Source organism: Setaria italica, chromosome I (genome assembly GCF_000263155.2).
Source record: "Setaria italica strain Yugu1 chromosome I, Setaria_italica_v2.0, whole genome shotgun sequence".
Classification (NCBI taxonomy): Eukaryota; Viridiplantae; Streptophyta; class Magnoliopsida; order Poales; family Poaceae; genus Setaria; species Setaria italica.
In genome coordinates, this window is record NC_028450.1 from 6,778,770 (window position 1) to 6,840,675 (window position 61,906).

A 61,906-nucleotide genomic window follows, 5' to 3' on the forward strand; every position below is an offset into this window, starting at 1 on the left:
ATTTTGTACAAAATTAGCTGAAAGAATTTGTCGAAAACTACTCTATATTGCTAAACAAGTTTTCTCAAAGAAGTTGAATAGCGAAAAAAAATTATGCGTATAGAAAACCTTTTTTAAAGTGAATATAGAAAATTTTCTAAAAATATAACGTTCTCCTCCCTATAAGTTCTTGTGACAAAATCATTGTAGTAGTTATGCTGAAAAAGTTATCTCAATAAGTTTATTGCGTAACACTATTTGGAGAAGTTATGTGTAGAAGAGTTGTGGCAAGTTCACCTTACAACATTCTTCTAATAATTATGCGGACAATATTAGTTGTTTAGAAAAAGTTTGTAAAATAGAAAAATATCTCAAGAGTGCTAAAAAAGTTATCTAGAGAAATTATATTAAAAAAGGTGTGTGTCAAGTTCTCCTAACAATATTTTCGGGAAAAGCTATCCTCCAAAGACATTTAAAAAAATTCTATGAATAAGCTATAGCAACTTTTAAAAATAAGAAGTTGTAAAAAAAACTTAAAAAACAAAGATTATGGATCACGCCAGGATCATCGTAGACGTATATGCTCCGACACTCCCACACAGTCTCAGTTGGGAGGTTGATGGAAATTGCGGTTGGAATGAAACTCAATGAAGAGTAACAATGAACCCTTTGGTGAAAGTGTTCAATGATGTGATATGAAGAGCACAGATGTAACTAAAAGATACATGATCCTGAACAAATTATTGAAGTGCTGATTTCACGTCTCTTTTTTTCCTCCTTCCACAAGTTTTTGTCCTAAGCTCAAATTTTATAAATATATAATCTATCCATTTATATTTTTAATGCAATTTTTGATACACCAGTTTGTGTACCAGTGGCTAGTCCACCCACCAAACGACCACATCAGCAACCAGAATCCCCCAAGTGGTCGCATCTCTAGTTCTCTACCCTTTATTTACCCCCTCGCTCATCTCCACACTCGCCGCATGCACAATTGCAAGCTGAGGTACGCCACCACGCTCCACGCCCCACAGTGCCACACCTCAGAGAGCCGAACGCCATGGCCCCGACACCCGCCGCCGCCGCAACCGTCGGCCACCGCAGCTTCGTCCGCGCCAACCCGCGCTCCGACCGCTTCCACGCGCTGTCGTTCCACCACGTCGAGCTCTGGTGCGCCGACGCCGCGTCCGCCGCCGGCCGCTTCTCCTTCGCGCTCGGCGCGCCACTCGCCGCGCGTTCCGACCACTCCACGGGGAACTCCGCGCACGCCTCGCTCCTGCTCCGCTCGGACTCCCTCGCGTTCCTCTTCACCGCGCCCTACGCGCACGGCGTCGACGCCGCCACCGCATCCCTGCCGTCCTTCTCCGCGCCCGCCGCGCGGCGCTTCGCGGCCGACCACGGCCTCGCGGTGCGCGCCATCGCGCTCCGTGTCGCCGACGCCGAGGACTCCTTCCGCGCCAGCGTCGCCGCCGGCGCGCGCCCGGCGTTCGAGCCCGTCGAGCTCGGCCTCGGGTTCCGCCTCGCCGAGGTCGAGCTCTACGGCGACGTCGTGCTCCGCTACGTCAGCCACCCTGACGCCACGGACGACGCCCCCTTCTTGCCGGGCTTCGAGGACGTCATCAGCAGCCGGGGGGCGCCGGACTACGGGCTGAGGCGGTTCGACCACGTCGTCGGCAACGTGCCGGAGCTGGCGCCGGTGGCCGCGTACGTCGCCGGGTTCACGGGTTCCACGAGTTCGCCGAGTTCACGGCGGAGGATGTCGGCACGGCGGAGAGCGGGCTCAACGCGGTGGTCCTCGCCAACAACTCCGAGACGGTGCTGCTACCGCTCACCGAGCCGGTGCACGGCACGAAGCGCCGCAGCCAGATACAGACGTACCTGGACCACCACGGCGGCCCGGGCGTGCAGCACATCGCCATGGCCAGCGACGACGTGCTCAGGACGCTGCGGAAGATGCGGGCGCGCTCCGCCATGGGCGGGTTCGAGTTCTTGGCACCGCCGCCGCCCAACTACTACGACGGCGTCAGGCGCCGCGCCGGCGACGTGCTCTCGGAGGCGCAGATCAAAGAGTGCCAGGAGCTGGGGGTGCTGGTGGACAGGGATGACCAGGGGGTGCTGCTCCAAATCTTCACCAAGCCAGTGGGGGACAGGTAAAAACGTCACCTTTTCCCAGCTTTTGCATTGCATTATGCATGCAGCCATGCAGGATTTGGAAGGAGCAATTTCATCAGCTAAATACGGGACTCAGCATTCCTGTTATTCCTGACTGCATCATACTATTGTTATTCCTCTACCTTTCCCAATTCTAACTGGATCAGCTATGCCATTCAGGCCAACGTTCTTCCTGGAGATAATCCAAAGGATCGGGTGCATGGAGAAGGATGAAACGGGGCTAGACTACCAGAGAGGCGCCTGCGGCGGGTTCGGCAAGGGCAACTTCTCCGAGCTGTTCAAATCCGTCGAGGAGTACGAGAAGTCGCTTGAAGCAAAGCAAGCTGATGCTCTTCAGGAATCCTAGAATACAACTTGAAGAAGGGCAGCAGTTCTAGTAATTTGTATCATGGTACAAAAGAAAAAGGGTGTTCCTTGGAACACTTGACATGCAGACACCGATGTAGTAATAGATAGTTGAATATGACGATATGTTGCTACAACCGGTGTAACAGAGGTGATAAGAGACGGAACTTGAAGATACGTTACATGTTTGCTGAAATGCCTAAATAAAGAAATAAAAAAAAATGAAGCAAGAGACAACCGAAACTTGTTTCAGGGGGGCGAGCAAAACGACTGGCAGCGGATTGCCAGCAACTCCATGATTTTTTCGCAGCATTGTGGGATGGAGTTTGAATTTTCAAAAAAAATGTATTGGAGGCACTCTCTATCTACATATGCTATGAATTCATATTAGATTGGCCTAACACCTGGAACGTTTCAGACTGTCCAGGAGGTGTGAGGACGCGGTCTGCAGCTTGAAATGATCCCTACTGATTTCCTGTAACACCCCGAAATTTTAACAAATCTTAATTGGTAATTAAATGGCTGAACATCATTTAGTTAAGTGGTAAAAAAACAAGTGGTTTCAATCTCCCCACAATAGGCATATATAATACAAGAATATACATAAGTACTACAAAAATACCTTGATATACAGTACTCTTGCACTTGAAATACAATGACACTGATCATATAAGATATTATATTTCCTGCACAAGAAAAAGAAAGAGGGTAATAAGTTGACAACTCACTTAAAACCCTAAACACATCTTGTTTACAGTTTTGTCTAATTGATTATCATGCAACCAACTCTCTGGACTAGTGCATGCACCTAGGCGTTGCCATGAACTTCTAAATGCAGAGCACCTAGCCGGCCAACTTGTAGCAACAATAGTGCAATACCCTTTTAGCCAACCAATGAGAGACTCAAGTTTTCTACCAGCCAATCAAAGGTTGGCAGCAGGAACATGGCAAACCAACAGCCAATTAGAGATAGACAACAGCTTGGTGAGAGAGAGAGAAAGGGCAGTAACTGCAAGGCTTTCAGTACAAGGTGGAGGAGAGAGTGAGCATTCCCCCATGGAACTGACAAAATAGAAGCTCCTTGTTCCTTCCTGCAGCAGAGCACACCAAGAACCACTTTAGAAGCATCCAATCCTTGATGGTGAAGGACCATCATGCCATTCCAACCCCTCTGTAACAACCTGGTGACAACCACCCATAGAGAGAGACACGGTGGAGGAGAAGGGGAGCTCACCAGATGAGGAAGTCAAGAAGAGAGCGAGCTGATCAAGAAGAAAGACCATCCAAGGAGTGAAGATCTTGTAGGAGAATCAGAAGCTAAGGTCTGCAGTTAGACACCATCAAGCTTAAGGTAAGGTTCACATTCACAGCTTAGAGCGATTTTGCTTCAATAGAACTAAAATCATAGAACACCTTCCATTAGAGATTGATGTCTTTACTTAGCTATCACTACTGGCACAGCATGTCAAAAATAGGATAAGGTAATGTATTTTCCCAAGAACGTAGATGTGCTAGTTGTTTCACAGTGCAAGAGCTAATATCCTTTTTATTAATTGCAAGCATGCACAATAATGCTGGAACTTAGGCTAAAGAAGAAGCACGAGTAACTTGCACATGGAGCAACGCTCAGGTTGTAGCTGTAGAATACACAGTGAGCTAACTGAAACTGAGAAGGGAGATGAATGATAGGAACACTCACTGTCAGAGTCTAGAAGTTGATGCCACAGCCTGAGATGAAGCACGGCTTGCTCCTGCAACACGCAATGGGCCTTGGTTCCCATCACAGCACCACAGCTCGCCGGCCACAGCACCATGGCCGGTTCGCCGTCGGCGGCCCATCCTGCACAAGCCGCTAGGGTGAGGTGACAATTACAAGAGAGGAAGAAATCGAAGGGGAAAAATGGATAAATAGCATCCAGAACCCTTGTAGACTTGAGTTGGAGTAGTAATCGTCCAAGAACTTACAGCCATGGCTGTGGATTTGAGGGCAGTAGCTTGAGAACTGTAGGCGCAGGGAGAGGGGAATGGGGAAAAGAAACAGAGGAAAGATAGGCCAAAGAGCTGACATATGGGCACGTCCTTGAGTGGTCTTCTAACAAAAGGAAATGGTGCTTTGACAAGGATGTTAGCCTGTAACAGAACTTGATTAAATATATTAATCCAACTTAAGACTTCTAGCTTCATATAAACTAGGATGGCAGGCGCGCTATGCCGCGCCCGTATACTGCAGCGCTGCACGCCTATGCTTGTCTAACTCTATCTCGAAGCAATATAAGCTGCATAGCAAAAGAGAAGTAGGCAGCAATGATCAGTGGACAACTTCAATTTGAGCTGAACACAAATGTGGTAGTTTTTTCGCTCATATGCAGTCAAACTTAAATCTTAATAGATGGCCATGTTGTAATCGAAGAAAATAATGCAAATGATCATTTCCTCTTACAGTTGTACATTAGTGATTTCATCTGAAGCAAAAAAGGAAATGATCTGTGACAAACTATATCAAAGTAGAAACTTTATGACCTCTGATCAGCAACCCACGCAACATATAGATCAAAAACAGCAAGGAATGTGATAGTTTCTTGTGAGATATTCGGAGTAAGAATTATAACACTCTGTAGTAACAACATATTAGAACCGACTACAAACCTTAACATTTTGTGGAAATTTATCACAATATAAAAAAGATAGTCATCTAAATTTGTCCAATTGAAACCTGGGACGATCGTGAGGTACCTTTGATGAACTTGCAACACTGCATAGAGAAACTTCACATATACACAACTAATGGAACTGAATTAAGTAAGCAAGAATCCAACTACTGTCAGATAAACTCTACTGCAGTAGGCTAATGTCAGACTCCCAACACAAAACAATGGAAATAAATCTGTTTGAACAATACATGACTGAGAATTTGCACGTGTGCACTGTGATTTGGCAATGTGATACGTGGCTTCAATCACATAGTAACACAGTGGTAACACGAACTTGTAATGGAAAACTGAAGATGGAAAGGTAAACCGGTATGGGCGTGGTGCAGACTATTCACCGTTATTGCTGAAAACTACAAAAATTAAATAATAATCATATAACACTTCAACTGTCAATCTATGTGGAATTTCAACCTTGCCAAACTATACAAATCCATGAAGGCCACATCCTTCAGAATTCCGACCTTTCCAATGACATGAAACTGAAATTCTTAACAAAAGAAAATAGAGTTCACTCGTGTGTTTCTTTGACCATGTCCAGGAACGTAGCCGCATCAACTAAATCCACTTTTGCAGGCGCTGGAATGGCCATATGCACTGCATAACTTGCAAGAAACATAACGTAGCTCATGAAGAAACAGAGCTATCTGCTCTGTAATGTACTGAAAAGCAACCGAGATGACCAACATTTAGGCATACTTTCAGGCTCCACTCAAAAGGCACACATATGTTTTGTAATACAAAGCAAAACCTGAAGTCCTGAACTATGGCCCTGTTTGGCATGACTCCAACTCTGGGTGGAGCTGCTCCACTCCAGAACTCCAGGTGGAGCCAGCTCTGGGTGGAGTTGGAGCTGTCTGGTGAGGGTGTTTGGCTGGGAGGGTGTCCCTAGCTCCAGAAAAGAGGAGTTTGAGGGTAGATTGCCTTTCTTGCCCCTGATTCGACTTGAACTACTTATCACAAATATAAAATGAAACTACATGCATTGAAGTCCAAAATAATAATAAAAATTACATGTTCCAAAAATTTAAAATTTCAAAATAAATTCATAGTTCCAAAATAAGGTCGTTACAATAATCATTGCACTAATTCCATGCTAGGGCAATTGATGTAGCCATACTATCACGAAAGGTGTCCATAGTCACAAAGCTTGATTCCGAAGTTGATCCATCGGAGGCATGTTGAGACACAGCATACTTGTTGTATCTTTCCGGAATAGTAGGCATGTAGGTAGGATCTCTATCAAAATTAGCAAAGTCCACATCAATGCTAGCATGTTCACGTATGAAATTGTGTAGAACCATAGTAGCAGCAACAATCTTCTTTTGTGTGACCATTGAATAACCGGGCATCTTGTAAAGGATTTGCCATTTCATTTTTAACACTCCAAACGACCGCTCAATAACATTACGAACAGATGAGTGTATACGATTGAACTTCTCTTTTGGAGTATTTGGTTCCATACCTCGATGCCACTCGGGTAAGTGGTACCTTTCACCCTTGTATGGAGCCAAATACCCCGGACGATTAGGATAGCCCGCATCTACAACATAGTACTTGCCTACACATATGTAAAATAAAATAAGTTTGTGCATACAAATATGAAAAGGAACATAAGGAAAAATATTTACCTTGAGGAGGATGTGGGAAGACATTTACATCTGCTTCCAATGCATGGTACAATACACTAGTGTCATGCAAAGAACCCGGTTGACCCGCAGCCACATAGGTGAAGCGCATATCAAAATCACAAACAGCAAGCACATTTTGAGTTGCAATTCCAGTCTTACCAATATATCTCACTTGTTCTTCCGGTGATAAATACACACGAATATGGGTTCCATCGAGTGCACCAATGCAATCCTTAAAGTGTGGGTATGCTCTCTTGTCATTCCTAATCCTCTTGTGCACATTGCGAAAATTAGGATCTGTTGGTCTCAAGAAATCTTGTGCCATGGCAACCACACAATTTAGAACTTCATGAAATTTTCTACTAATGGTTTCACCTGAGTGTTTGAACTTATTCTGTCCTCTTCTATTTGACTCACACCCACCACATGTGAATAGGAAAATGGCCAACATTTCAAGAGTATTCATGTGCTTCGATGGTTTTAATCCGTACCTCTCAACCAACACATCATGAAGATCCTGAAAAATAACCTCATTCATCCGAAGCATTCGATGGCACTCCCCTGGAGTGTTTACCGTCTCCATCAGCCATCCCATTCCACTCTGTTGTGAAAACATAAATCTCGGCGGTGCCTTATCCATATATGAGTCATGATAACTTTGTGCTAGCTTACCACAGCTCTCAACCATTTTAAAAAAATATTCACCATCAGAATCACTAGATTCATCAGACTCACTTGAAGACATCTGTGAACATTGACATAAATGAAATGTAAGATACAACTGTCATACATAAATAAAATGCAATAAGATAAAATGTACCACACATGCGACAAAAATAAAATAGTAGCATACACAAATGACATCACTCTCACTAAGCCAATTTCTATTTTTCATATTTATCATTGTACTTCCTCCTAAGCCAATTGAACCTAATCTCATTAGTAGGCAAGGTCATGAACATCTCCCTTTGCTCCTTCTTCACAAACAGTTCAGACGCCATGTAATGTTCATTGCTATCATAGCCGGCCCCACAAGCAATCACAACCTCCATCACTTCCTCAATAGAATATTTTCCATGTCTCTTCGAAATATATTCATTAGCTGAACTTGCCATACTTGTTACTGCTTCTTGAATTAGGAATGCATTTCCAGACTTCGCTTTTTTACCACTCCTGTCAACAGGCCTTGCCAGTCTCTTGCCACTCGCAGGTGAAGGAGAAATACCAATATCCTCCTCTTGTGTTTCAGGAATGAAATCATCACCTTCTGGCTCAAAATTGGTTGCCTCATCTTGTGTCACATCAACATTTTCGGTTGCTTCAACATTCACAACATGAGGAGACCAATGATCAATACCAATAGTAGTAATGTCAGCAAAACACTTGGCTAATTCATCTTCATTCTCAAGGCCCTTCTTTTTGAACTTGCCACAACCCGGAATCTCCTGAAATAAGCACATAATAATAATATTATTATAAGTATTATCAACAGGTTTGACATATGCAAAAAAATATAGCAAAATTTTTTAACCAACTTACAGATCTAGCTTTTTTCCACCATTCATCATCCATAGCAATAGTCTTCCTTATAGGATCCCAACCAGTCCCTGTTTGCCTTAGCATTAGTTTCTTCCATGCTTTGAAATCTTCCTTCAACTTGTCCCATTTGTTCTTGATCTGACCCTTGGTAGCCACAATTCCAGTCCTTTCCTTGAACCCCTTCTCAACCTCAGCATAACCAAGTGCATTCAAGTGTGTGTTTGGCCGATTTCCTTTTTCAACTTGTTCGGCAAACAACACACACAACACTCGAGTGTTCTCCGAATTCCAATCAATTTCTGGCATCTATCGAACTCACAAATTTCATATTAGAAGCCCTCGCGTATATCAATTTCATACACACACAGCAATAGAGTATATCAATTTCATACACACAGCACTCGAGATTGCGCATATCAAACATTAGGAAGCCTATCAGTCAATGCACCCAGAACATTACAAGTGCACACAAATATATTAAGACGAGACTATACCTCACCAAAGGGGAAGTGATAACGAGCTCGATTTTTTTGCAAGTCCACTTTTCTTCACGTGCTCCCGCAGACCATCAACCTACAGAAAAGTGTAACAGTCAGGAATGCATTTTTCTGTAAAGCTGTCATCCAAATTCATAATACATCAGAGGTATAACAAATGTGAATGGCCATGCGTATTCATAATGAAGAAACCACTTTCTGGAATGTTCTTTTGTGGGATTTGAATTTGGGTTAATGGCCTGTTAGTACATATCATTATGTTCACCATTTTTCTGGCAAATAGAGGTATATCATTATGTACAGAGAATTTCGTCCTAGCGTGGCAACATGGTTGCTTGGCAAATAGAGTATCAGATATGATGATGCTCACATGACAGTCAGACTTTGCACAAGTGTGTCATAAAGAATGGTCGTCCGTTATATTAGATGGCAATGTGCAGTAATCTATGAAGATATCCATACAGTGCGTGGTATAGGCACCACAGTGCCGCTGTACCACTCTGAAATTGTGCCAGAATCATTTCATTTGTAGCACCGTATTGCTGCATTGCATCAGAACAGGCCAGAAGCAATGGAGGTAAACATTAATGGAAAGCGTACAGCAAGCAGAAATTTGCAAGCTTTTGTACACCACCTGATCTTTTGCACACAGCAGAAATGCAGAATCAAACATATCATAATTGACAATGATTAGAAACATATCATAAATTTTGTTACGAATTTCCTCCAGGAAATAGGCGGGGCTTAGCATTCGTACGTTACAGTCTACTTGAAGTGAAGTGAAAAACTCTAGCTACACAACAGTGCAAGCCTCCTAGGCTCCTAGTCATGCAAGGGCTCCTCTGCCTTGTCTTTGCTCAGGCAGGCCAGGCCTCTGCAGGCTGCAGGCAACCCCTGCGCATTCGTACGTTACAGTCTACTTGAAGTGAAGTGAAAAACTCTAGCTACACAACAGTGCAAGCCTCCTAGGCTCCTAGTCATGCAAGGGCTCCTCTGCCTTGTCTTTGCTCAGGCAGGCCAGGCCTCTGCAGGCTGCAGGCAACCCCTGCGCAAACCGGGCCGGCGGCCGGCCGAGAGGAATTTGGAATTCCGGCAGCAAACCAAAAGATCCATCAATTCACCACTTCCCTCAATCTACCATAGTAATCCACGGGACCCTAATTCATAGAGGGGGACTCGAATTGGCGGATTGGCGCTGGGGATTTCATACCTTTGAATGGGCGGCGGATCTCCTCCCACGCCGGTGGCGGGCGGGCTTCGACGGCGGCTTCAGCGGCTTCGGCGGCGGGGCGACACGGGCGGCGGCGGGGCACAGCGGCTGGCGGCGGGCTTCGACGGCCGACGGCGGGCCTTCGCGGCGGGCTTCGGGGGCCGGCGACAGGGCGCTCGGCCGGCGGCGGGCTCGTCCAGATGCGGCGGGAGGCGAAGCTAGGTGGCCGGGCGGGGTAGGAAAACGGCGGCGGGCCTACGGCGGCTGGCGGCGGGGCTCGGCCGGCCGCCGGCGGGGGTGGACGGCCGCCGGCGGGGGTGGACGGCCGCCGGCAGGGGCGGCGGCGCGGCTAGGGTACACGCGGCGCGGGCGGGACTTCACGCGAGGGAGAAAAACAGAGGCGCGAGGGAGAAGAATGAAACGTTACTTTTGTGTAATCAGTGGCAATGGTGGGTAATTACCCACCAACTCCACGAGGAGGTTCAAAAGAGGGAGTTTTGGAGCAGCAAAAGAGGTGCTCCAAAACTCCACCCTCATTTGTACTACAGCTCCATGGAGTTGGCAGCTCCATGGAGTTTTGGAGTTGGGTTGTTTGGCTACTTTTTTTGTTGGAGTCGCTGGAGTTGTGGAGTGGAGCTATGCCAAACAGGGCCTATAAATACAATGTGAACGAAGCAAAAAAGTAAACTTGTAAAGGAAACACTAAGTATCTGTAAAGTTTAAAGCAATCAATTTGACTGCACCTAACTAAATGTAATGTAGCAGTGTAGCACTGAATAATGATAATAGGACAGAGAAATTCCAGTGTGGGATAGACGATCGATTTCCATTCCAATTCAGTGCAGCACCCAGCTCCAATCAGCATTGCCGCATCGTGATTCAGGTTTTGACATAATAATTAAAAGGCAACTAAATTGGTGACCATGTAATACTGACATCCAGGTTTTAGTGGCATGTAAACTAATAAATCATAACTACAGTAGCTTCTTCTCACCGTTGACAGATGCAAATGAGCTCCCAGAACCAGAGAGCATTCCCAGATCCAAACAGCACATAACCATCTTCACTACAGCAAGGAATTTGCGGTATAAATTAGCATATTGAAATGAAGCTGCTGAGATGATTGCGCGCGTCAGAATGAACAAAGTAGCACGTAGATGTAGCCACATCTGAGTTTTTCCGAACACTGAGAAGAGATAGAACTAAAGGGGAACAAAAGATTGTGTCGAGCAAATGGATTCGGATAATAACTGGAAAAATGAGACCGGCGGCAGCAGCATAGCTGAGAAGCATGAGGCCAGAGAGTGGGAAAGAACACCGTCGATGCGTAGATGGCGACGCCTGATTCGGCAGTGGAAATGCCTGCCGATTCAGAAGGAAGGGACCGGTCACCGGAGCGGCGCACTGTCCACCTGCTCGCCTGATGGCCCACAACCAACACAACTCCGGCATCGCCCGGACATGGACGCACACGGAAGGGAGGTAGGACCTGAGGAAAGGCACGACGGGCAAGCGCGGCGCCGCGCTCGGCGAACTCGGGCGCCCTGCGGCGGGCTTCACAAGTGAGGACGCCGACGGACCTGCAGCACCCATTCGAAGGAGGACGGCAGCGGCGCAACGACGTGCGGAGGAGGCGACAATTGACCAGCTCCCGTCCGGCATCGCGATGCCCCACATGGCCGCTGCCGCCATGAGCAGTTGAGGCAGTCCTCCTCAGCTTGTGGCCACCCACTGCGCCAGCAGCTCCGTCTGCCCATCCGCCTCCCCGGAACTCTACCCGCCGCCAAGCCCTTTTTGCACGGGCTTGGATCCCACCGGTGGACAGAAGGCGGCGAGCAGCGGCGGCGTCGAGGGGTTTTTTTTTTTTCCTTGCAAATGAGGAGGGCGAGGAGGACGAAGCGTTGTGTCGTGTCGCCGATTTGGTGGAGATGCAAGGACGACTCTCCTGGTTATGGACTTATGGACACGCGGCGAGCAAGTGGCGTGGCTGACTGCTTGATTCTGTTGCTGCGCGTCAAGCAGACGCGATGAGCAGCCACGTTAATGCGCGACACGCAGTATGATCTCATTGGGTGGACACGCGGCGTGACGCAACAGGCGGGAGCGGCGGAGAGGCTCCGGAGCCAGCGATCCTTACAGCGATATATCTCTAATCAGGGCACCTTCAACAGTTTAGACGGCTGCTGTCTGTAAGTTATATATAGACAGTGATGGCTGCCGTCTGTAAGTTATATATAGATAGTGAAACCGACAGCTTATATAATGATGTGTCTTTTAAGTTGTCTGCAAGTTATTTAATTCATTCAAATCAAGGTGATTAGGTATAAATATGATCTATGTATGCCATTTTGTTGCTTGTTCACTCAATGCAATGCATGCTACCTCATATTATGGACACATGAATTTGACATAGAAATATAAATATAATATATATTTATAATAATTGATCTTTGCAATACATAATATGATAATATAATAAAGACTCAATATATTAGTCATAAAGACTCAATAGATTACTCGTGTAGGTCTAGCTTTCCTTGCGGTCATAACGCTGCCAAATATGCTCAACCAAATCGTTCTTGAGCTGCTTGTGTGTAGAGCGACCACGGATAACCTTGTTTCTCCGAAGTACCTCTACGAAGCATGGGTTAGGATCATCACTTGTCCTCACTTCGGTGGTAGCACAATTGTTGCACTCGGATTGTCATTCAAATCCAATGGAATTTTGACCAATTCCTTCTCATCTTCAACTATCATATTATGGAGGATAATACAAGCTTGCATGATGTTAACAACATCATCCCGTTTCCATAACCATGCCAGACGTTTAACAATATCAAAACGAGATTGCAAGACACCAAATGCGCACTCGACATCCTTCCTTGCCCCTTCTTGATGTTGTGCATATAATTTGTGCTTCTCCGTTTGAGGTTTTGATATTGTCTTCACAAAGGCAGCCCACTCTGGATAAATCCCGTCAGCAAGATAGTATCCTGTGTCATATTGCGTTCCATTTACAATATATTGTACTCTAGGGGTTTCTCCTTTTATCGCCTCAATGAATAGCGGTATCTTATTCAGCACATTGATATCATTATAGGCCCTAGCAGTACCAAAAAATGCATGCCATATGCGAAGATCTCGTGATGCAACTGCTTCAAGGATCATAGTAGGAACACGTTTATCACCACGAGTAAACATGCCGGCCCAACCTTTAGGACAATTCTTCCACGTCCAGTGCATACAGTCAATGCTTCCTATCATACCTGGAAAACCACGGGACTCATTATCTTGTAGAATTTTTTCAAGTTCATCACTTCTCGGAGGGCGCATGTACTCCGCACCAAAGCACTCTATCACTCCTTGGGAAAATTTTCCTAAGCACAATAAAGATGTGCTTGCTGCAATCTTCAATACCTCATCAAGTTGGTCAGCCGGTGAGCCATATGCTAGCATTCGAATAGCTGTAGTACACTTTTGAAGGGGTGAGTGTCCATCTCTACCGGTTGCATCCACTCTTCGGGTGAAAAAAGGATCCCAATTACTAAGCTCTGACACAATTCGGAGGAATAAAGGTTTCGACATCCGGAATCTCCTACGGAACATTTCGTCGGTGTAGATAGGATTTGCAAAGAAATAATTTGCAACAAGATCGTCGTGACCAGCTTCTCGATTACGTGGTATGTACCTTCTCGGCTCACTATGGCGACGGCGATGGCGAGGTGGTTCAGATGATTCCCCTTGAAACTTAGCCTTAATCTTGTCGCTAACTTTCCTCCAAAATTCTTCTAATCTTGCGTCCTCAGCAATGACATCTTCAAGCGTATATACCTCCACTAGATCAAAATCTTCTTCGATGACTTCATGTTCAGCGGACAGGCCCTCATCATCATCTTCAATAGCTTCATCAGGTGCTTCATCACCGGGCAGGGCTTCATATTCCAGTTCTTCATCAGTGGATTGAGTTGACATTGATAGGAACGTGGAGAAAAGAAGCATCTATGCATAGTGCCACCGATGGCCATGTATTTATACTGGAATATGTTACACATTTCACAATTGAAGCACAGGTTCACACCTAAATTACAGATATCACACCTCAAGCAATATGTTGGGTTCACACCTAAGTTACAGATTTCACACCTCAAGCAATATGTTGGGTTCACACCTAAGTTACGGATTTCACACCTCAAGCACAGGTTCACACTGATGGGCAAGTAATATGTTACTATCTGATTAGTGAAACGCCAAGACCACAACAAGTGTTCAGTTCACTAGAAATAAAATCACAGCAAGTAGTATGTTACTATCTGATTAGTGCAACTGCCATTCAGTTTTCCATAGATTAGAGCCATCTAAATTTTCCCTTCGAAGCATCTCATGACAGGATGCACAATGACAGGCATCTCAGATGCACAATGACAGGCATCTCATGATTCATGAACAAGAACCATAACCATATATGTTTAACAGCTTGGCCACCTTATCTCAGATATCAACAATAAACCTGTGTAGCTGCTCATCTCATCTCAATGCTAACAGGAACTCATCTCCATAATCTAATACAAGTAAAAAAGCAAACATAAATCAGTACTGCATGCAGATGAAGGGCATTCAAGAGATAAGGGCACAACACTTTATGCTAGTTGTAAAATACATGTAGTTGTAAAATACATGTTGATGCATAGTCTAGAGACTGCAGATTGGTTGTTCATATTAGAAATGGATGGCATGTCCTGCATCTCAATTCGTTTGTATCTTTTAGTTAGTCATAAATTAGCATGTTTATCCTGTTTTCCTTACTGAAAATACAGTTAACTTGTTAATACCATGAACCGTATACTTCTGGACCTAAATATTGTAAATCTTTACTACCTAGTTGTGAGAAATTGGAGCTAGAACTGGTCTGGACCTGAAATTGTTAATCTTATTACAGGCTCTGCTATCACTAGACCCATCAACAAGGTAAAGTGATGATCTCGATCAAGTGATCATTCATTATCAGAAAGATAATTTAGGTTCCCCTTGGGGATTAAATAATTTAGATTACCTGGATCACCTCCCTGAGTTTCGGTAGCCGCATTTTCGTGCTTATCTCCATCTCCAGCAGCTGGGCATCGTGAGCCTTCTTTCCTGCGAGCCTTCTTATCTGCAGCTGCTTTGGCCGCAGAGGCAGTCTGCAAGGCGAGCGACCCGTCGGCCCCCGCGCGCTGCAACTCTCCGAAGGGCTCGTCGGCCAGCACGCGCTCTAGCTCCCGCTCCCGCTCCGTATCCTCATCATCGCTCCCTGACTTGGACTCCGACCCCGACGAGGAGGAGACCGCAACCTCACCGGTCATGGCGGCGCGGCCATGGCGCGAGGGGGGATCAGCTGCTGTCCGCGCGGGAGGTCGATTCGGCGCCTGCGGAGCTCGAGTCGACAGCGGCGGAGGTCGATTCAGCACCTGCGGAGGTCGAATCGACGGCGGCGGAGATGCTCCTGTCAGAGTTTGCTCGAAGCGTGGGGAAAGCGACGACGCGGGGAGAGGAGGAGGAGATGGATTTGGCGCGGAAAAATCCCACGCGCGCCCAAATTGCTGTCCGCGCGGGATCCGCGTGCGGTCGATGGAGACGAGGGCCGTACAACGCTGCTGAACCGTCTCTACCCGCCTCGGAGCACGGGACGTCGCCGTCGTCTCGCGAGGCGACGGCGCGCCCGTCGCCTCGGCGAGAGAAGGTCTTTTTTGCAAAAGTGTCGGCTCGCAGACGGCTTACAACAGCCCGTTGTACGTGCCCTTATTATATTAGTACTTGACCTCAAATCCAATAATTCTAGGTTGACCAAATGCCACACAAATATAACTGTGCACAGTATAGAAATTTTGCAGTAATGTAATTAAGCTCTTTTATACCTGTTAATTTACAGAAACATGGAAAGCATGGAGACAAGCATTTAAGAGATGAACTTTTCTTGGGAGCTCGGGCAAGTCAGGTAGATATAATGATTTCTTTTTGAAAAGATAATCCTTTTTAAACATTGCATCAAAAACTATTTTCTAAAGTAAACCTAATGAGACGATGGTTTGGGATGGATAAGGGTGTATGGATGATAGTTGAACATGGTGTGTAGGGAGGGTCCATGAAATGTGATGATGAATTAGGGATGGGTCGGACTCTCTCTACATATCTAAACTTAAGGATTAAACCTCTCTCACTCATCTTGTGTGCCGTATCTTATCATGCCGACCATGGGTTTGTTTGAAACAAGTCGAGTCCAGTACCCATCAAGTTCTTATACACTTCCTATAGGAGAGGTTTGGGCTATGCTCATTTAGGTGATGATGAAGTGCACCCAAGCGCATATATTAGCTCACGTGGTTAAGGGTTGGATGTATAATATACGAAAGTGGGGAAGTTTGGTATTTTGACCATGAGTCGCATCAAGGAAATGCGATGGCAAATTGGTTGGGGGTGACCATGGGTAAAGTGACACAAACCTGCACAGGGTTAAATCGTGATTCACGTCATGTCTCCTAGTATGGAGGCTACGGGAGGCTATGGGAGCCTACAGGAGGTTCTATTAGTATGGGTGAATAGTAGATTTGTTAATAACTCTTTCTAAAATATGCCATTTTTTATAAATGATTTATATTGAAGGATGGAGATGACAAATGATTTAGACATGCATTTCATTCGATTTATTACATACTTGCTGAGTACTTTGTACTCACTCTTGCTATTAACCCTCCCCCTTCAAATAAAAAAGGAGACGACAGACGATGGTCTTATTGCAGAACAAACGATGTACATAAAAAGGTGCCAAGTCAAGAATGCATGACAAATACTACATATGTAAATTTGATATAAAGTTGTTATTTTATTTCTTTTAAGTAATATTAGTTAGCTCTTTTATGTTGAAATGTAATGAATAATGTAAAGTCCTAACTATTGTTCTGCTGCATCACTCTGATTAGGGTCATTATTCGAGAAAGCGTTGCTTTGGTAGTGAAAATGCGGGGAGTTATATTTCCCTGCAAAGGAGCTCCTCATTGAGTCCTCTACTATTAGCCTATTAGCCGCTTCTACATCAAGCCTTGGATTCGCTTCAAATCAGATTCTAGAAAGACGGAAACTAAGAAATTTGTAATAGACCCAAGGCCTTCAAAAACAACGAGATTTGGCTAAGCAAAAACACAACATAATTCATGGGCCTTAGATTGTTGTTCTTTCAGGTTGCTGGTGTGGGCTTTTTTAAAGGAAGCATGGGCCCAATCGGAAGTCACTTCGGCTTTCCACAGGTTTTCGTTTTTGGGCTGGGCTTAGACAACAAGAGTATCTGCGACTCTCCGAGGCAGCGGAGGGATATCAATATCATGGAACCATTTAGATTAGTCCCACATCGCTTGCTTTGCACGAGCAGGGTCACCGTGGGCGCGTTTGGAAGCCTGTGTAGCTTCAGTCGGGCTCGTGAGCTAGGCTCCAGCCAGACGGGCTGGGTTTATAGGGTGCAAAGATATTGATTGGCAAATCTTGCACCCCATGGTGTTAGCTGGATTGAGATTGTATTTGTTATGGTGGACCGGCAGTGAGCCCCCATAACTAACCTAAACTGCCATCTAGAGATGGTGTTTGGTAGCTTGGACAGGGGAGAGATTCCCTCATCACAAGCAGGTGCTTGTGAAGGTTACCCCATACCTAGGCGCCTAGAAATGCATAGATAAAAGGAAGGATACTGAAATTGAATTAAATAACAAGTACTTAGGAAGGTCAACAATATAATCGTGATCCCAATTTATAGAGGAATAAAATTACATTGAGTTCATAAGGTAATTAGCAACCTAGTTAACATAATTATGACATTACTCGCATAACATTGGCAAGTAAAATGCAGCAGGAACATGGTACTAAGGACACTAACCACTTGGAAAAGTCAAGATAGATGAAGATAGCAAGGAGAACCACAGTTCAAGCAAACTTGGATGTCTACCAAACCATGAATCTACAATATGAATAATTAACGGGTCAGGTTTGAGCAACAAAAGGTAACCAAAATAACAAATTGCATGAAACCAAGTCAGCATCACCTGAAAATGGCTCAAGGTATCAATAATCATAAAAAACAGAGAAATTCCCATGTGCCTTAGCAGCCGGCAATATCTCCAAGCATCATTGCCACCAAGCAAAACCATGAACATGAGGAACATAAACAAAAGCCTCAGACATAACCTATTAGGGAAAGCAGGTAAGAGTGAACAAAAGCCTCAGACATAACCTATTAGGTCAGTCATCATCGGCAAAGAACTGATGCATGGCTCAGATTTGTAGTACTTGCCTAACAACTAGGACACTGGCAGGAGTTGCCTCCTAGTGAGGCAGTCAGAGGAACCCCTGATTGATCACTAGGAGCTAACACCTGCAAAGGTCCTTAAGGGTGCGTTTGGTCGCTGTTGTGACTCATGAGTATTGTCATCATCATTGCCATCCAAGAAATCATGAATTTTGTTAAGAAAATGAACAAGGCAGCAGCATAATACAGAAGTGGGTTGTTGTTTAGGCTCAGCTCAGGTGCAGATGCACGCGCCAAGAAGCTACCTAATAGTGAGGCAACCGAGGCAAGGTATACCTCGTTTGCCTTAGTATGTAGGCAGCATCTTGTGGCATACATGCTACCACCTTTACATCATTGCCATTATGAAGATGGACGCATCAGAGAGGGTTGCTTATATCGTACCGAGAGGTCGTACTCGCCAAGCTCGAGTGGATGTTGGTCAAGTTACCGTAAGGCAACATGAGCAAGGTCCACATCAAGCTTGGGGAATAACCCCCTAGCTCAGCACTCGTAAGCTAGCCTATCATCATCCGCACACATAAAAAAGATAGGCAAAGCAAGTGGCAAAAAAATTGGAGCCTCACCGTACTGAAAGCAGTTGCCTCACAAGTCTGACATCCTTCCTCGAACACTTGGATTGAAAACTGCATTTCGATCATCAAAAACCAAAAGGTCAGATCAAGAATTTGCTAGGTCAGAGCACAAATAAGTAAGCTCATCATTCCCAAATAAGCAAGCATAATAGAACAGCTGCTACCATGATATTGCCTCAGTACAAATGTATCACAGGCAGAGAAACAAGTATGAAGGGCCTCAGATTATCAGTTAAATCTCCACAAAGTCCATACAGACAGGTGGACTCCAAAGTGGTAGCAGAAGAGTAGAAACAAAGAGTAAGAACAGAGGCAATAAAGCTAAAAGACATCAAACAAAGAACAGCATATACAAGAACCATAAGCAAAGTGCCACTTCATCATTGCCCTACCTAGTAGTAATCATCACAGGTCAAAGAAAGAGGGAACAAGTTCAATAGAAGGAACATGATCACAAGTTAAATAGTAAAATAAAAAATATAACCAACAGGTGAGCATGCTAACAAGCAAGGTAAATAAGAGCATGAACATGCCACCAAGATGAATAGTAAATTAAACAGCAACAGTAAGATGTCAACATGGCAACAAATAGGTTAAGAACATGCAAAAAGCTCAAATAGCAAAGTAAAACATATTAGTAAAATGTCAAGATGGAAAATTACTAAAGTAAAGCTAACAGGCATCTGATGTAAACATGCATACATGGCATCACATCACAAGTATCACAGGTATATAGCAGTACAAGATCCATCATATTACAGTACTTACCATGCAGTTCCTTAGCAAATACTTAGTTCCAATATTCTTAACCTTGCCATGCTGCTATAGAAATTAATTAGTAATTAGCTGCCCCCCATGTGAAATAAAAACCAACACAAAAGGCCAGGTGCAAGTGAGGCTACACCCTAACAGGTCAGACCTATGTATATAGAGATCTGTGCAAAAGAAGGGAGTGGCTAGGGTTGGAGACATGCTCAACTGTTTTCCCTGAGCTAGAAGGCAGTAGCAGCTACTACATCACATGTAGTAGTGCTTGCTTAGCCAGGTCCTGAGCTAGAGGGTGCGATGGTTCTCACCCATCTTCATAAAGGCATTGCCCTGTGACTTGTTGTCCAAGAAGTGACTAAAAGCAACGATGAAGGCCTCCTCAGAAAAGCTAGGGATCAGCATCATAGCATTGTAGAGGTTAGGGTGCACCTGCTTAGGGCCCAGTCTCCCTTAGTGCAGTAGCCACATTGTTTACAGTATTTGTCATGTTGGTAAGGACAAGTACCTCCTTCTCAGACATGGCAGCCCTCTTCCTCTTATTCCCAGCACAGCATCCAGGGGCCTTTGAACCCTCACCAGAGCCAGCAGGCTTGGTGACCGCCTTTTCGTCCACCTGCTGCTCAGTCGAATTCAAGTCAACTAGCTGATGCTTGTCCACCTTCTTTTCTGTTGTCTCCCAAAACCCAAAAAACACGCCCAGCGCCTCTCCGGAACCCATGGCCCAGCGGCCTATTGCCATGCCCCCTCCAAAGATGATCTCCATCTGCGCGTAGTGCTCAATGGGCTTGTTCAGCAACTCAGCATCCTTAGGATGATCCTGCAAAACAAAATACCAACAACAACAACTTAAGTTAGTACTTACCAAAGGGAAATGAAAGCGGTTAATGAAAAATAAATAGAAACCATAATAAATCACTCACCTTGCAATGTCCCAGGTTGTGCTCCTGCTCAAGAGTGATGCTGCACGTGTCACCATCCTAGAGAGCACCACTGAGGTCCCTGAGCTTGCACACCCTACCCCACCTCTGCCTCCACTTACGCAGGTGGTTGTACACCTGAGTGGCGGTGACATACTTCCCAGTCCATTCCCACAGTGCCTTGGCCACCTTGTTCACATGCACATCCTTTAAGCCCTTCTCAGGCCGCACACCAGTGCCAATGAGCTCACACATGCGACGTAGCACAAACCCGGAGGTGGTAGTGGTCCACCTCATAGGAGGGTGAGGCACACCACCAGCAACTCCACCACCCTGTCCCTGACCACCACCACTAGCAGCACCACCCACAAGTTCCGCAGGACCACCACCCCAAGAGCCTGAGCAACAGCAACACCCACACCAGCCAGAGCACCAACACCACGACCAGGCAGACCCAGGCCCGAGGCAGCAGGAACAACACCTTGACCAACAAGTAGGTGACCAGCACTAGCAAACCTAGCAGCAGCAGAACCAAAGAACACGTTCTTCTTAGCCATTGGCCTAGATAACCAATAGTATAGATTGCACCACAAACCATTAAGTACCAGACATATTATAGGTTAGGTCATTGCATCCCTTGTGTCCCCAGAGTAATAGCAATTTAATAGGCAGCAGGGAAAACATCAAAGTAACTAGAAGGTGATGAAAACAAAATAGCAACAACAGATACGCAGAAACAAACAGAATTTAAACAAAAATAGATGCAGGAAGAAAGCAAATTAAATTAAGTACAGTTGAGGTCTCAGCAAGTTCCAGCCAGCATCACATCACTGCCACACCACCATTATTTCTTATAGTTCCACTAAAGCACACAAGACACTACATCCTAGAAGACCCCTTGTTCTGCCACATAGCTAAAGCCCACTCATTCCTCTTAGCACCCCAGGCCCTAGCTTCCTGTGACATGGCTTGTTCTGCCACATAGCTAAAGCCCACTCATTCCTCTTAGCACCCCAGGCCCTAGCTTCCTGTGACATGGCTTGTTCTGCCACATAGCTAAAGCCCACTTATTCCTCTTAGCACCCCAGGCCCTAGCTTCCTGTGACATGGCTGCATGAGTGGGTGCAAGCTGTGTTTCTGAGGGTGGTGGGGAGAAATCCTCCACTAGGATAACTTCATCTACCCTAAGCCCTAAGATCCAGTTATGCAGAATATAACAAACAATGTATGGATGGTATGGCTTATTGTCTAGCATTCGAAACCTACCCTTAAGAGCTCCAAATGCCCTCTCAACTGTTGTCCGAAGGGACGAGTGCCTTAGGTTGAATAGTTCCTTGGCATTAATAGGGGTTCTCCTACCCTCGAACTCTGACATGTGGTACCTAACAGCCCGATACGGAGGAAGGAATCCAGGTCGCAAAGAGTAGCTAGCATCAGCAAGGTAGAATTTCCCTACACATGAATGGATTTACGGTACATGAGCTACCTAGTGGAACAAAATAAAATAACTTGTGCCTGTAACAAGCTGGGTGGGCAATATACCTTGTGGCACCCTCAACCCATCATCCCGCTCTAGCACATCAGCTAAGACCAACGCATCGTGTGCTGATCCTTCCCACCCAGCAAGGATATAGGTGAACCTCATATCGAAATGAACAGCAACTAGCACATTCTGTGTTGTGCTGCTCTTACAGTCTCTAAAAGCAGCCTGCATCTTAAATGGCACTCTAGTAAGAATATGGGTACCATCAATAGCTCCAATACAGTCCTAAGAGAATTAACATGCATGCATCAGTGTACCATGTATTGTGTAAATAAAAGTGCAGCAACAACGTACAATATAAACTACCCAAATACCTTGAAGTGTGGATTCCATCTCTGGCTCCTAAGGATTTTAGGATGGGTGGCACCATCAGGGGCTCTGATAATCTCACCCCTCAACTCCCCATCTACATAAAGCACTTGTGCAAAGTACCTACTGACTCTATGGATCTCCTAAAAGTGTGATGGATCACCCTAAATCTCTGGTTGTGTCCCACAATGTGGAGGAATATGGCAACCTATTCCTCAACACTAGTGTGTATGCTGTCCTGTAGGAGGAGCCTCTCCCTAAACAGGTTAACCAACTGAAAGAAAGGAGCTTTACGCATCCTTAGCATGCTTACAGACTCAACCTCTATGCAATTATATATCTTATCTAGGTTTGCCTTCCTCTAAGAATCGACCACTGCCCTAGGAACCCAAATAGAGTTCTCTTCCTCATCTGAATCAAACCTGGCCCTCCTAAGCCTAGCGTACAGAAATACAATGCATACAACAACAAGAACAGCAGCTTGTGAAGCCATCCTGGCACGGTAGTCATGCAACTCCATCTACATTATGGCATGTTAATAAATAAATTTTAAAACTTGTGTACTGAAATGGAATTGAAGACATCCTAAGGTGTGGCAGTATACAGCAGCATGTGTCGGGGATAGATCCCCAGTACCTGCAAGGAAGGAAGAAGACAAACTCCTACTAAGATTTCTCTATAATGTTATTAGGACTCATACCATGTAATCCTATTAGGACTCTTCCTTGTAACCGACTAGTAATCCTCCCCTTGAGTATATAAAGGAGGACAGGGGTACCTAGATCGGCAGCTTAGACCAACATAGCTCAGAACCATCATCAATAGCCAACAATTAGGCTACACAACACCCAAACGCAGGGCACAATATACAACACCTTAAACAGGACATAGGGTATTACGCTACTCTGGCGGCCCAAACCTGTATAAATCCGTGTCTTGTGTCCTCACTTTTATCATCAAGTTCCAGATCCAGCGATCCCCCACTGAAGCGTCCCCACATAAGTAGAGACTAAATGTGTTGCAAATATCAGTCCCAGAAGTCTGATAGCACATTTATTCAATAGATAATTAAGTTACCGTACAACTCCCAGGGGAGTGGGCGTGAAAGCCACGCAGCGATAAGAAGCAAATAAATAATAGCGGCTAACCAAGCGACTGTCAAAAGACAGCACTCGGGACTACACAGCAGCAGAAGCATCTTGTGAAGGCCAACACCACAGACAGCGTTGGGTGCGGACACAACCTCCTACTCAAACTCCTCGGTGATGAAGTCTGGGTCTTCCTCTGTAGCAACGAAGCAAGGGTGAGTACAAAAGTACTCAACTAGTCCAACCCCATCCACGGAGGGGGATACAAACAAGTATATGCATAGGATATAACAAGGATAGGCTAAGGTTCATTTGCAGTAAAGCTAGATTTTCAACACATGCACGGGTTTATTTTCTAAAAGAGTTTTGTAAAGCTTTTCTTTAGTAACCGAAACATTGAGTGGGGTTGATCCTACACAAAGGATCCAAATTTTATTGCTATCGGACTTCCCGTCTGCCATAGCTCACGGCACAACTGCCGGACACTTCCAAAATCCAACACACGCCATGAAACCATCCATTCCCAAGTGCTAATTATGTGACCAAGCCGTAACTCGTCCAATGCCATGGACACGGCTACCCGGATAGGTTTTAACTCTGCAGAGGTTGTACACTTTTCCCACAAGTAGGGTACCGCAGCACGATCACCTTAGTGCCGGTGCGGATCCTAACAAAGCGATTACCCACCTTAGCTAATACTGACTAGTCCACATGGAAGCACCCAAGGGGTTAACGACTCATCCACGAGACCGTCACCGAGACCTAAGTCACCAAGATCTTACTCCTTTTCCATGGGCTCCCGTTGCTCACCAGCACACCCGAAGACTAACAGTCCAACTAGTGGGATTTATGCTAAACCGTTGCCCATACAACGGTCGAGTGATTGCACGATGGTTGAATTAGGCAAGATGACACATCAACTCGGTCCTTAATCATGACAAGATGGATATCTCCCAACTCTGCTCAACCACTAAGGTACGAGCACAACATTCTGGCATTTCACACAAGAAACACCCATCCATCTCATCGACACATTCCTTGCCTTTGAACCCGAAAACCCATTTTCCCATTTGAACACACTCACGCATTTATTCTCCAAATAAACCATTGTAATCATGATTGAAGTCGAGTGACGAATTCCTAAGCATTCTAGCAGTAGTTATCATCTAAACAAAGCAAGTCATATTTAGAGATAAACACAGGACAATAAGGAATGTTCGTAACAATCAAGGGGTGGCTATCCAACCATGTCTTGCAATAAAATAATATGCATTTTATAAAATAGGCCGATAGGTTGTGTTTGAAAAACTAGGAATTGAATATGCATCAAAGGGTGAGATTGGACTTGCCGTTCTCAAAGCCCTCCGGGAGCTCCTGCTCGCGGTACCAATCCTCGGGCTTAGGCTCGCGGTCGAACTCCTCCTCGTGCTCCTCCTCGGGTACTCCGTGATCTACGGCACACACAAACGAGCCCACAATAAATAAAAAGGAATAAGATTTTACCCGTTGAGCTCTAAACAGGAAATGTGAACGGAAAATAGGTAGGAGGGGTATTTTCATGAAATTTGGATATACCTCGGCGGAAATATATGGGAGGAGGCCATGGTCGACTTTGGGATCAATTGAAGGAAGTTTGGTGCATGAAATGACGAGTTAAACATGGATTAGGAGCTTAATTAGGAGGTTTAGGACTGAATTGCGAGAACCTAGGGACCTATTTGTAAATACTTTTGGAAGTGGAGGGGCTGATCTGTGAGAGGAGTATGAGAGAGGTGGAAGGACTATTTCGCGAATAGAGGGTTCCAGGGGTTAAATCGGGAATTTGGGGAATCTACTCTTCTTCTCCCAGGAAACAGAGAGAGAGAGGGAGAGTGGGGAGGAGAGGAGGGGGTGCGGCCGGCGACGGGCTGACCGGCTTGGCTTGCCGGCGACGAGGCCGAGTGGGGGGAAGGGGGGTGGAGAGTGTGGGGAATCCATTTGAGGGGTCACCTCGGGCGATTGGTGGCCGGAGCTAGGGGGCCGGTGGCGGCAAGGAGGCGGCGGCGGTTGGCGTCGGGAGGCGGGAAGAGGGGCGGCGAGCTAGGGCATGGCGAGATGGCGGCGAGGGTGGCCGGGCCTTAGCCCCCTTTTATAGGCGACGGGAGGGGCGGCGTGCGGCCGGGGTAATGATGGTGGCCGGACCTCCAGCCAGTGGCGTGCCGGAGTAGCGAAGCTCGTGGATGGCATGGTGGGGAGGCGCGGCTCGGTCGACGAGGGCACAGGGGCGACGACCGGCGTGGGAAGGCGCGCTGGGAAGGGGCGGCGTGCGGTGACCAGTGGGCGGGCCGGCACACAGGGCGGCGACGCGATGACGGCCTGGCGCGGAGCGAGCGGCGCGGCGCAGGTAGCTGGGTGCGAGCACAGGCGTGGGCGTGCGGCGGGCGGCTTCTGGGCGGCCGGGCGTGGGCGTACGGGTGGGGCCAGCGCGGCTGGGTGCGGGCGAGCGCGTGCGGGCACAGCGCGCGGCCAGGTGCGCAGTCCAGCGCGGCGCGCGGCCCGGCACGCGTGAGTGGTGCCCTGGCGGCAGGCGGCCAGGCGCCAAGCGCCAGAGGAAAAGAAGGCAACAGTGGGAAAAGGAAGGAGAGAGAGAAAGGAGGAAGGAGGAAGAAGGAGAAAGGAAAAGAGGGAAAAGAAAGGGAAAACGGAGAAGAAAAAAGAGGAGGAAAAAGGGAGGGGCGGTTCGGCGAAAGTTGCGGGACTTGATCGGCACACATGATGGATTTGACGGGCACGCAGCGAAAAATACGGGGAATGGAAAATGAGGGTTGATGACGTCGGGGTCGGGACGGCGGGTCCGACGGGAAGGAAAGGATTTTTCGGGAGCTAAACGGTCGAAAAAAAATTTGGAAAGCAGTTTTGACGAGTGATTTAAATTGGTAATTTTTACGGGCGTTACACCCACCAACCAATGTACTACCTCAGGATACCCTCGGTAGGTTGCCGGGTATAAAACACCGACACCATGGCAACAGAGGGGTCATTGCCTTGGCTGCTACCAAAGTAGCCTCCCAGAGGCTCCTCCTCAACACATCATTGACCAAAAACACCCAACAAATAAGTGAACAGGTCCAACAGGTATCACTGCCTTGGCTACTACCAAAGTAGCCCCCCAGAGGCTCCTCCTAAACACATCATCCCCCAAAACCAGCCAGCATACAAGGAAACAAGTCCAATATGTATCATTGCCCCGGCAGCTACGAAAAGTAACCTCCCAGAGGCTCCTCGTCAACGTCATCGAACAAAGAAAATCCCACAACAATATCATTGCCACGGTTGCTACCCAAGGTAGCCTCCCAGAGGCTCATTATTTCATAGAACAACCATATTAGCCTCGAGCAGGCTCCTTGTCAGCAACACAAACCGACATTAGAGACAGGTTCATGGCAACAAGTCCACATCCATGCGGTAACTACACATGAATTGTAAATAACCTCATGAATCGACTGTAGACAACAAGCCAAGGCATAGAAGCCAGAACATTGCATCAAATAGACATGCAGATCCGACGAGGATACCCCACTAATCACACAAAGAAACCGTAATATCAGATCCACTCCATGGGAACCCTAACCCGAGGGATTCCACCCAACAAATCGTAAAAGATCGAACACCAATATGAAAACTCCACCGTAGGAGACCCTACCCCATCGCAAACAAGATGAACCTCCACCCTAACTGTAAGAGGATAGTGGATTCGGGCAATACCTACACGAAGATGAAGACAACTATCGTGGGGAAGATGAGGAAGTAGCGTGTGCTAGTGGACAAGCCGAGGGATGCCTAGAACAGAAAGTAGATGAGGCATATCTGCTTGGTGGAGAGGAAGAAGCAGGTCACACCGGGGATAAAGATGTTGCTCAAGTTGCCGGGGATGAAAAGGTAGCAGATCTGCTCGGTGACAAAGACGAAGCACAGATCCAGTGTTCGTTGCTGACGGAGACCCAGCGCTTGCCGGTGAAGAAGTACGCGCGGCCGCCGTTGCAGGCGACCATGGACACCTCCGGATCAGGCGTCCCGCAACCAGCCGTGCCGTCGCCTCCACCCTAAAGTCGCCGGGATGAGAGGAGAGGAGTGGAGGAGTTGAGTGCAAAAGGGAGACAGGAGAGAGGAGTGGAGGAGTTGGTGGAGGCGGCGCGTCTGCGAGGGAAGAGGGCGACACGCCCGGGAGGCCACCACTATATACCGGCGGTGGTAACCCTAGCTGGCTCAAATTATGGTGCCAGGTCACGTCTATCTCCCGACTTCCCTCCGCATGCGTGAAAACACGCTCGCACGGGCTTGCACCGCATAAAACGGTCGATTTTTGCGTTCCACATGATGCAGGCTGGCAGGTCATTTTTGCACCGCATGAGTCTAGTCTAGAAGACCGACCAAGCTAGTAAACACAGCTGGTTACACCAGCTGGATCTGGCCCAATCTCAGCCGCGGCGTCCCAGCTCACACAGCTGCGTGGTGAGCACAAAGCCAACTATTCTTTCAAAAGAGTACCGTGCGCTCGCCACACAAAGCAGCATACGCTTGTTTTTGGAGGGTACCCTCTCTCGCGAGTGGGTGCACAACAATTCAAACTTAAATTTTCTTCCGCGTTTAAAATTCGGACTCTTTTTTAGTCATAGCTCGTGAAGTTCTACACTGCTCTGTTTTTGGCTTCTTGCAGCAGCAGCATCTTTGATGTTTTTGTCACTCACGGGACGTCTGTTATTTGTCTTCTCATCACAATAGTTTTTCTTGCTGTTCAGTTTTGGCATCTGCGCTGCGATGTTTTCGTTGTCGCTTTTGCGGATGGGCGTGATGACTCAGCTTACGTGCACGAAGAGTGCGTCTGGGTTTAGCAGAGCCTCAGAGGACGAGACGCTGAAGCCTCTGGTTGAGCAGAGACGGTCAAACAGGGAACTGGGCAGCACAGCATGGGCACAGGTCGGATGCATATCCTCACGGGTCTGGATCTCGGGACCATCTGTCGCGTCACTTATCCAAATCAAGCGACGCAAACGTTTCGGTACCTTCGTTCAGTAGCATGATGCAGCCATTTAGGCATGTTTTATGTTTGGTTACCCAAAGTACGTGACATGTATTGTGTTGTTTGGTGGAGAAGGGACTGCACGCAGCATGTGGCACAATTTGAACTACATTTTTAGTCTACGCGAGAAAATATTGATCTACAGGTCACATGCATGAGCACAAGGTTAACTCATCAGTGTCCCTGCTTGAGGATTTGTAAGGTATACTACTGTTTAAAATATAAGAGATTTAGTTTGTGTAAGTGAAACTCGTCTAATTTTATCTAAGCAAAGTTAAAAAAAATTGACTGCGGATAAAACTATAATCCCATTGGAACGGAGGGAGTAGCAATGTAACAAACTAAAATCAGTATCTCATTTCTGCCATAAGCCCTAGCTCAAACTTGGCATGTCACGACTATAGTTTCATCACTTGCAAGACATTTGCTTGAGCATTGTAAGAGGATCTGGCCTCTGAGGTGTCTAAAATAGTAAAATCTAAAACTAATTATAGGTATGAAAATATCACCCGTAAGAAACATCATTATTAGATTCATTTCTAGTCGTGGTAGGTGGATGAAAGCCCCCCAACAACAACAAGGCGTCATTACTTATTGGAACCATAATACCATATCCATTGTAAACTAGCTAAGTATTGGAAACTTGAAAACTCTATCAAAAGTCGTAATTAAGATATTTCAAAAAATTTGAAAAACTAACTCACCGTTGCCGCGCAAATTTTTACGGCCAAACTCCATCCCATCCATGAGATGCAAAAACACACAAATGTCAAACATATATGCACAAAGGACAAAAATAACATACTTTATTATTTTTCTTTTAAACCCAAATTTACCCTTTTCATCTTCCAAATCATGTTGAGTTTGAATTTGAAAGTTTATATGGCTCATCTTTGAGATGGTGAGTTCTTCAAGATTTTATAGAACTTCCTTATATGGGTTTTAACGAGGGTTTTAACACACATGACAAGTATGTACATCTTCAGCCACTTCGTGTGAATTGATTGATACTTACCTTATGCACTCATTTATTACACAAAACGTACCTATTGCGCATTATCGAATCTACTCCATTCGTCCCATGAAACAAGTCACCCAAGTAATTTTAGGATAGATTAAGGAGGTAAAATGACCCTAATTGCGTCTATTTGTTAGTCATATTTGGTGCTAATTGAACTGATGCATGACTATATGCACATGCATATATGAAAAATTAAGTATAATGACTTATTTTTTGGACAAATTTTGAATTTCAGAATGACTTTTTTTTTATTAAGGGAGTATCCAATATCACGCGGGAAGAGCAAGGCAGGGGGGAACGATAAGAGCAAGTATAATGGCAGGCTGTAAGTAGGCTGAATGCTGAGGTGGAGGAGAGAGGAGAGAGGAGAGAAGAGAGAGGAGAAGCAGGTTGTAAACTTACAACCCGTTTAGACACAAGAACCAAAAAATTTTGTAAGAGAGATAAGTATGCCTTGTATTAATATTGAAGAACTCACTGGTATATGGATGGACTGAGAGGATACTTGCAGCCAGCAGCCGGCTGTATTATTAGCCTTGCTCTAAAGCCACAAAATCATAGTCACGAAATATTACCATTGCCTCTCCTAGTTTTCACAATTCACACTATTACTCATAGGCTCGGGCTGTTTTCTTTTTTTTTTTTTCCCTCGAGAAGATGATAGTACCGGCTGTTGGTCCCTAGGCCAGTCAGCAACTCACCCACTTCACAAATATCGACCCACCAACAATCATAAGAAGGCTAATCCCACCCGCCACCACAGAATCTTTTGCCCACGTGGTATCATCTCGACCCTTTATTTACCTCACCCACACGGTCACACCCACCCCAAGCCAAGCGCAACTGCTGCAAGCAGACGACGCCACCACGCCCCCACACCCTCCGAGAGCCACGCGCCATGCCCCCGACCCCGACCCCCGCCGCCGCCGCACCGGGCGCCGCCGCGGCGCCGGCAGCGGGGGATCAGGCGGCGTTCCGCCTCGTCGGCCACCGCGGCTTCGTCCGCGTCAACCCGCGCTCCGACCGCTTCCACACGCTGTCGTTCCACCACGTCGAGCTCTGGTGCGCCGACGCCACGTCCGCCGCCGGCCGCTTCTCCTTCGGGCTCGGCGCGCCGCTCGCCGCGCGGTCCGACCTCTCCACGGGGAACTCCGCGCACGCCTCGCTCCTGCTCCGCTCGGGCTCCCTCGCGTTCCTCTTCACCGCGCCATACGCGCACGGCGTCGACGCCGCAACCGCATCCCTGCCGTCCTTTTCCGCGCCCGCCGCGCGGAGCTTCGCGGCCGACCACGGCCTCGCGGTGCGCGCCATCGGGCTCCGCGTCGCCGACGCCGAGGACGCCTTCCGCGCCAGCGTCGCCGCCGGCGCGCGCCCCGCGTTCAAGCCCGTCGAGCTCGGCCTCGGGTTCCGCCTCGCCGAGGTCGAGCTCTACGGCGACGTCGTCCTCCGCTACGTGAGCTACCCGGACGCCGAGGACGCGCCCTTCCTGCCGGGCTTCGAGAACGTGAACAACCCCGGGGCGCTGAACTACGGGCTCAGGAGGTTCGACCACATCGTCGGCAACGTCCCGGAGCTGGCGCCGGTGGCCGCGTACGTCGCCGGGTTCACGGGGTTCCACGAATTCGCCGAGTTCACGGCGGAGGACGTGGGCACGGCGGAGAGCGGGCTCAATTCGATGGTGCTCGCCAACAACTCCGAGACCGTGCTGATCCCGCTCAACGAGCCCGTCCACGGCACCAAGCGCCGCAGCCAGATACAGACGTTCCTGGACCACAACGGCGGCCCCGGCGTGCAGCACATCGCGCTGGCCAGCGACGACGTGCTCAGGACGCTGCGGGAGATGCAAGCACGCTCAGCCATGGGCGGATTCGAGTTCATGGCGGCTCCACCGCCCGACTATTACGAAGGTGTGAGGCGGCGCGCCGGGGACGTGCTCTCGGAGGCTCAGATTAAGGAGTGCCAGGAACTGGGGGTGCTGGTGGACAGGGATGACCAGGGGGTGTTGCTCCAAATCTTCACCAAGCCAGTGGGGGACAGGTAAAGAAAACTGAACTTTTCCAGTATTTGCATTGCATGCCTGCATGTCGAATTCCAAATCAATAGGAACAATTTCAGGTTTGTAGTAGTCAACTAATTGATCGACTGCATGCATACTGTACAGAAAAGGTATGGGACATAAGATTCTCTTGGAACTCCTTTTGTGCCCTGATGCATGATGCATCTTTATGGAGATTGTGACAACTAAAAGGGATTGAAAGAAGGATGTACTGAGTGAAAAATCAAATGTTTGATTCTTCTTGCAAGCACACCCTATCTCTCAACTGATTACATAAACTAATTATCAGCTGTGGTCATTTGCACTTAATTTTTGAAGATTTTGGTTTGAGATGTCAGGGTTAATGCTTTAATATGGAACCCTGTATTCTAGTGTTTTCTGACTGCATCGATTGCTAATTTCTCTACTTCTATACTATTCTGGATCTAATTGGATCAGCTATGTCATCCAGGCAAACATTGTTCTTGGAGATAATACAAAGGATTGGGTGCATGGAGAAGGACGAGCAGGGGCAGGAATACCAGAAGGGTGGTTGTGGCGGTTTTGGAAAGGGAAACTTCTCGCAGCTGTTCAAATCCATTGAGGACTATGAGAAGTCCCTTGAATCAAAGCAAGCTGCTGCGGTTCAGGGATCCTAAATTAGGAGCTAGAAGAAGTGCAACAGTTGTAGTGCTTTGTGTTATGGAGCAAAACAAAAGACGTTGCCAGAAATGGATGTTGTAATTGTTGAATATATGAAGAAAGATCCTACAGTAAGTGTAAAAGGTGGAAGAGAGGGCAAACACCATAATATTGATAATGCATTGTTTAGCGACTTTGTTGTACTACAAGTTTGCATGAAAATAAAATGAGCCATGAGGAATGATGATTCTGTGCCTGGAGTAGATGCTTGTAATCACTTGATGCTAGTTTTTGTTTATCTGAAGCCAGTTGACCTTTGCTTCTCCCGAGATAATCCTACTTTCATATCCACTACAGCAAATTGCATTCAGCAAACAGAATAAGGCCATCTAGACCTCTGGCTGGATTTATCAGGTATTCACGTGCTCATATTAAATTCTGTGACCTTGAATTCTGAGACCTAACTGCATTTTTGCTAGTCATCACTCATCATGTGCCATTAGAGATGTTTCATTCATGCAGAGTAACACAAATCTCTATGAAGGTAACCAAATATTTACCAGAATGGTACCAAAGCATGTCCAATGTGGCATGTATGCTTGAATTCTGTTGGAAGAGAAATAAAAAAGGGAGATGGTAGCAGACCTTATCTTCAGGAACAAGTTTGCTTCAGCTTATTCAAGCGGCTTATCAGCCACCAAACAGTATTTTCCTCTCACAACAAATCAGCCGTTTCAGCTTTTCAGCCGGCTTATAAGCTGAAGCGAACAGGCTCAAGACAGCCTGGAGAACATGTAAGCATGGCAGCCCTCAGTGACATCAAGCGGCATGATCCGGTCCAGAGAGGCAGTCTGTGATGCCTCAGGGACATCATAGTCCCTTCATTTCTGCACCATACTTTCATGATCCTGTGCAACCTGGTGCAGTGGTGCTGGAGCACGGAAGCAGCCAATCAAACCAAGCCTTGTTGCGGCAGAGATCACATCTCTCATCATCACAAAGATTGCGCTGTCTCGCTGCTGAATCCAGCCGACCAGCCAGCCCACAGATCAATTCAAATATAGGCGCGTGGTGAAATGAAACTCCTTTTGAACTTAGGTGTACCTGCTGGAGATCCTGCAGGGCTTGAACCTCGGTGAAGACAGATGCAGCCACTCTCAACAGAGCTGAGCCTTGAGATGTCGACGCCTCCCAACTCCGTTCCTCATTGTAGCTTACAGCAACTGATCTAGCCACTAGCCTGACCCATGCTGCTGCATCAGGGACCTTGCTAGCACAGTACACGATTACACGAACGGAAGCAGTAGTCGGCCAGTGTTCTCCAGGAACAGGATGACAAATTACATCAGGTCTTCGTGGCTGTTCACCATGTGAGATTGCATCGCAGCTTCAAGACGGTACGAGTGCGCGAAACCCGCCGGTGGGAAGTTGAAGTCCAGTGTCTTCCACCATGTACAGTGCAGATTCTGATTTACACCTGCAGCCTTGGAGGGTGCCTCTTCCATTTCAGAGTCCATTAAGTAGAGCAACCTTGTTTCCATGGATACCAGATGATCCAACTCCATTAGCAAAAAATGGATTAGCCGGACCAATCTGTAGCACTGAAAAGAGTAAATAGTTTGTCGGATTAAATCACATTAACTCATAGATTCTAGAAGTCCTAATTCTGTCATTTCTGGTCTTAGGAGGCTCTTATATCCTTCTGAATTTGTAGACTTGCGTGAACAGAAATGAAGATGTTACTAGCAGGATCATGGTAAGAAGGCTTATGATGCTCGAGGCAAACTTATGACTGAGTTAGGAGCACACAAGACCCAGAAAAACACTGCCCATCAGCACGCACGAAAGTTCACGATATCTGCAGCGCATCTTGATTCACATGCAATGCGACTGCTATTCTTTGACTGCGCCATTCAAGTGTGGGCTGGTTTAGCACAGTGTACAGGTTTGAGTGTAGTATCTGGCTTTGAGTCCCTTGCCAAATTATGGATATGTGATAAAAAAAACAACATGGTGTGACTGTTAGAATTAGTTATGGTTGCATGTTATCTGTAAAGCAAAGGCTGTTATACTTGTCATGGACTCGGTTAGCTAGATAGAGTTGTCTATCTTTAATTTGTATGATGTAAACAACAACATTCCCGGCCCAATGTAATCTTGTGCCTCCAGGCTATATATTAACATGCAACCGTGGCCGGTCAAGTTAGGCACCCACGTTCTCCAATTTTACAGTGACAAATATGCTTTATGCAGCTGCTCTGTGGAGCATTTGGAAAATGGAACATGGAGCAGCTTGCAGCAACTCCAGCGACCAGTACTGTCTATGTTAAGGAACTGAGGAGTGACTGCTGTTGTGTCCAGTGAAGCAACTAGTAGTAGAGCGGCATGCTTGGCGAAGATTTGGAGCAAACACCCCACGAGCTTCGGCCCGGCCCGCTGTCTCCGTCTAGCTTTAGACGGCCTAATCAAAGAAGCACAATGGCCCATGACCCAACCAACCGACCACTGGAATGTGAAGGAAATTTTGAATTGTGCCCTCTTGGCGCCAACCACGTCGTGGTTGGAATATCCTCCTCTTTATTCGTCCCGCGCGCTCTCGCGTCGCCACGCGCCGCGCTGCTCCCGTGTGCGGTCGCCGGGTTGAGGAGCCGGTCGCGGGTTGCCGGCGATGCTGCCGGGCCGGGTGGGCGTGTTCTGTTGCCAGGCAGTAGTTGGACCAGCACAATCCAATCCCTGCACAGTGCACACCCTGCCTGCTGCTCTGTGAAGAGCATAGCCGCTCCTCGCATCGCGTCACCTCCGGATCACTGCCTTTAGTTTTCCATGTCCCGACTCCCAGAGCAATGAAGCATGCTGAGGGCTGAGGCATCACTTTGCATCCGAAATAGAGGCGCCCTTCCCCAGTTCATGCATCCGCGTGGTCAAGCCGAGAGCCGACAGCGGCGGATCGCTCTGCCAGCGCCGGCGCACCACCAACCAGCTTGTTTTATCTTCCGGCTGTCACGGCCTCCTTCCTTCTGTTGGAAAAATCACCCATGTCAAAGCTAAGAGTGCACCCGTACTGCTACTTTGAGATGGTGGAAGCTAAGAATACGTAAATAAATAAGAGAATGTGACTTAGGTTACACAACGCACCGATCGCGCGTATTCACGTTCCTTTTCACGTAACCAACTGCATGACTCGTGACTTTTTGCTGTTTGTGTGTGCAACAGCCATTAGAGGTGATAATCACGCAGTCAATGCCTTACTCCGGAATTAAGTGGGCAGTTACTACTGCCAATTAGTGAGACGATTTTATAGTAGAAATGGTCAGCAAAAGGCTGCTATCTCTATAAAAAGTCCTGGAAACGTCCAAGGAAACACACACGAGACACCCACGAATTACTGCTCTTCTCCCTTTTTCCACCGGTGAAGTGTGCTATGGTACTGAGCTGCTGGATCTCGTCGGCTCTTCTCTTTGGCGTGCATCGAGGAGGAGGGTGAGCGGTATCTCCGAGGCGTTGCCATCGTGAAGCATGCACGAGGGGCAGCGCAACTGTGCGACCGCTCGAATCGATCGACTACGTTCTACACTGCCACATCAACGATCTGAACTGCACCGAGTAACCCTGCAGCGAGTCTACACAAGGACGAAATGCTTGATTTGTAAGTCCACAAATTGGATCTGTTACAGTTTGGGTTACATCATGTGCAGGAAGGTTATGTGCTTAGAAGTTCTGGTTACATCTGTTTTGCTTATGTTGCTTTTACACACTGTTTAATGAGCATATTGCGGGTTACGCCTGTCTGTTTGAATCTAAAATTCGGTTACATAACAGTAGCAATAAGTTACATAATATACCTCATGTTTATATCCGGTAGATTTAAACGCATATTTCCAACACCTTCACCTGCCATGGCAAGCAGCCCACCTCCACGATGCCACGTCGGCAAGGAGGCAAGGGAGGGTGACGCACGCGCGCTCCGAACGGTGGCCGGGCTGATGGAGCACGGCAACGGCGCCCCAATGTCGTCATCCTTGGGCATGCTTCGTCATTCCTTGATCGTATCGCCCGCGCCCATTAGAGCAAGAGGAGGAGGCAGCCGCCGTGGTCGGCGTCGACCGCGCCCGCCGGAGCAAGAGAAGGAGGTAGCCACCGTGGTCGGCGTCGACTCCTGCAACTGCAACGTGCACCGCCTGCTCATCACCCGCAGTCCGCAGATACCAGGGTCATGTGGTTGACAAAGTTGTTTGGTTCCACGGACTAAAGTTTAGTTCCTGTTACATCGAATGTTTAGATACTAATTAGAAGGACTAAATATGAGCTAATTATAGAACCAATTGCACAAATGGAGGCTAATTCGTGAGACGAATCTATTAAACCTAATTAGTCCATGATTTGACAATGTGATGCTACAGTAACTATGTGCTAATTATGAATTAATTGGACTTAATAGATTCATCTTGCGAATTAAACTCCATCCGTACAATTGGTTTCGTAATTAATCTATATTTAATACTCCTAATTAGTATCAGATATATGATGTCACGGGACTAAACTTTATTCTCCTGCCGCTCGCAACAGAACCACCGATCGCTCTGCCTGCCCGCGGCGAACAAGTTGCTGCCTCTCTTAAAAAAAAAAGTTGCTGCCTCTCTTTAAAGAAAAAGTTGCTGCCCGAGACCTGTCGGCGTGGATGCCGTAGAATACAGAGCGTTAAGGGCCTGTTTGGCTCCAACACTTGAAGTTTAATACCGATTACATCGGATGTTTAGAGGCTAATTAGAAGTATTAAATATAAACTAATTACAAAACTAATTGTACAGTTGGAGTGTAATTCGCGAGACGAATTTATTAAGTTTAATTAGTCTATGATTTGACAATGTGGTGCTATAGTAACCATTTACCAATGGTGGATTAATTAGGTTTAATAGATTCGTCTCGCGAATTAGCACAGGGTTCTGCAATTAATTTTATAATTAGCTCATATTTAGTTCTCCTAATTAGTATCCGAACATCCGATGTGACACCGTTAAAATTTAGCACTTCGTATCCAAACACCTCCTAAGTTAAGCCGAGCCGTATCCTCTTCGTGGGTTCAGAACTCCAGATCATCGATTGACCCTGCTGCCCGCCGTGTACTTGATCTGGCAAAGCGATTGCATGGCAGCATGAGAACGGGGCTTCGATGATGCATAAGCTTGTATGTGCAGCAATCTTTTTTTTAAAAAAGAAATGGACTCGTGGAGTCGATCGAACAATGAATGTGTCCTCCGGGTTAGTTACATCTATCCATTTTGTCCACTTAACCTTCTAAATAAAATTTTAGCTTATTTTACTTTCCTGAACTATTTAATTTGGTCCAATCTACCCCTGATTAGATTTCTCTTTTTTATTTCTTCGTGTATGACTTGAATTTTGAGTTCAAATTTCGTGAGCATATATAAAACATGATGCCTTAGAAAATTATACTAAGAATTTTTCATGATTATTTTCATAGGTTAGGAATATATAATACTAAATTGATCTTAGATATACAAAACTGTACTAAAAGTAATCATGAAAAAATTTTAATATATTTTTTAACCTAGAGCATCATGTTATAAGTCAACTGACAAAATTTGAAATTAAAATTCAATTTGTACGCGAAGAAAAAAAAAGAGAAATCTAATTAGAGGTAGATTGGACAATGAAATAGTTTGCGGGAGCTAAGTGAGCCCAAATTTTGCTTAGGGGTTAAGTGGACAAAGTAAATAGACGAGGAGAGTAAAATAGACTTTTTCCAATAAAAAAAAGGTTATAATTCAAAGGCAATCGGCTAAAAATAGCCGTTTTATTCTTTAGAAGGAAAAAAAACAATCGATGCACCCGTCCGATCATGCTTCTGCCTTCAATCTTGAACCAGTCAACATCGACTCACAGGCGAGCTAACTACCGGTCCTCCTTGTTCAGCGGCCCAACCGACAGCCCGGGACCCCAAGAGCCAAGAAGCGGTTCGGTTTGCTTCGCTCTGCCGCGTCCCGAAAACCCTCCGGCATGGTGCCGCCCGCGGCCCCGCCGCCACAGGAGGGCGCTGCGATCGACGACATTTCGGAAGGTGGCGTCGACGAGGAGGAGGATCCAGAGGAGGTGGAGCCGTGGGCCCTATCCTCCGACTCGGAGCCGGACGCGGATGGTCCGGTGCTTGAGCCGCCTCCCGCCGGACCCTTCCCCCACACGCCGTGGTTGAGCCAGAGCTTCAGGCGGCGCAGATGGCGGTGGCGGAGAGGAAGACCAAGGAGGAGGCGAGGCAGCGGTGGCGCCGGTGGGCCGGCGCGAGCGTGTTCCGGCAGGTGGTGCCGACGGACAAGGTCGCCGGCGTCATCGGGCGCCGTGGTAACATGTCGCACCCGTGGCCACCGACGATCGCTTGCGACGTGAGAAGAACAATCGGATCGAGAGATGGGAATTTGGGACCGGACGAGGAAAGGTTCCTCTGCTCGTTCGGTATTTTCAAACGGATAATAGTGTTACCGGTTACAGACTCCTCTCCTCTCTAAAGAGTTCTCGCTACCTCACTGCCAACAGGGGCCCACCCATACTCATGCGACACACACACATAACAACTAACACTCGCTACGCTCGAGACATGTCGTTGGCACCTTCTTCAGTGAACGTTCCCTCCTCAGCTTCATTAGTCTCTAGTCCGGGCGTCACATAACACCATCAAGAGCCTCTGCGATGAGACCCGTGCTCGCGTCCTCAAGCATTCCTTGGTACGGTCTCATTTTTATCTCCACCAAGTTGAGGGATTAATTAACTCAATAAGAAACTGGATTGCTCTTGCAATCGTGCCTGTTGATTGTAAACACTAGAGATATAAACTATACCTCGTGTGTTCATTCTGCGTAGCATTGGTTTTGGTAGGACGAATTTTAAATTTATTCCTGAACTTCAGAAATTGACACTTCAAATAATTTGTGTTACGCTGCTCGTTGCAATGTGCTGCTACATTCTGGAGGCAACCATACTGTGTCTTATGAATAAGAGGGTGATATCTGCGGCACTGTTAAGTTTTGAACCTTGACTTGCTTAGGAAATGGATATTTAAATGGTAACAAATTGCATGCATGATATTCTGTAATTGCGTAATTAAATGGTACAAAACTAATGTATCATGTAAAGGTATCAGGATTGAATGTGATATCTGCATGAATTCTTCAATTATGATATTCAAGCATATAATTAAGCGGGAATAGAAGAGATCAATTCTGATGGAACTTTATCTGCTTCTGCACCAGTAATATTTTCTGTCAGTAGTTCCAGCTGCACAAGCTGTCAGTAGTCACAATAAAGTCAATCCAAGAAAGTACTGGTGCTACAATAAGGATTATAGTTGAAGGTATGTTGTTAAGTATCTTCATAAAAAATGTTCAGTTAAAGGTTGTATTCATTAGTGGTTGGTCGTTAGATGGGTTATGTGCAGTCTAATAAGTATTAGTGTACTGTTTTTTTAACTACGGTATGACAACGTTACTTCACTGTTGGAATATCGACAACGAATGTGACTTCAACCAACGTCTTTCCCTTAGCTTTTTTTTCTTTTCTAAAATATAGTACTTCACCTTTTCAATTTCTGATTCAAGACATCCATGGTGCACATTTATTTTCTGGTCTCAGTTTTTCTAAATTACATGCATCCACAATTGCAATTTTATTATACGTTTTTAAGTCCTCTTACAATTTGTTGTGCTTTTTCATAGTTTTTTTTACAGCACCTGACCTTTTCTCATAAAAAAGTAGGACCAATCTTGTCACAAGACTTGCACTAGCTCTATTTGCTTGAATATCTCCTGTTCCACAAATGAAAAATTGGAAATAGAAAGGATTCTTACTTGTCTCTTGATTGATTTGGTTGTTCAAATTACAAAATACTAAATTTTGTTGGTACATATTAATCAGTCAACCAAAAAATTTCACCCTAGTTCTCAATGCTGGTTTTATATCCGGTTTAGGCTTGTGATAAAGGGTTGAGTTTGAATTCCATGCTCGTGAACATCTTATATTTTCCATTGCAATCAAGTTTTATGCTATATAGATTTCAAGAGTCCAGCTGTAACACTTTCTGCTCCATGTGTTCTTCTAGATGAGCTATTGAGTTGTGAGACCCTAGATGAAAGAATTGTGGAGATACATGGTGCTTCTCTCAAGGTTTGCAATGCCCTAAAATCACTGACTTCTCTGGAAGTTCCTAGTTGATCATGGTGTGCTCCATCTATTTGAAAGAAAGGTATATTTCTGCCTGCTCTCCTTTGCATAAATATTTCAGCATCTTGTAGTATTCTAATGCAATTGATGTTTATTTTGCTCATTTCAGAACCAAGGAGTAACCCAGCCACAGGATACTTCTAAAGAAAATCAATTTATTGATGTTTATCCTCTTGCCGTAAACCAGGTTTTTTGGTTATCTGATCAACAAAGTTATAGTAAACAATAGGCAGTAGACTATTGTATGGACATGGTTTATCTTTCTGTGACCCTTACTCCTTGATGACACACAACTGATTCCTTGATGATACAGGTCGTGTGCTAAAACAATATACTCTGTAGGTAGTAGCGACAGCCTAAATCTTTGTCAGTTTCCTTGCCTGATTGCATTCAAATTTCAACTGTTATACCCATTCTTCTTTGCACTTGATTTTTTTCCATATTTTTTTGTATGATCAGCTGGGTCATACTAATCCAAAAGGCAATAGATTCTTATATGGATGCAATCCATCTTTTCATGACACGTACTCTCCAGATTTGAGCCAACAAACTGATCCATTAACAACACAGGTCTTATTATCATTTGGTTTGTATGTTTTGGTTAAAATTTCAGCTATTATGCCCAGTATCTTTTGAATCTAATCTTTTCCATGTCATTTTTCCTTTTCAGTAAATATAAGCTAAAGGATCATGTTTCCAACAGTCACACTTCTTCAGACCTTGCTCTTTCATAACATTTTGGCTTTCAGATTACGCAGACAATGAAGACCCCACTGCCATATGTTGATGAGATAATTGGCATGAGGGGATAAAACATTGAGTTTATTTGTTCTGGTAGTGGAGCAATTTTCATTCTTGAGGAAATCGAAGATTATCTAGGCAAGGTTCTAGTTATCATCAAAGCCCATTCTTCGTAAGTTCAAATTGCACATCAACTATTACAGGTTATCTACATTTCATATCTCTTGCATTCTTGTCTTGTACTTGGTTGCTGAGTTAAACTGGGATGCTATATCACTATTGTAGCACTGTTGAAGTCCAAGAACTAAGCTTACATAGTCAGTTGATGGGTGAAACTTTGTTTGTAATGTCATGTTTTGAGATTGCAGGTGTTTGTTGTGTACTTTTTAAAATCGTATGTCATACGTTTAGTTTTATTGGAACGAAGACAAAGTGCTAAAGCTTGTTGATTTTTCTCATGAAAAGCATGGAAGGGATCACATAAAATCTCTCATTCCTGTCTAGAACCTTATTTGATGCTTGGTAGCGATTTTAACCAGCTCCCAATTAGCAAAACCTCAGAATTCCTGCCTCCTATCTGGTATCTGGCACAGCACCTTATAAATTGTCATTGAAACTATAAAACACTTGCTAAGCGTGAGTACTACATACAAACTTAAAATTATCTTATCAGATGAATCGTCCAGTCATGCGCCATCAAATTTTTCTGAATGATGTAATCGTGTGTTGATGAATGCACTGCTCATTGTAATTGTTGCAGGAGGTTCTTTCAGGCAATAGAAAGCCACCACCATCAAGGAGCTGTTACCGCGACACTGAAGCTGGCCCACGGCTGCTGAGCTCCTCTCATGCTGCCATGCTGGCGCAATGCTGCTGAACTCCCCAGTTCCCACATATACAGGCCCCGTCGCCCCAGGTGGCTGCACTCCCCACATGCCATTGCAACAAGTTGGTACTACGAAGATTAAACACCTCGTGATCACTGGAGATAGCCTACTTACCATCATCACAGGGGCTACTACAGGCCATAACAAGGCAAAATCACGGCTGTGCTCCTGACGCTGGCGTCTAGACGATGTCCCCTGACCAAGCTAGCTAGCTAATTAATTTGTATGAGAAGTATAGCCCTTATAAACTTGCTAGACTCGCTTAATCTCAGCACTATGACAGTATGGTTAACTGAGAGTGAATAACCTAGCCTCTGTCCTGAGATGGGGAGTGTATGATATTTATACTTGTGAACTACAGTATTTCGTGGAATTATTCACTGTTAGAACATTCCATTTTATTAATAATGACTTGAACACAGAATAATTCACACACAGATGTCACGGGGGATGGAACTACTGAAATCATTCTTTAGAGATCAAAATAGTTCAGATAATTGAGTTTGGTTCGGCAGTGCAGATAGCAAGCTTGCGGTGAGGCTATTACTGTGGTATGTGGATACTGAGAGTAGACGGTTGTCTGGAATTTGCCATAGGCTGATTTGTACACAAAATAATTCACACACAGAGTAAGCTTGCATTGAAGAAGGCTCTTGCTGCGATGCATTATAGTTAAACTTGCTGAGATAGACCTGCAGGGTAGACTAGTCATAAAAATGCATCGCTGGACAAGTTTACAATTGGAATTTTGGGAAGCATACGGCCTACCTCAGCAGCAATATTGCCATAGTTATTAGACAGAAAAAAGGCTCTGCAGGGTGAGCAATAATGTAGACCAAGGAAACATAGGTCCAACTAGATAATGCATTAAAAGAGAGATATCAGTAATTCTAAGATTATTCAGCTAACCAATTTCTTGAACATTAGATCCATTCAGCAAGCTAAAACAACTCCTGAATACCACGATCGATGGTGGGGTACGACCAGTCAACCACTTACATGATAGATCGAGCTAAAGTCAAAAGCTCCTAACAGCGATCACCAACAACAGAAAAATCACAAATAGAAAGCAACATCTGTTTGCATTCTTTGGGTGCTGCGCCCTCCTCCTTGGTGGCGCCCTCTCCATCCTCAAACTCATTTTTGGCATCCTTGTCGTCATCCTTGGAGTCTACACCAACAACAGGTTTTTTGCCTCTACATCCGCTGCATCCACCACCACCCTCGGCTTCGGCTTTAGCTTGTTGCGCACTACGTTGATAGCCGCGAAGGCATCACTGTATGTGAGGTAGCGAAAGATTGGCTTGAACGCGGCAGGGCCTGCGAGAACAGTCTTGCTCGTCGTGCTCCAGCATGTTCAGCATCCAAGTGTTCACTTCCTTCTAGCCTCGCATCTTTGAAGAAACGCCATTTGTTGTGGCTAACATCTAGAAATCCCAACAGGTACAGATCCTCCAGTGAAAATACAAACATCACATCTTGCTGCTGGCTAGGAGAAACGAACTCCGGAGGGAGGCGCATGATCAATACCGGATTTTATGGACGTGAGACAGAATAGAAAGAAGGAGCCCTTGCATTGGATATATGTAATTTTCTCACAATGTCGTATTTTGATACTTATTAAATAATATGAAATCTACATTATGCATCTAAAGTATAACTATATATTGGTTATTTTCTATTTTAAAACATTGCGACAAACTTTTAGTTTCATAGTTATACAAACCAAATGCTTAATTAAATTTAATATATCAGCTGCTAATATATACTTACGGATATCAAATTTACTTTCCTCAATCTGTCTGGATGTAGAATATGGAAAGATGCAGACAGAATGTCCTAATCCACTCTATGTGAAAGATTATATCATATAAAACAACATGGCGAGTCCCTGATCTACGCTATGTCATGCAATGGGTAATCAGTAATGCATACAGAAACCAGAAAAAAGGTGAGAAGAAGCATCATAAGGCCATCAAGATTCAAGACATCGTTTGGATGTATCTCACATGTTCCATCTTGTTTTCTGTGACTTTGGATTGTACGAAAAGGGCTTGGCAAGCCTATAATCTGCTTCATCTTAAAGATTAATAATTTACACAGGCCCACAGCAGGATTAGGTAAAAGTAAAATGAAATGCTCATCAGGTCCCTGGATATCATTGATCTGAAGCTTTTCCTCACTCAACTGCATTGCATTAGTAACCAGTCGTCGCATTGGTTAACTGAATTCATCAGAATAATACCAAAGCACTACTGGTGCATTTATCATAAAACTGATCCATGTGCTGCCTGTGTTTGAAGATCATTTGATCAAGTGAAAAGGGAATAAAGGAGAAGAAATAATAGTACATCTCATTGTCAAGAGCAAAACAGCCTGGAGAACATGTAAGCATGGCAGCCCTGCAAAGCATCAAGCAGAGGGGCAGTCTGTGATGCCTCAGCGACATCACGGTCCCTCCATTTCTGCACCATCCTTTCAGCATCCGGTGCAACCTGGTGCTGCAGCACTGAAGCAGCCAGCGGCCCGATCAGATTGAGCCTTGTTGCAGCAGAGAACACATCCCTCATCGTCACGAACATGTAAGCACGCTGCGCTGTCTCGCTGTCGAATCCGACCAGACCACATATCAACCCAAATATAGGTGCATGGTGAAATGATACGATCTTAGAACCAAGGAATGTCCGCCGGAGATCCTGCAGCGCTTGAATCTCAGTGAAGACAGACGCAGCCACTCTCAGCAGAGCTGAGCCTTGAGATGCAGATGCCTTCCTGCTGACTTCGTTCGTCAATGTAGCTTCCAGCAACTGATCAAGCTTGACCCATGCCCCTGCATCAGGGGACTTGCTAGCACAGTACACAAACGGAAGCAGAAGGCTGCCAGTGTTCTCCAGGACCTGGATGACAAATGACCTCAAGTCTTCCTGGTCATTCACCATGCGAGATTGCATAGCAGCTTCAAGACCGTAGGAGTGTGCGAAACCGCCAGTGGGGAGAATGGAGTCCAGTATCTGCCATTGGGTCCAATGCAGACTCTGATTCACACCCACTGCATTGGAAGGTGCTTCCTCCATTGCACAATCCACTGATTGGAGCAATCTTGATTTCTTCGAAACTGGGCTATCTGACTCCATTAGCATCAAAATAGAGTGGATGGGCCAATCTTCAGTACTGAAAAGGAGCAAAATCATAATATGGTTAGGTCACAGCCAGAAAACATTGGCAATTTGCACGCAAGAATCTACAAACTATCTGGACTGTAGACGTTTCCCACAGGCAATATATTTGCCATTGAGTCATCCAATCAAGAATGAACTCGCAGCCGGGCATTTCATCAAACACCCTGGGAGCGTCAGTCATATAGCACAGTAATATGCACGAACATGATCTAGAATTGGGTCGCACGTACGCAAGCTTTGCAGCACAGATAGAACCTTTGGAACCAGATGGCAGATGAACAAGAATTGGCGAGTACCTTAGTTGTTTGGACAGAGATATTTGCTCCAAGACGTCGAAGGTCGCCGGCGAGCGGCTGAGAGGGCTAGCTCGGCTTAGAGGTCTCCGCGGGGAACCAAGAGGTCGCTGCGTCGATCCGCCGGACAGGGAGTCCCTCGAGGTCGAGGTCGACGACGGGGGTTGACCCTCCCGCAGCGGTGCCGCGAACGCGGGGGTTGGGGGGGGGGGGGGGGGGGGGGGGGCAAAAAAAAAATTTTTTAAAGGACGCATGGGCCTCTACCAGCCTATGAAACCATCATGGCCCGATCCAATCCATCCTTTACCCATCACACCCACACGGACTCATCAGGCTTCTGAGTTCTGACCCATTTAGCCGACGACGGCTCACCACCTTCCAAGGCTCCTCTTAAGCCCAGACCCTAGGCTTCCCCGAATCCCCATTAGTGTAGCGGAGCACACACCGCCGCCGGCATCTTCCCTGCCCCTCTCGGCCGTCACGCCGCGCCGGAGCCGGATCCTCGCTCCACCCGCCGCGCCCCACTCCGCCGTGAGCCCGCTCAACCCTCGCTCCAGTGGGGTGGAGTTGAGCGGAGCGGAGATCCGTTCGGGCGTGCACTGATTTCGTCATTCGCCGGTGAGTAACCCTAGCTCTCTCGGTTGGTTTGATGCCCTTGTTCGGAGGGGGTGCTCATCTGCTCTCCTCAGTGGAATCTACATCTCTCCGCATGCAGTTTGTTGTGGATTTGAGCGCTGCGTGACGCCGTGCACTGCTAGTGTAGTTCAATCCAATCTATCAGTGTTTCGATCAGGTGTTCTTCACCCGTGCGCGAGATCGGCATTAGATTCTATGCATAGTAGAATACCTGCTGGTACCCTAGATGTAGTTGCAATTTACTTTCCACTAATTATTTTGGGGGTGAACCCCTAGACCACATTCAGTTTGTACCTGCTGTGTTAGGGTGGCCATGCTGTAGTTTGTATTTATTTCTCCTGTAGATCATTTGCGTGGCCGCTAGGAATCCGTCCTGCCTACTCCCATGCGGTAACGTAAGGCGTTACGGACACCTGGCAGCAGTGAAAAGCGTTACGGATACCTGGCAGTAACGTAAGGCGTTACGGATGCCTGGCAGTAACGTAAGGCGTTACGAACACCTGGCGGTAACGTTAGGCGTTGCCAACTTACCATGATTGCATACTTGTACTATGTTAATTTTGGTTGGTTGCCCACTGGCATATCTACAAAAAGACAATTGTCAATGTCTCGCCGCTTCTGCTTCATGCATAGTATAAGTATCTTCTTTGGCGCTCTCTACAAATAATATGATTATAGCTTAATTTTGTTTCAATTATCGAAGTTTAGATTGCCACTGTAATGATATTGTCTGTACAAGTAACAGTACTCTGTGGCTAAAAGGAGCATAGCGTTGCAAATTTGCAATGAAACCTTTTTCTCTGGGTACCGCGCATCACTGTGGAGTTAAATTATTGTTATCCTCATTAGGATTTCCTGTACCAAAAAAAGGGTATTCCCGTTAGGATCATATATAATTAATTTAACCATTGTTCAATGTCTCCTGCCACTACCGAGTGCTATATGTATACCAGCAGATGAACATTCAACAATGAAGATATGTTCTTTTAGGCTGTCTGCTTACCCAATTTGTTTTCCAGCAGGACATTGGTGAATACTCTGAAGAGCGCTTTGGACAGACTTGCAAAAAATGGCAAATTTAAACATAACCAACATCTTGGAGAAGGTAACCACTAAACTAATTTGCATGAAGTAGGTTTAGACTGGATATCCGTTGACTTCTAATAAACTTTGTTAAATGCTCTTTCAGATGACAGGGAAGGATAAAGACTACAGATATATGGCAACATCAGATCTGCTTAGCGAATTGAATAAAGAGAGCTTTAAAGCTGATCAAGACCTTGAGCCGAAGTTAACGAGTACTGTTCTTCAGCAACTGGAAGATGCTTCAGGAGATGTTTCTGGTTTAGCTGTAAAATGGTATGCCTTCTGCAGTTATTTGCTCCAACCCCTCCACTTCCTGGCCACAATATATCATCTCATTACTCATACTATTTTTTGTTATTTTTTTCGAGTCTGTTCAATGTATCTTGTATAAAACAATAAATTCGCATTTGGTTATGTTGTTTGTGGTTGGTTTGCAATCATGCATGCTAAAGATATTCCTGTTGTAGACTATCCTCTTTAACAGAGGCGGAGCTTAGTGGAGGCCATAGTGGGCCACGTCCCCCCTGCGAAACACAATTTTCTACTTATACAGTAGCAAAATGGCTACTGTCAATGTATTGAGAGCTTAATTACTTAGGCTGGCCCCTCATGTAGCTTTGCTCAAGCTCCGCCACTGCTCTTTAATGCTAGAATTTGGTGGCATTTTGATGTTGCTACTCACAGTGTAGAATTACTCTCAGCTGTGTATTAAGGTGACTTTTTCAATGAAAGAACATACATTTGCTGTACTTCTGGCATGCCTCCGTAATTGCATTTTGCAAGCGCTTCGATGCATAGGAATTTGCTTTTAATAGTTTTAGGTTGTTTTCCCACAGTTCTTTGCTATCTGCTTGTGGCGTTTGTTGATATCCTGTAATGCCATCTTTGTAGCTTGGCTCCACTTGTCAAGAAGGTTGGTGAGGACAAGGTAGTGGAGATGACCAACAAACTTTGTGATAAATTGATCAATGGAAAGGAGCAGCATCGAGATACTGCTAGTATAGCCCTGAAGACAATCATTGCAGAAGTTACTACGTCATCACTTGCTGAAAAGATTTTGCTTTCTCTTGCCCCGCAGCTCATAAAGGGTGTCAATTCTGTAAGCTTTCTACTTCACTTCTTAGTATCAAAATTGTGCATTTTCAGGCCTCTATTTTCTCAGATCCAATCGATGTGTTCATTGTGCTGTTTAAGCTTTGATTTCTGACCTTTCTAACTCATAGGTTGTATGCATGACTTTCCTGTAGTTCATTCATTTGTTCTGCATCTTTTGCAACGAAAATTTACTATCTGGGTTGTTCAAATCGACAGCAACATAAGTATTGCAACACAATGTTGAAGCTATTGTAGTTATCTTCCAGTTAGGAATCTTAATCATCATTGTTAACGGCAGTGCTACCTAATGGTTGTGCCTTTTCAAATCTTTATTTTAAGTTGCTTTTCTAAAAATAGGATTTATTTCAAGTTGAGCTGAGCCTGTAAGGTTTTCAGTTTGATTATCATGGCGAAACTACAGAAATTTTCAAATTCTACCTGTTTAATTCAGTATTACCAGATTTTCTAGATTTTAGCCACTACAATGAAGGTTTCTATTTGACCATTTCTTGATTTTACAGCGTATAAATGTAATTCTTCGTTTGTTGGCAGGCAAAAGGTGCTGAAATTAAATGTGAATGCCTTGATATATTGGGGGATGTGCTTCATAGATTTGGCAACTTGATCACAAAAGATCATGAGTATATGCTCACTGCACTTTTATCCCAGTTGGGTTCCAACCAAGCAAGCGTCAGAAAAAAGTCTGTTTCTTGTATTGGTAAGTCAGCTCACTTCTGAATTTGCTGTATTTATTATTCTTTTTATCTCCTGCAAATGATTTCTGTAGGTTTTATGACCTAGCAGGTCTAGGTATATAAAACCACCAGTAACACTTTACTCTGTTTTGCAGCATCGCTTGCCCCAAGTTTATCTGATGATTTGTTAGCAAAGACAACTTTGCAAGTTGTCCAATTGCTTAAAAATAGAAGTGCAAAATCTGAAATCACCCGAACAAATATCCAAATGATTGGTTCTCTAAGGTACATGTTTTATCTTGAAACTTTTGTAGGCAAGGAGTCCTTAATAATGTTAGGGAATACATTATGTTCATTTGTTCAGGTTAGCTTTTGAGGAAAATATTTGGTTAAGTTTGAATGTTAGTGGGTTGTACTTGTACATGCTTTTAGATTACTAATTTTGCCAATCTTATCCGTCTTCAAACCCTGTGCATTTTTGACTTGCAGCCGTTCTGTTGGATACCGTTTTGGGCCACATCTTGGTGAAACTGTTCCTTTGCTTATAAGCTATTGTAGAAGTGCATCCGAAAATGATGAAGAGCTGCGTGAATACAGCTTGCAGGTGGGAAGCTGTTTTTATTTTTTGAACATTTGTTTTGTATGAGTGTCCTTTGAATTTGCTCTGACTCCCCCCCTGCCATACAGGCTCTCGAGAGCTTTATGCTCAGGTGCCCAAGGGATATATCACCATATTGTGAGGGCATTTTGAATCTTGCTTTGGAATATGTGAGCTATGATCCTAATTTCACTGATAGCATGGAGGAGGATACCGATGAGGAAGGCCTGGAAGAGGATGATGATGAGTATGTCACTAGTATGCTTAGTTGCTTACAGAACCACCCTATAGATCAATTGGCTCAAGTTCACATAATTAATGCTGTTTTAACACGTTTGCTCCAGTGAGAGTGCGAATGAGTACACAGATGATGAGGATGCGAGTTGGAAAGTCCGTAGGGCATCAGCGAAGTGCCTATCTGCAGTTATAGTATCTCGTCCTGAAATGTTGTCAAAGATGTATCTGGAGGTTGGTTGGCATCATAAATTAAACCAACATGTGATCATTTGACATTTTTTTCTCTATGAAGCATCTTTCCATTTATGCCCTGTTGTTTACAATGTTTTGGAGATACTGTTTACCAGCTGCAAAAATGACTTAGATAATCTGTCTTCAATACTATCAAGTTTGCCTGCATTTAGTTTGACAAGTATATTTTGTTTTCTGCAGGCTTGCCCAAAGTTAATTGAACGGTTTAGGGAAAGAGAGGAGAATGTAAAGGTAAATACAAGGCATTTAATTTGTATATAAAATCTGAGCTGTCTTAATTGCCAATTCTTATGAAGCTTCCATCTGATTCTAGATGGACATATTCAACACCTTCATTGAGTTGTTACGCCAAACTGGTAATGTAACAAAAGGACAAGGCGACATCGATGAGTCGAGGTGAGGCTGTTGCAGAAAAGTTATGCATTTAGACTGTATGCTCTATGTTCTGTCCCCATGCATCAATCTGTTTTGCTTTGCAGTCCTCGATGGTTGCTGAAACAAGAGGTGCCAAAAGTTGTCAAGTCTATCAACAGGCAGTTACGTGAAAAATCAATCAAGACAAAGGTTTGTTTTTCAACTATCCTGCGACTCATAGTTCTGGGATGATAGATCTGATTCTGATTTTATTACCAACATTTTCAGGTTGGAGCATTTTCTGTGTTGAAGGAGCTTGTTGTTGTACTACCAGACTGTCTTGCTGATCATTTTGGCTCACTTGTTCCTGGGATTGAGAAGGCTTTGACTGTTAGTGTCTTTCATTCGCTTAGATTTTCTTTGTGAAAACATACCCTTATGATTTTTTTTTTGAAAACGTTCGTTAACTTACCATTAATTTGACAGGATAAATCTTCTACCTCCAACCTGAAGATTGAAGCCCTTGTATTTACAAGGCTTGTTATGGCTTCACATTTTCCATCTGTGTTTCATCCATATATCCAGGTACAGTAGCTTTTCTATCAGTATACAATGATCTTTAAAGACAGTCGGAGCGGTTGCTGATTTCAAATCAAATTATCAGGCATTTTCTGCCCCTATATTATCTGCTATTGGAGATAGATATTATAAAGTCACTGCTGAGGCTTTGCGGGTGTGTGGAGAACTAGTCCGTGTCCTTCGTCCAAATCTCGAGGTCAATCTTGTATTCTTTGCTTTGCAGACATGAAGCGCCCTGTTATTTTTATTTTAACTTCGTTATTTTGTGATGCAGGCAAGTGCTGTGGATTTCAGGCCATATATTGGTCCAATCTATAACGCTATACTGGGACGTTTGGCTAATCAAGATCAGGACCAGGTTTGACCAAATTCCCTGCCCCTCTCGTGTGTTTGTGGTGCACGTGCATCCACTTATGCAAAATTTATATATTCTCCCAGGAGGTTAAGGAATGTGCCATATCATGCATGAGTCTGGTGGTCTCCACTTTTGGTGATGGCCTTCAAAGAGAATTACCAGCATGCCTTCCCATACTTGTTGATAGGATGGGTAATGAAATAACAAGACTTACAGCTGTCAAGGTAAGCTTCTGAAATTCAGATTTAACATTGTGAACTGCTAGTTTATGACGTTTTTATTTAATATTAAAGATCATATGCTGAAACACTGTTTTGAGGATTGTATAGTAGAGAAATAATTTAGTTATACAACCCTCATCAATAAAGAATCAATGTATTCTGGTCAATGCAAGAATAAATGCAAATGTTCTGATCAGTCCTTGAGTCTCACATCTGCATGGAAGAGAAATGGTTCCATACTGGCTATGTTTCTTTACTCAATCATTGCTGGAGTAAAGTTAATTTAGTTATTTTTGTTTGGACCTTGGTAACACACTTTATCTTTTGTATCTTATATTGCTTGATGCCTACGCCTGGGAATTTACTGACTATTATATTTATCTGTTACCTATTTTCGTGAACCATTTCACATTTCATTGATATCACTTGTAGTATACTCAAAATATTTTTTACTTTACAGGCATTCTCAGTTATTGCGAATTCACCCCTCCGTATTGATCTCTCATTTGTCCTGGACCATGTTGTTTCTGAGCTCACAGCTTTCCTTCGTAAGGTGATGATATACATACATGAACCTTTACTGACTTTATTTTGATTTATTTTCCCCCTCCGAATAAGATTAGCTTTGGCAGTGAACTGCGAGACTGCACCTTAGTCGTTTTCTTTCTTATGTAACAGGCCAACAGAGCTCTTAGGCAGGCAACACTGGGAACACTTAATTCTTTGGTTGTCACATATGGTGGTCAAATTGGCTCTTCTTCGTATGAGACAATAATTGCTGAACTTTCTACCCTCATAAGGTTTGTTTTATAGCTTTCTTCTTCAACCCGTATATGCCCTTCCATTACAACCTACATTGACTTATTTTTAATTGTGGCAGTGACATGGATTTGCATATGACTGCTCTTGCACTGGAACTTTGCTGCACAATAATGGTTGACCGGAAATCAATTCAAAATGTTGGTTTAGCTGTGAGGAACAAGGTTTTGCCTCAGGCACTTATTTTGATTAGGAGTGCCCTTTTGCAAGGGCAAGCACTGCAGGTAACCCACCCCCAACACTACCGTGGCCAGCAGCAGCAGCAGCAGACTTGAAATGTTTTTTACATATGATGTTTTTTACAGGCCCTTCAAAGGTTTTTTGCTTCGCTAGTCCAATCTGCAAATACTAGCTTCGATGCTTTGTTGGATTCCCTTATTTCTGTTGCTAAGCCGTCACAGTCAGGTGGTCTTGCCAAGCAAGCACTGTCTTCCATTGCTAAGTGTGTTGCTGTTCTATGCTTAGCAGCTGGTGACCAGAAGTGCGCGGCTACAATTGAAATGCTTAAAGGCATTTTAAAAGATGACAGCGCTTCTAACTCTGTAAGTCTTAGTTGCTCCTGATAAAGGGGATATATTCCTTTTTCAGCAGATTTACTTGTTTTCATCCACGTCATGCATGTGCCGTTTGGTGTAAAGATGTGTTTGTCTTCATTCTCAGTTAAGTATTTTAGAAGTTTTATCCATAGGAATAACTAGGTGGACCTCTTATTTGTTTCAGATATTGATTGGGTTTTGAAAATTACTATGGTGCTAAGTTGCTGTCCTGAGGGATCTTTGTTTCTGTGAGGTCAAAAAACAATCTTTATTGCATAATTTATAAGCAAATTCTTGCTGATGATCTGCCGTCTGCCAATCTTACTCCTTTATTTGGTAATTGGGAAATTCATAAAAACTTTGGTAGTAGTGCATTAGCCGTTATGAACATTACTAAATTATAGACATTAGATTTATTAGCCTTGATGGCCATCATAACTATTAGTTGCATAGGTTGATTGCATGGTTTTGTGGATGTAAATAATAATAATTCTCATCTGCTAATTTTGTATGATCTTGATCTTCAGGCTAAACAACACATGGCCTTGTTATGTTTGGGTGAAATTGGAAGGAGGAAGGACCTCAGCAATCATGTTCAGATTGAGAACATTGTCATTGAATCATTTCAATCACCTTTTGAGGAGATTAAATCTGCAGCATCCTATGCACTTGGAAACATTGCTGTTGGCAACCTGTCCAAGTATTTACCATTTATTTTGGATCAGATTGACAATCAACAGAAGAAGCAATATCTGTTGCTTCATTCGCTTAAAGAGGTCAGTTGCTATTGGAATTTGGAGTGTAAGATGTGTTCCCCATCTAACTGCTGCCTAACCTGTGTGCTCATATTCAAAACCTTTCAGGTAATTGTGCGGCAAACTGTTGATCATAATGGCCAGAGCGAGCTCCAGGATTCAAACATTGAGAAGATATTGGCATTGCTCTTTAATCACTGTGAAAGTGAAGAGGAGGGAGTTCGGAATGTTGTTGCAGAGTGTTTAGGAAAAATTGCACTGATTGAACCAAAAAAATTAATCCCTGCTTTGAAGGTGTGACATGGATAGCCATGCTATTATCCATTTAGAAGTTACTTTGCTTTGATTTCCTAATGGATTCTCTTTTTGTTTATTGGGTGCTTAGGTGCGCACGTCTAGCCCAGCAGCAAACACAAGATCTACAGTTGCAATTGCTATCAAATACTCAATTGTTGAACGGCCTGAAAAAATAGATGAAATCATGTACTCTGAGATATCTACTTTCCTGATGTTGATTAAAGACAGTGATAGGGTAATGATACTTCTTTACATAATTAAATAGCATCATATCGAGATGGTGGCATGAATGCATGATGTGCAACTCATTTTCTTTTTTGATCTTCTGTTTGCCTTTTACAGCATGTGAGACGAGCAGCGGTTCTGGCTTTGAGCACAGCTGCCCACAACAAGCCAAGTTTGATTAAAGGTCTTCTTCCAGAATTACTACCTCTTCTGTATGACCAAACTGTTATAAAGGTATTTTCTCATCTGATAGTTGTATTATATTTTTAAGCTCTTCGTAACAGAGGAAGTCTGCATCATAATATGCGTCCTACTTCATGTTACCCTGTATCTAATCCATGTAATGATGTCCTTCTTTGCAGCAAGAATTGATCAGGACAGTTGATCTTGGGCCTTTTAAACATGTTGTAGATGATGGTCTTGAACTTAGGAAAGCTGCCTTTGAATGTGTGGACACGTTGCTGGACAGTTGTCTTGATCAAGTGAATCCGTCGTCCTTTATTGTACCTTTCCTCCTATCTGGCTTAGGGGGTAAGTACAGATTTGTCACTTTACACAATCCATAACTGCATTTTGAATTCAAGTCAACCAGGTGCAGTCCCCAATTAGTAGACATGCCTTGTCAGGTGGTACCATTGTTGGCCTTTTAGATTTTGTGTGCATCACAAGAAAGGACTGTTTGTCTTTTGTTACTTTAAGCAGCATGATAGAAGGAACAACTTGACTGTTATATGTTTCCCCTGTATAGGATATAATTGGGCCTAGTATCTAGTTGTTTCACCTGTTGGTAAATTGATTCAGCATAAACATTCCTTGGTGATCTTTCCCGAATTTTCCTGTACCACTTGTTGCCTGAAATATTTCGTCCTTAGAAATTATTCTTGCACTCGTAATCTGATTGTTCTATCTATATTACAGCACTGAGATGTGTTTACTTTCTGTTTAAACATACAACCTGCATGTTAGTGCAATCATCGACATATATTGGGATTTCTTCACTGAACCTACCCAAACTTGCATTTGTTTCATCTTTTTACCCCTTTCCTGAATTAGCTTCTTTGGCTCTGTATTTCTCAGCATGAGCTTGTCATGTGCATTTCCTTTAGTGAGGCTTACTTCAATGCTAACTGCAGATCATTATGATGTAAAGATGCCTTGCCATTTGATTCTCTCAAAGCTTGCAGACAAGTGCCCTTCTGCTGTTCTTGCAGGTCTGCTGTAATCTATAACCTTTAAGTGTTGTTTCACATGTTGTTTCACATGTCGCAGCTGCTCTTCTAATATTGGTGTGTTGCTGTTTCAGTTTTGGACTCCATAGTGGAACCTATTGAGAAAACTATTAACCACAAACCCAAGGGCGATGCAGTGAAGCAGGAGGTTGATCGGAATGAAGACATGATTCGAAGTGCTCTTCGAGCCATATCTTCTTTGAGCCGTATAAGGTCAAAGTCTTGATTCAATCCTATCATCCTATCTTAGCTTTTAAGACCTGATTTAACTACATCATTCCAGAACCGTTATATCTTTGCACATTATCATTTTTTTAAAAAAATATCTATATTATGTTATGCAGTGGCAGCGACTACAGTATACGGTTCAAGAATCTGATGAACAAGATCGTGTCTACTCCTGCACTCGCTGAGAAGTACAACTCGGTGCGCAGTGAATAAAATCCGGATTTTGTACATGTTAGAAGATAGGTTAAACTCAGAGTGGTACATGCTCGTCGGTCCTGCCTTGCCCCTTCCCGTAAGTTCGTCCTGGGACAGCCCGGGATGCCAGCTAGGAGGTTTATACATTCCTTTGCCCCTTTCCGCATGATTGCGAGATTTCTGATATCGGTGGTTGTCTTTGAATGCTGGGCATTGTGTCTGTACAAAATCTGGTGGTAATTTAGTAGAGATAAGACTTGACATTTGCTTTTGTGTTTTGAGGCCTTGCAGGTGCAAGTTCTGTTGCCCTACGCGTGATGCGAAACTTGCAACGGCACATCTGTTGCATCGACGTATCTAACCTTTTGCTCGGCTAATTGTAGCATAATGTAGGGATGAGTCGTCAAGTTTTGGCTATCCACACTCCCTCTTACACTTCCCATCTCGAGTCATACACTTCCCTGAACAAGTTGCCTCCGCCTGCTGCCACAACATAACCTTTCACGATTCCATCTCCGGTCGCCGCACCGTCTCCGTCTCTCCGACCCGCTGCCCTGCCTGCTCTCCCGCGACGGGGATGCTGCCCGCCCTGCGACGCGTCCATCCCTTGGCCGCCCACGGGCCACGGCGCAGGCGCAGTCACGCCATGTGCTCTGGCTGCGCCGCTCTTAGGCCTGCGCTGCGCTTGCACGTGACCTGAAGCTACCTGCCTGGGCTACGTGCTAGCCCGCAGCGGCTGCAGCAGTTCCTTCCTCTTCTCCCCTCACGCGCCATGGCCGGCAAGGTTCGCCCGTCTCCTTCGAATTTCCCTTCTCATCAGTCCTTGGCCCATGCCCATACCTCCATTTCTGGCTTTCTGCTCTTGCGCAAGCGCAGCGGGAAGCACCAGGCTGCGAGGAGCTACGGATTGGGAGGAGAAACTTCCTGGCGCGCGCCATGTGACAACGGAGGTAGGAACCAGCGGTGGACTAGTCCTTCCTCCTTTCGGTCGTCCACACAACAATCAGAGAGCACTTGTCAACATCAAGTTGTAGAACACTTGGTTGGTGATAAAACTTGCATTTTTTTATAAAAAAAATCTCGTCTGTTCAAACCTGAGGAAATGAAAAAAAAATACTTTTATGTGCAGCTGCTCACCTGCTGTGCACTACATGATGGCGTACGGCAGCAGCATGATTAGTTTATCCGGGCAGGGAGATTCAGGGGCAGGTTGGTTCACGCTGGTGGCCTCTGGCGCAATGATTCGGAAGCTACGCTCGCTGAATCTTCTTCCCCTCCGAGCCAGGAGACCACAGTTATGCAGCAGTTGTTAGGCCTTGTTTAGTTGGGGAATTTGGGAGGTGCCAAATTACTGTTACAGCACTGTAGCACACTGTAGCGTTTCGTTTGTATTTGTGAATTATTGTCCAAATATTGACTAATTAGGCTCAAAAGATTCGTCTCGCAAAGTACAACAAAACTGTGCAATTAGTTTTTAATTTCATCTACATTTAGTACTCCATGCATGTACCGCAAGTTTGATGTGATGGGGAATCTTCTTTTTGCATAGTGTCAAAGTTGGGAGTTGGGAGTAACTAAACAGGGCCTTAGTTGCCATTGCCAACCCGTACTGGTCAATATGTCTCCTCTGCTGCACATGGGGCTGCTTGTGCGAGGAAGGCAATCCACCCCAAGCCATCAGATGCTGCCTTGTTCATTTTCGTCTCTTGAATCCTGAATCCTTGATGCAATGCCACACGTTTTCCACTGTTCCCCCGTGGCGGTGCAACACGTCTTGGGTCCCTGAAATTTCAGTAAAGCCTCCGATCCATTGGCAAATTTGGAGCACCGCTGACCCGTTCATTATTTTCCGCACTCGATGGAGATTGGAAGGCTCGATACTCTAAGGTCTGTTTGGAACGCAGGAATGCCCTTCCGATTTAGGTACTAAATTTTAGAAGGGGTCACATCGGATGTTCGGACGCTAATTAGAAGGACTAAACATAAGCTAATTATAAAACTAACTGCAAAACCCCTATACTAATTCGCGAGACGAATCTATTAAGCCTGATTAATCCATCATTAGCAAATGGTTACTGTAGCACCATATTGTCAAATCATGGACTAATTAGGCTTAATAGATTCGTCTCGCGAATTAGACTCCATCTGTGTAATTAGTTTTGTAATTAGACTATATTTAATACTCCTAATTAGTATCCAACATCCGATGTGATAGGTACTACTGTATCCAAACAGGCCCTTACTGATTGGAACGCAAGAATGCCCTTCCGATTTTCCGGAGAAATCGAACTGCTTCCTAGGAAATCCTAGGGTTCCCCAGGTTCTTTAGCACTTAGCAGTGGGGTGCATCTGGGATTATTTGAGGTGTCAGCTCGACCGCCTTCGCGTCAGGGGGGCCTTGACACCGATGTCCCGTGGCCTGATGCGGGAAAGGTAATCAGGCCGTGCCTTTTCTGTTTCAGTTGCGCCAAACAAAACCGTCCCTGTCGATGTTGTCATGACAGCCTGACGCCCAGTTCAATGCCGTGCCAACAAGGGACTACGGTTCGGCCGGACGCTCGCTCTGCTACTATCTGGGCCATCCGTATCTTCTGCCAAGTATTCCAGGATGTCATTCTTATGAAAGCGCTCTCTGGTCTTTTTTTTTTTGAAGGAAAATCAACTCAGTTACTGTATTAAACTGAAGAACGTGCCTTTCTTTGTTTGAAAAGCAGAACGTGCCTTTCTTAATCATACATTTCTAATTAATTGCACGATCTTTATGACTTCAAGCGTTTGCCATTTGCACTGGCAGATCTTGATAAACAGTTCGTGTCAGTTTATTAACCTTCTTTTTATTGCCAGTTTCTTCAGAGTAGAATCCAGAATTTCGAGATGCTGCTTGCTGCAACATCCATCTGTCCTCGCGAATTTTCAAACTCCATGGAAGCTTCGAGCCGAGCCTGTCAAATATCTCGCTCAACGGAACTAGTATAGGTGTACGACTGGCTGAGACGCGGTTGTCTTGACGCCATGAAATTGTGTTTTTGTACTGTTGCCCGGGACGCCTGTGTGGACCGATGCGGCAACGCACCAGTGCCCGGCTTGCTTTGGGAATTTTGCTCGGATCGGTAGGTTTGCTTGCTATCTTTGCCCGGACCACCATTACCGTCTTGGCATACCAGCTTTAATCACGGGTAACCTTTTATGTTCACCCCCAAAAAATGTGCAGTGGAGTAGAGATGAAAAATGCATGAATGTGCATGGTTTCTCATAAAATTTGTTCGAAATTCGAGCGTTCCAAAATCCAAATCGATGAGATGTCAGACGAAACAAGGTGGATTGCAAAGGAAAAGAAAGGATTTTGAATGGTGTAGTGGTAAAGAAAAATAGAATTCGCTACCTCCATAATATCACATGAAACTAGCCTCAATCGAGGATTACATGTATGGTTAATGCCGAATTCACCGAATTCTCTAGCACAACACACTGCGAAGTCCTAGAACTAGAAGGGGGTAAAAAAAAGGAAACCCGTAGTTCTACCATCAAGCAGCTACCGCTACAGTGCTACTAGTACTAGCTACTAGCTAGTGGTAAAAAAAATCAAGAGCACCAGCAGGCAAATCCCCGTCCTGCCCTCGACCCTGCCTCTGCCTCTGTACATTCTACCCCAGGGGTAAACCCGTAAAAACGGACATGGCAAAGCCGTAATATCGCGGCTAGCAGGTGGTGGCGGCGGCGGAAGAGGAGGAGGGGTTGTCGTCGGAGAGGCGGAGCAGGAGGCGGCGGAACTCGGCGGCGGGGCAGGGGATGCGGAGCGCGCCGGGGTGGGCGTAGCCGTACTCCTGCGCGGCGCGGCGGAGGAGCGCCGCGAAGGCCGGCTCGCCCAGCAGCTCGGCGCGCACGGCGAAGCGCTCGACGGGACCGCCCTCCTCGCCGACGCACACGGGGACGTGGCCCTCCGGCACCACCGCCGCAGACGCCGACGCCGCGCCCTTGCCCTTCTTCTGGCGCAGGTGGCCGCGCGCCGCCGCCGGGCCGGCGCCGTCCTCCGCCGCCGCCACGGTGCCGGAGAGCCGCCTCAGGAGCCGCTTCATGGCCGGTGGAGCTGGAGCTGGAGGGAGAAAGGCGGTTTCTCGGAGGTCGAGGGGGGAGAGGCTAGAGGAGCTCGAGGACAGAGGCGGGTGGCTGCGGCTTGGACTGGGCGAGTGAGCGAGCGGTGGCGACCGGTGCGGGTGGAGCTCCGGGCTGCGCGCTTTATAAAAGGAAGCCGGGGGGAGGCGGGGCCGCGGGGGAGGAGGAGACGGAGGGCCGGAGAGGGGTCGTGTCGTACAAGGTGGTGGTACCGGCTGTACCCGGCGGGGTACGGGGGGCGGGCGACAGAAAGCCGGTGGGCCGGGCCCAACTTGTCGCTCTGACCCTGGCCGGGCGGCCGGCCCTTTAACCGAGCCACCCACCACCGGTCACTCGCTCGCTGCCCCTTGTCAGTGGTCTGGTCCCCCACTGCCAGGCCACCACCAGCTTCGGGCGGTGCATGGGCGCGTGGCCCAGCCGGCAGCCGGAGCCGGAGCCCGACCGGTGGGACGGCCATGGGTCCCGCCGTTCCGATGAATTCCGGTGCCGTGAGCCACCGCCAGCGGCCGTGCCGCTTCCGTGGTCCGGCGCGTACGGCCGGGGAAGCTGCGGCGGCCGAGCGGGACGTGCCGCGACCGTGACAGGCGAGGCAAGAGGCAGCAGGTCCTAGCTGGAGCTGGGCATGGGATCGTATCAGAGAAGGGAGTGAAGCCGGACGGGGCCCACGTGGACTGCACGCATGGGCCAGTTGGTGCAATTCTTCGTACCCCTCGTTTCCTCTTTTCTTTTTCTTTTTCTTTTTCCTTTTATTGTCGGTCGGAAAGTAAACGTCAATGCTGTACCAAGCGCATGCTGTAGATTTCTTTTTTTCCCCGTTGCGATCTTTTTTTCTACGGCGACGTACATACGGGTCGGAGTACTTGTTCGCATCGCACGTATACGTCGTTACAGCGTGGCTGGCAAAATCGTCAATGTGGATACGGACCGGTTGGAGAGCGATCCTGCGTCCATGCCCCGACTTTTTCAGGACAGGCATCTCGATCATATCGGTGAATCAATGCTGCTGTCTGTTCAGAACCGGAAGCAGCTAGATAGCCCTTCATGTGCGACGACCGGTCGCCTTCTCCGTCGCCTGATACTACCAGCAAGAACATGGAACGATACATATCGTGATTGGGCTGTCCCTCCACTAGATATATGTCTTTTCTGATAAGAAGGTATGCATATGTCATTTCGTTCAATCATTTGTCTTTTAAGTTCAAAAAACCTTTTTAAGTTATTTGAAAATGGTCGATCTGGAACTCAGTCTCGTACAAATTTCCTGCCGGTCAACCCTTTTAAATTTACTAGTTACCATTATTGAAAATGTCATTTTTTCATAGAAATTATAGGTGAAAGTAACGTCGCTAGCTATATATGCTAAGTAGTTTTTTTTTCCTATCTACCGCATGCTCGAGTGCTATGCCTGTCCCTATCTCTTTTCCGTCCCCTTCCTCATTTGCTAGGCCCCGACCCCCCCCCCCCCGCGCCTCACCCACCCCCCGCGGCTCCCACGATGGCGGGCGCGAGTGTGCAGTACGCTCAGGATCACTTCCCTCCCGACTCCGACCCTAAATCCTATCCCGACGTTGCTCCTACCCCGATTATCTTCTTCCTCAAATTCGTCCGTGCTCAACAAGAAGTTGTCGTGGCATGAAATCGTTGAGTAGCTAAAATTAAGGGGGTGTTTGGCCAGGAGGGGCTAAATTTTAGCCCCTGTCACATCGGA

General features: G+C 45.6%; 8 protein-coding genes, 1 long non-coding RNA gene and 2 pseudogenes across 13 annotated transcripts; 5 read left to right on the forward strand and 6 right to left on the reverse strand.

Moving 5' to 3' along the window:
* Positions 1 to 907: 907 nt before the first annotated feature.
* On the forward strand, positions 908 to 2,726 carry LOC101756001 (4-hydroxyphenylpyruvate dioxygenase-like). The gene is given in 3 exon segments (XM_012848820.3): positions 908 to 1,697; positions 1,700 to 2,129; positions 2,311 to 2,726. Coding segments are annotated over 3 exon segments (1,275 nt in total). The 5' UTR covers positions 908 to 1,039; the 3' UTR covers positions 2,498 to 2,726.
* On the reverse strand, positions 2,597 to 12,454 carry LOC101763411. 5 transcript variants are annotated; one of them, XR_002677508.1, is made up of 6 exons: positions 11,076 to 12,454; positions 4,196 to 4,626; positions 3,731 to 3,820; positions 3,507 to 3,587; positions 3,119 to 3,182; positions 2,597 to 2,971 (listed from the first exon to the last, which is right to left on the reverse strand). XR_002677508.1 is itself a non-coding variant. In XM_022826186.1 (4 exons), exons 1-4 carry the CDS (start codon positions 4,678 to 4,680, stop codon positions 2,911 to 2,913), a joined length of 528 nt encoding a protein of 175 aa, XP_022681921.1. In that variant the 5' UTR covers positions 4,681 to 5,670; the 3' UTR covers positions 2,597 to 2,910. The 5 variants fall into 5 exon arrangements, 2 of the variants coding, with proteins under 2 accessions (XP_022681921.1, XP_022681922.1); XR_001164914.3 differs by lacking the exon at positions 11,076 to 12,454 and having other exon boundaries at positions 4,196 to 4,336; positions 4,462 to 5,670; XR_001164909.3 differs by lacking the exon at positions 11,076 to 12,454 and having other exon boundaries at positions 4,196 to 5,670.
* LOC111257110 lies at positions 3,555 to 17,229 on the forward strand. The gene is made up of 3 exons (XR_002677509.1): positions 3,555 to 3,847; positions 15,987 to 16,052; positions 16,827 to 17,229. It is a non-coding gene; the product is annotated as an uncharacterized LOC111257110 (long non-coding RNA).
* On the reverse strand, positions 7,584 to 10,380 carry LOC101763007 (L10-interacting MYB domain-containing protein-like). The gene is made up of 4 exons (XM_004951728.3): positions 10,082 to 10,380; positions 8,869 to 8,947; positions 8,375 to 8,680; positions 7,584 to 8,280 (listed from the first exon to the last, which is right to left on the reverse strand). The coding sequence occupies exons 3-4, from the start codon at positions 8,678 to 8,680 to the stop codon at positions 7,720 to 7,722; spliced, it is 867 nt and encodes a 288-aa protein (XP_004951785.1). The 5' UTR covers positions 8,869 to 8,947; positions 10,082 to 10,380; the 3' UTR covers positions 7,584 to 7,719.
* LOC101762599 lies at positions 12,594 to 15,936 on the reverse strand. Its single transcript, XM_004951727.3, has 2 exons — positions 15,132 to 15,936; positions 12,594 to 14,640 (listed from the first exon to the last, which is right to left on the reverse strand). Exon 2 carries the CDS (start codon positions 14,078 to 14,080, stop codon positions 12,749 to 12,751), a length of 1,332 nt encoding a protein of 443 aa, XP_004951784.2. The 5' UTR covers positions 14,081 to 14,640; positions 15,132 to 15,936; the 3' UTR covers positions 12,594 to 12,748.
* A 13,287-nt stretch (positions 17,230 to 30,516) lies between the features above and the next one.
* Positions 30,517 to 32,620, forward strand: LOC101764497 (4-hydroxyphenylpyruvate dioxygenase). The gene is made up of 2 exons (XM_004951730.3): positions 30,517 to 31,724; positions 32,195 to 32,620. Exons 1-2 carry the CDS (start codon positions 30,586 to 30,588, stop codon positions 32,379 to 32,381), a joined length of 1,326 nt encoding a protein of 441 aa, XP_004951787.1. The 5' UTR covers positions 30,517 to 30,585; the 3' UTR covers positions 32,382 to 32,620.
* Positions 32,621 to 33,107: 487 nt separating this feature from the next.
* Positions 33,108 to 34,333, reverse strand: LOC101756807 (annotated as a pseudogene).
* A 4,049-nt stretch (positions 34,334 to 38,382) lies between these two features.
* Positions 38,383 to 42,211, forward strand: LOC105914036 (annotated as a pseudogene).
* Positions 42,212 to 44,460: 2,249 nt separating this feature from the next.
* On the reverse strand, positions 44,461 to 45,890 carry LOC101764910 (urease accessory protein F). Its single transcript, XM_004951731.3, has 2 exons — positions 45,697 to 45,890; positions 44,461 to 45,392 (listed from the first exon to the last, which is right to left on the reverse strand). The coding sequence occupies exon 2, from the start codon at positions 45,359 to 45,361 to the stop codon at positions 44,582 to 44,584; it is 780 nt and encodes a 259-aa protein (XP_004951788.1). The 5' UTR covers positions 45,362 to 45,392; positions 45,697 to 45,890; the 3' UTR covers positions 44,461 to 44,581.
* A 188-nt stretch (positions 45,891 to 46,078) lies between these two features.
* LOC101765297 (cullin-associated NEDD8-dissociated protein 1) lies at positions 46,079 to 56,356 on the forward strand. The gene is made up of 29 exons (XM_004951732.4): positions 46,079 to 46,311; positions 47,349 to 47,434; positions 47,519 to 47,688; positions 48,307 to 48,514; positions 49,063 to 49,228; positions 49,361 to 49,490; positions 49,695 to 49,809; positions 49,893 to 50,050; positions 50,148 to 50,271; positions 50,473 to 50,523; positions 50,606 to 50,688; positions 50,772 to 50,856; positions 50,935 to 51,036; positions 51,133 to 51,231; positions 51,311 to 51,421; positions 51,500 to 51,583; positions 51,664 to 51,804; positions 52,262 to 52,354; positions 52,480 to 52,601; positions 52,682 to 52,844; positions 52,926 to 53,162; positions 53,684 to 53,932; positions 54,020 to 54,205; positions 54,297 to 54,443; positions 54,551 to 54,667; positions 54,796 to 54,964; positions 55,567 to 55,644; positions 55,737 to 55,875; positions 56,007 to 56,356. Exons 2-29 carry the CDS (start codon positions 47,399 to 47,401, stop codon positions 56,101 to 56,103), a joined length of 3,660 nt encoding a protein of 1,219 aa, XP_004951789.1. The 5' UTR covers positions 46,079 to 46,311; positions 47,349 to 47,398; the 3' UTR covers positions 56,104 to 56,356.
* A 3,088-nt stretch (positions 56,357 to 59,444) lies between these two features.
* Positions 59,445 to 60,315, reverse strand: LOC101765988 (auxin-responsive protein SAUR71). Its single transcript, XM_004951734.3, has one exon. The coding sequence runs from the start codon at positions 60,159 to 60,161 to the stop codon at positions 59,784 to 59,786; it is 378 nt and encodes a 125-aa protein (XP_004951791.1). The 5' UTR covers positions 60,162 to 60,315; the 3' UTR covers positions 59,445 to 59,783.
* Positions 60,316 to 61,906: the final 1,591 nt, after the last annotated feature.

Coding starts and splice junctions, on each gene's coding strand:
- LOC101764910 (XM_004951731.3), bottom strand. CDS start 45,361: ATGCTAATGGAGTCAGATAGCCCAGTTTCGAAGAAATCAAGATTGCTC.
- LOC101763007 (XM_004951728.3), bottom strand. CDS start 8,680: ATGCCAGAAATTGATTGGAATTCGGAGAACACTCGAGTGTTGTGTGTG. Junction 8,281..8,374: donor GGTGGAAAAAAGCTAGATCT/GTAAGTTGGTTA, acceptor TGCTTATTTCAG/GAGATTCCGGGTTGTGGCAA.
- LOC101765297 (XM_004951732.4), top strand. CDS start 47,399: ATGGCAAATTTAAACATAACCAACATCTTGGAGAAG. Junction 47,689..48,306: donor TCTGGTTTAGCTGTAAAATG/GTATGCCTTCTG, acceptor CCATCTTTGTAG/CTTGGCTCCACTTGTCAAGA. Junction 48,515..49,062: donor TCATAAAGGGTGTCAATTCT/GTAAGCTTTCTA, acceptor GTTTGTTGGCAG/GCAAAAGGTGCTGAAATTAA.
- LOC101762599 (XM_004951727.3), bottom strand. CDS start 14,080: ATGCTTCTTTTCTCCACGTTCCTATCAATGTCAACTCAATCCACTGAT.
- LOC101765988 (XM_004951734.3), bottom strand. CDS start 60,161: ATGAAGCGGCTCCTGAGGCGGCTCTCCGGCACCGTGGCGGCGGCGGAG.
- LOC101763411 (XM_022826186.1), bottom strand. CDS start 4,680: ATGAAGCTAGAAGTCTTAAGTTGGATTAATATATTTAATCAAGTTCTG. Junction 4,337..4,418: donor TCCAACTCAAGTCTACAAGG/GTTCTGGATGCT, acceptor CGGCTTGTGCAG/GATGGGCCGCCGACGGCGAA. Junction 3,183..4,195: donor TCAACTTCTAGACTCTGACA/GTGAGTGTTCCT, acceptor TTTCTTGTGCAG/GAAATATAATATCTTATATG.
- LOC101764497 (XM_004951730.3), top strand. CDS start 30,586: ATGCCCCCGACCCCGACCCCCGCCGCCGCCGCACCGGGCGCCGCCGCG. Junction 31,725..32,194: donor ACCAAGCCAGTGGGGGACAG/GTAAAGAAAACT, acceptor TATGTCATCCAG/GCAAACATTGTTCTTGGAGA.